The 70282-nt window shown below is 50.5% G+C and overlaps 2 protein-coding genes across 4 annotated transcripts in view; one reads left to right on the top strand and one right to left on the bottom strand.

Annotated features, from left to right (window-relative positions):
- Positions 1-18917: 18917 nt before the first annotated feature.
- On the top strand, positions 18918-49763 carry COL2A1 (collagen type II alpha 1 chain; the record flags this gene model as incomplete). Of its 2 annotated transcripts, XM_082636265.1 has the most annotated exons (54): positions 18918-19002; positions 22901-23110; positions 24606-24622; positions 24829-24861; positions 24963-24995; positions 25094-25147; positions 25312-25413; positions 26402-26479; positions 27112-27156; positions 27263-27316; positions 28223-28276; positions 29049-29102; positions 29480-29533; positions 29661-29714; positions 29999-30043; positions 30593-30646; positions 33320-33364; positions 33837-33890; positions 35334-35432; positions 35755-35799; positions 35892-35990; positions 36156-36209; positions 36561-36668; positions 37067-37120; positions 37202-37300; positions 37452-37505; positions 37951-38049; positions 38441-38494; positions 38881-38934; positions 39207-39260; positions 39461-39514; positions 39755-39799; positions 39959-40057; positions 40259-40366; positions 40708-40761; positions 41065-41118; positions 41533-41586; positions 41922-41975; positions 42259-42366; positions 42983-43036; positions 43470-43523; positions 44188-44349; positions 44591-44698; positions 44905-45012; positions 45301-45354; positions 45499-45606; positions 45809-45862; positions 46002-46109; positions 46387-46440; positions 46896-47003; positions 47385-47673; positions 48145-48332; positions 48644-48886; positions 49331-49763. In XM_082636265.1, 54 exons carry the CDS (start codon positions 18918-18920, stop codon positions 49475-49477), a joined length of 4467 nt encoding a protein of 1488 aa, XP_082492391.1. In that variant the 3' UTR covers positions 49478-49763. The 2 variants fall into 2 exon arrangements, with proteins under 2 accessions (XP_082492391.1, XP_082492392.1); XM_082636266.1 differs by lacking the exons at positions 22901-23110; positions 24606-24622 and having other exon boundaries at positions 18918-19037.
- Positions 49764-68620: 18857 nt separating this feature from the next.
- The window catches only part of TMEM106C (transmembrane protein 106C), a 5360-nt gene continuing 3698 nt past the window's right edge, over positions 68621-70282 (bottom strand). For both annotated transcript variants that reach the window (XM_082635394.1, XM_082635393.1), the window contains exons 7-8: positions 70250-70282; positions 68621-69368 (exon numbers count right to left, since the gene is read on the bottom strand). The exon at positions 70250-70282 is cut by the window's right edge and continues 21 nt beyond it. In XM_082635394.1, the coding sequence (XP_082491520.1) occupies positions 69272-69368; positions 70250-70282 (130 nt within the window). In that variant the 3' untranslated portion in view covers positions 68621-69271. The remainder of the gene's footprint in view (positions 69369-70249) is intronic.

The following is a 70282-nucleotide window of genomic DNA, read 5'->3' as shown; positions in this document are numbered from 1 at the left end:
TCTCAAAACCCAGAGCGAACGGACTCTCCCCTCCCTGCTATGGGAAGGTCTTCTGTTCAGATGTAGCCCTGTGCCATCCTGAGCTCTTTCCAACATGAGAAAGAGAACCTGGAAGGAGGTCAGTGGACCAGGGGTTAACCTGACCCGGAGTCAAGACGCCGTTGGAGATAGAGATACAGACTGTGGCGAGAGAGAGTATCTGGTGCTATGCCAGGAGCATCTCATTCGGTTCTCCCAACAAAACCGGGAGGAGGTAGATGTTGCTCTCATCACCCACTCGTTACAGATGAGGCAATTGGGTAACAGAGAGGGTAAGTAACTGACTCAAGGACACACAGCTGGTAAGCAGTAGAGTCAGGGTCAGAACTCACAGCCTGCCTGTGAGCATTACGCTGTAGTAGCTGTCCCTCCTCAGGGAGGGGGAGGTTTGGGGGCCTCGGAGGAGGTTGAGGAGGAGCAGGACCGGTTGGAGGTGGGTGGGCAGTTCACCTCGGTGGAGCAGTATGAGCAGAGGGGAGATCAAAGGAAGGAGACCAGATGCCTGGGCAGTGAGTGCACTGCGCCAGGGGCAGAGACCGGAAAGACGGATTCAGAAGGGCTTCGAGTGCCAGGCTGAGGAGTCGGCCTCCATCTGTAGGCCATGGGGACTCACAGAGGGCTTCTGAGCAGTTCGACTGAAACTCCATGAGAGTAGCATTTGAGGACAGCAAGTCGGGCCAGGTGTGCAGACCACAGCGGGCAGACAGAACCACCATCCAGGGAGCTGTGACATGTCACCAGAGCTCTTTGGACATGGAGCAGCCCCTCTCTCTGCCCAGCCCAGGGTAGGACCCTCCTGTTTAGATCAAAACCCTGTGCATGTCTAGGAAGCTTTAGGTGAGGGTTGAGATCAAGTATGCAGTGTTGCCAGATGGACCTGTCAGATCTGAGGACCACCTGCACTACCGTTGACTTAATAGTTTCCTTAAGTCAACTCTCTCATTCTCTTTTCCTTTACTCAAGTTTACGTGAACTGAAAACTCTATATCATGGCATTTGATATTCTACCTTTTCCTCCAATGCACATTAAAATAAATACATTACAAAAATTTATAACTATTAAGATGAAAAATATTTATCCATGTTCCACCTAAGATCACCCCAGGGACCTCTGTACTTAGGAAAGAAATATTGGTGACCCTCCCCCGGCTCCCCCACTCGAAGTGACCTCATTCAAAGATTTCACATTTGGAAAAAGCAAGTCAGAGATCACTCAGAGCTAAGGGAGGGGAGGAGGCCAGGCATGGGGGGTGGGATGCTCTGTAGACCAGGCCCAGCCGGCTGGGTTCTGGTGGGTGTGAGACTGAGGGGCTGGGGGCAGCAGAGCGAGCTGCCCGGGGCAGTGAATGAGGTCTTGTTGGAGCCGTGGCAGCTAGGCAGTGTGCAGAGACCATGCCGCAAGTGTAAAGTTTCCAATAACTTGTATGGATGGTTTCTTAATTAAACATTTGAGCCATCTGTCTGGACCGGAACATCCATTATCCCAGGCTCCTGGAGATGGGGCTGGGGGAGGGGCTGTTGTCTCATGCACCTCTCCCACGATGTCCCCTCTCCCCATCCTCGACTTGTCCCCTTGTTCTTCGTTTTTGTCATAATCGGAATAACTTCCGTCTGCTGAGTGTCGACTGAGCCCAGTGCTGTCCGTTGTGGTCTACATTCTGCCTTATTTAATCCTCACAATTACTTTATAAGGCAGGTGCTTGAATGGAGCCACTTTTACATGTCCGGAAACGTGTAAGCACATCAGGTTGCAGAGCTGCTAAGTGGCAGAGCCTGGCTAGCCCTTTGGGCCCAGATCTGTGTGACCCCCAAGCCCATGCTCTGAGCCACCTGATAACTCTTTCTCGCCCATGTCAGCACACTGCCTGCCCTTTCCTCCTCTACTTCTCCTTTCAAAGCCAATCTCAGCTGGTGCCTCTCCTCTCAGACATCACTAGGGAAATACCTCCCCCCACCCCAGGTGTCAGAACGGGCATCACTCATGAATATAGCAGGCCGGTCCATAGGGCAGCTAACCTTTCTGTGATGGGACTGATTGATCTAACGCAGAGAAACCTTCTGAGCCATTGAAAGCCACTTGGATTATTGGCTCTGGCTTCAAATAAACAGGATAAATAAACTTCAGCCAAAAAAGAAATGGTTCCTGGTGTCTTTCTCTGAATCTGGTGACTTTCTCTGAATCTGGTGCATCAAAAACAACCGAGTTCTAGTTGGAAGCATGATCTTCTTACAAGCACCTTCCAGTGGTGTCCCTTGCTTTGTTTAGTTGATGTATATGAATTGATAATAATTTTTAAAAATATTATAGATGCTTAATGGCCTGGCTGGGCCTATCCAAAGATAGAATGTTATAGGAGAGGAAAACATCTCAAGGAGAAAGGTTCTCAGATGTCAAGAGGCAGAAATGGTGGCCTTGAAGCATTCCATCTACAGCCCTAGTAAACCCTCGACACACAGCTCATAACGAATCAATCAGCCTGTTGCGTCTAGTCCACTAAAACTAGCCAAACTGACTTCAACCCTGTATTTCTTGGGTCTGGAGTTTTGTAGGGCCCATTTGATCTGTAAAGGTATAATTTTCAAAAACCCCCAGTGAGGAAGCAGCCAGCTGGTAGTTATAACCCATGAATAGGAGGTGCTCTCATCCTCTGTGCAGAAAAAAAGTCAATTTAGATTATTCAAAACTCTGGATCGACTGATACATATATGTGTGCACTCAAACCCTGCCATGACCTCTCTTACTTTGTGTTTGCATGCAGATTATAAGCTTCCTCAGGGCAGAGACCATGGACCAGGGAAGTCCTTCTCCTTCTAAGATGGAGACCAAGTCAGAGAGACCCTCAGGGTCCATGGGGTGCCATGTCCATGTGTCACCCTCTGATTAGCATTTGGCTCGCAGGGCTGTGGGCCTCTGGGGTTGGAAGACCCACATTTGTTTTACTCTAACACAATCAAGAAGGATAAAAGATGGAGAGATAAAAACATTAGCTAAGGAACCTCAGCAGCTGATGAGCCCAAGTACCAGCCATCCAATGGATGGAGGTGAAGCCCCGGGCCAGGGGTCAGGCCTGAGAACTGATCCAGTTCCTCCCTTTGCCTGGTCTATGAAGGCTGCTCAGAGGGAAGAATCATGGACCCAGGCTCTGGACGGCTTCACTGAAGGACAGAGAGCACTTGTTACAAGCAGCTCTTCAGGGTTGAAATTCCACTTCAGGTCTCAGTACCTAAAGTCATTTTTCTTCCTTATTTATGTTTCCTGTGGAAAGTCTGAAGAAAAACCTGTGGAGCATCTTTTGAGCATGCATTTGGAAGGGAGGAAATATGTTCCCTCTCTGCTGGGCAAACACAGCAAACATTGGTGCTTTCACAACTCGGACACAGCTGGTTTTCAAAGCCACTGCTTGGCAGCCCCGAGGAGCTCGTCGGAGGGGTGAGGGGAGCAGCACCTGGGCCGAGGAGGTTTGCTTTGGAAGCAGAGCTTGGAATTTGTGAGTCTTGTACTCCAAGCACATCCAAACGGAGCAGCCACGGACCCCTTCGGCACAAGCTCGCTCAGGCAACTGGGGCTCCATCTGCCCGGGGAGGGGCTGGAGGGCCAAGGGCCTCAGATGACCGGCTCCCTGATCCCACGAAACCTGTGCTGGGGTGTTGGAGGCTTAGCAGAGAGGATGCAGATGAACAAAGATGGCCTCAGGGACTCTGGTCCCCGCCTCTGGGTGATGCTGAGGAGAGAGGGTGGAGGTGAGAGCGAAGGGGACATGCTCCTGCACCCACAAATATTTCCAGGCTTCCAAACACTAATCAGGGAAACCACTGGGCAGCAGTTGTTCCTGTAAGGCTAGAACTGTGAGATGGCAGCGACCCACTGTGGGTTGCCTGGTTTTTTCAATGTGGTCTGCAGCAAGGGTTTCCTTCCCCCACCCCACCCTGCCTCCCTCCCTCCCTTCCTTCTTTCCTTCCTTCCCTCCATCATTTCTTTCATGAGAGAATAATATAATAAACTCCCAAGCATCCATCAATAGCAATGATCACTCATGGCCAATCTTGTTTCACCTATAACTTCACCTACCCCACCCACTCCATGCCCTCCAACTGGAATCTATTGAAGCAAATTCTAGACCTCATCTTATCCATAGATATCTAGGTTTTTTTTTTTCTTTAAGTATTGGACTCTGACGAACACCAAGAACCCTCCCTCCCCTAGGCCTATGTATACATTTGCAAATCACTGCAGGGGTTCAGGGAACATCTGAAGTGCATCCAAAGGCCTTAAATTGAAAACCTCTGTTATATAGGATAATCTCTATCTCCAAAGGAAAACTTTCCTTTTGATATCTTGGAACTCTCAGCTGTTCCTTCTAAGGAGATATACTTACTTGTTTTATTTGCAGTGGCTGTTTATTGAGTGCAGGGGAGCATGCTGGGTGATTGTGGGGAGAGGTGAAAGAAGCCAGGGCAGGGCAGCTGCCTTCCAGGTGCTTTCAGTCCAGTGGTGGGGTGGAGAGGGGGCGCTGTAGGAAGGAGCCCTCAGGCTGAGGGAGCAAGAACTCCGCCTTGAGAGGAGGAGGAAACTCTTCTGCAGAATCTCTCCTGGGGGGTTGTTTATTGGCCAGCATTAGTTAGGTCTCTTAGTGGCTGTTAATGTGTTTGTTTAGGGTCTGTTGTAATGTCTCTAAGATAAGGACCAGCTCAGTTTACACTCCACCTTCAGGAACTGGGCTTGGGGCCTAGGGTACCTGTGAGGGAAGCAAGGCGGTGATCAAAGGCCTTCCTGGGCTCCCGAAATTGGCAAGGAAGACACTTCGAGGATCAGCCAGTGCACAGGGGAGAAGGGTTTCCCTCCGGGCTGGACAAATAGCCAGATTTTTTAATGAGGAAACAAACTTTGTTCTCTTTTTGATTTTCTCTTGAGAGGAGGTATGGGAGCAAAGACATTTTGACGTGGGGTTCTTTGGAGAGAGCTTAGAATCTTTCTGATCTTAATAGCCAACTTTTTGCTATTCCCCCACCCCCATTCCTTCCCACCCCAGTGTCTGCAAACCCAGAGGCCTGCAGTCAAGTCCAAGTGGCACCTAAAGAAAAGACAGGCTGTGGTGCTGGTGCACGGGGACCTAGGCCAGTGGGGCAGCAGGGGAAGCACTGAGACAGGCACAAACACGCTCCGGAAGTGACAACATAGTAAAGATGGCATTTCCACCAGTGAGGAAAGATAGACTTCTCAATAAATGTTCTGGAACAACTGGGTAGACACTCGGGGGAAAAAGTTAAAGTCAGATTTATACCTCACACCTTAAAATGAAACAAATTGCGTATGGATGAAAAGTTTACATGTAAAAATTAAACTCTGAAAAAAGCTCAAAGAAACCATGAGGAAAAATTTAAATCTATGAATTAAGCCAGAAATCAAAATAAAATAATTTTGACCATAAAAAATAAAAGGTTTTTGCATGGCAAAACAAAAAATAAAAAAAATCACCATAGGCAAACTCAAAAGACAAAATGTTAAACCGTGAGAAAATACTTGCAATTATTATTGAAGCATTATTTCATCAAAAGACTAGAAATGGCCCAAATGTCCATCAAAAGAGGATTGGTTAAATAAATTACGGTTTATCCACACAGTGAAACGCTAAGCAACCAATAAAATAATGAGGCCATTTTTAATGTGTTGATATGAAACCATCTCCAAGATACAAAAAAAAAAAAAAATGAAGTCCCATGTAGACCAGTGTGTAGAGTATGTTACTATTTGTGTTAAAACAGAGGATGGATGATATTTACCATTTGTAATGCGAGGTGGGGGAACAGTTGCTGAGCTATGCTTGGAATCTCTGGGGAAGGATACCTGAGAACTTGTCATGTTGGTCTCTTCTGGGAGGGGAAGTAGGTGACTGGGAGGGAGACTTCACTTTTTGTAACTTTGGAATCTTGAATCATGTGAATGAATTACCTATTAAAAATAATAGTAAAGTTATGATATTTTTTCTTTAAAAAAAAAAAGAAGAGAAAAAAAGGAGAAAAACCAAGAGTACTTTCCTTTCTTTGTAGATGATGCAAAGTTGACCCAACCTGGTTCATGGTGAGATGGCACCTCACTGCACTCTCCTCTCCTTCTTTATGGGCTCTCCCAGCAGCCATGCCCACAGAGATTTTTAGGGAACAGTTGTCTGCAAAAGCTTACCACCAAACCACGATTTCCATAAATTTGGGTTTCCAAGCCTTTCTTTTGAGTGGGGGACAGTTGATCCTATAGCTAGAGGATGTGAATCACAAGCAGCACTGATTCTGGGCAGGGACCATGTACTCTTTCTAAGAAAACTGTGTGCTTTACATGACTGTGCAATGGAGAACCCTGGAGAAACAAAAGAGGGTTATCCCCAGCCAAAAAGTTAGAGGGGAGAGAGAAAGAGAGATTGAGAGAGAGAGGAGGGGAGGGGAAGGAGAGAGAAAACAAAAAGAAGCAACTGAGTGTCCATCAACCTGTGACTGGTGCGCCATGGTGCATCCATGCAGAGGAACGCCGTGTCACATGACCGTACAACGTAAGAAGAGGTGCTTCATCGGTGCCCAGTTGTTGCATATTGTTCACACTTTACGTGCCTAAGGCTGTGCTTTACGCCATGGGCATGGGGTGAGGAAAAGAACCACAGGTATGGTGAAGCTGTATCAAAAAAACAAAACTATTCTGAAGAAGGCCAGCCTGGGTTTGGAAAGGATGGAAAGGGTTTCCTCACTTCCAAAGTAGTACAGGTGAGAGAGGGTTGGGCAGGGGAACTGGCCCACATTTTAGCCCATGTTTCTACATCTCTTGTTACCTCACTGCAGTATCACTATTCTGATACTATCATCAATAGCAATCTGTTATTTAGGGAATAATTTTGCAGTTTCTTAAATGTGCAAATATTGCTTCTCTGACTGGACAATAACAAAGCAAGAGTGTTATTATTCCACAAGTTCAGCTCCCTGCCTGTTGAAGCGCTCCACTTATTTGGAGAAACAAGATCTCACACTTGAAGTCGACAGAGAAGAAGGAGGTAGACGTCATTGGAAGGCCCAAGCTCTCCTTTTGCCTCTGGTCAAAACTAGCACTGCTTTGGTCAAGTCCCTACCCTTCCTGCCAGGGCCAGCCAGGCCTAGGGCGAGAGGCAAGTAAGGCACTTGCTTTGGGTGCAAACTTTTAAGGACACACAAGAAAGCCTTAGTAATCAAGATAAAGAGTATTTTAAGGTAATATTTTAAAAATAAAAATTAATACCAAACATCCATGAGGAACAGAAGGTCCACCTTTGAAATAAAGATGGGGGCAGCATTGCTGATTTCTGCTTTAGCTTTCGGCTCCATTGTGGCTCACAGCTCTGATCCCTAGGTCTCATTTCTCCATGTCTAAGTCAAGAGGGTTGGACCATTTGGCCTTCCAGTAGCCTGCTGGGCCCTGATGATTTATGGCTCAGTGATGACGTACCATTGAAGAATTAGGGAGCATTTAGCAAAGTGCTAATTGTGCAGCCTAGATAACAGTACAGGTGGGTGTCTTCATCAAGACAGTGGGACAGCAATAAAGTTAAGAGAGTTGGAGGAGATAACAGTGAGCCAGCTTTCTTTCTCTGTTCCCACTGGGCATAACCTACCTATGCAGCCATGGAGGGAAGAAAATCCTCTCACTGTCTCTTTTCCTGATTCTCCCCCTAGAATTAGGTCCACATCCAGTCAGAGCAAAGAGAGAGCTTCATTCAGATGTGGCTTGCGGCCAGGGGCCTGCTGGCCAACAGAACCTCCTAAGGATGTCTGGATGTCTGCAGGATGCTCGGTAACCTGCAGGTGGAGGTGGATTTGGAGAAGACAGCAGCAGATGTCCTTGCTCCGACACTCCCAGTGTTGGCCCTTACTCTTCTCTTGCCCCAAAGGGGCAAAGCATCATAGCTTGTTCCCTTGTTTCTGAGGTCACCCTTGTCTTGACAGAGTCTTCTAAGGTCGACGTGGAGAAGAGTTATGGATAGAAAGCTTAAGAAACTCTATGGACACATCAAGACAAACGGTCAAATAATCATATAGCCGTGGATCCCATTTCCACAGTGCATCACTTGCATCTCCAAATTACCCAAGTCAAGGATGAAATTCCCCAGTGAGACTCTGGAAATTGATGTTCCATACAGGGGCTGCAGCTCCAGCCCTTGGGACAGCCATGCTGTTCATGGGACCCAGTTTTCTCAGAGCCTAGTTTCAGATATGCTTTTCCTGAGTCTTTGCCAGCTGGAAGATGAAGACTCATCTCCTAAAAAGTCATTCATCACTAGAAAGTGACTGGGGCCTTTAAGGTCCTGTTCGAATCAACAGGATGAGAGAGTCTGGCTCTTCAGGAAAATCCACCTTTTCTCTTTGGCTCCAGTGACCCTTGGACATTTGCTGAGCTACAGGGAGGGACAGCTGAAGAGAGTGGCATTGGAAAAACCAGCCGCCTCCACCCTGGATGGGAAGAATATCTCCCTTCATAGGGCTGCTCTGGGATGCCAATGGTATCCAAGTCCCAGAGTAAGGAAGTGAATCAGCCCTTCCCAGCCTTCCAGTCATCAGGCCCGTTCAGTATCCTCTGGTGGTGTGGCATTTGGATGTGTTTTGTCAAAAACTTATGAACAACTCACTTAGGCATTGGAAACAAATATAAGCCCCAGCCAGTTCTTTTACTTGCTGAGGATGAATAACTCCCTTTGGCTTCCCAGCCAGCCGGGCCCAACAAGTGAATTTAGAGGCTGAGAGATGAGGCACTGGTCCTCACACACACTCATCCATCAGAGTGTGACCCAGGCTGGCTGCATGGCCCAGGAGCAGCCATTCTCAAACTTGGGAGCACACTGGAATCACATGAGGAGGGGGCTTAGAAAGCACTGGTGCCTGAAATTCTGATTTAACTTGTCTGGGGTGCAGTCACAGCTTTGGGAATATTAAAAGCTCCCCTTATTAGGAATTTGAATACACAGTCAAGTTTGGGAAGCACTGCCCCTGGACTAGTGCTTCTCTAACTTCATGTGCAAGCGAGCACAAGACCCTGGGATATTGTTAAAATACAGATTCTGACTCAGCAGGTCTGGGGTGGGGCCTGACATTCTGCATTTCTAACAGTCTCCCAGGCGATGTGATGTTGCTGGTTTGTTTGCAGGCCACACTTTGAGTAGCAAAGGTTGTGACATGTGGTCCAAGATGATAGTTACTAGCCTCATGTAGCTAATTAATTAAAATGAAAACCAATTAAAACTTAAAAAGTCAGTTTCTCAATTGCATTAGCCACTTTTCAAGTGCTCAATCATCACATGTGGTTAGTGACTACCATACTGGACAGCACAGATGTAGAATGTTTCCATCATCACAGAAAGTTCTGTTAGGCAGTTCTGTCTTAGAGCATCTCTTTGTCTCTGAAGCTGTATTGGAGCAGCTTGAAATGTGGGTCATCTCTTGAAATGTGGGTCAAAGCTTTCTTGGTGTGAGGACTACAAAACACTTCTTTTGCACTCCTCACATCACACCTGTGCACTGGGCTTGTGGAAGATGCTTGGCTAACACTTGCTCAGGTTAGCGCACTCAGGCTTTTGTCCACAGACAAGCATCACATAAACACTGGCTGAATGACTGATGTCTACTTGGGCATCAGTTAGCATTCTCATGGAGTTTTATCCAGGACAGCTCAATGGGCTTGTCAGAGGTTGATGACCAGGTTGCACTGGGAATGCCTCCCCTACCTCTGGCCAGCCGCTGATTCAGGCAAGAAAATGCAGGGCTCCAGGTGATGGCCTCCCAGAGCATCTGCTGTTGTCAGCCCTTATAGCCTGGAAGATGGACCAGGATACACTGGTGCAGCTGATGGGTACTTCATCTTGCAAGCCCAACTCAGAGGTGACAAATCTAGACATATTCTCTCTTCTCAAGGTATTTTTTTCTGGGTCTTGGGGAAAGGGAAGTATTGGAGGCGGCCTGCTTCCTGTGCCTGAGTAACCGCTCTGCTTCTCCTTGGTGACTAGCATGGACCCAGGTGGAGCTGGGAGAGGGGTGCTGAGCCCAAAGGCAGAGGAAGTGCCCTCTGACTTAGTCACACTGGATGGGAAAGTTAAACCCTCAGCCAGTTGATCCCTTAGCTTCACAGTGGTTGATTTTCAGATTCAACTGATGGGTCATTGATAGTGAAACTAGGATTAGGGTGAAGTGATAGAGGAGAAGAAACTGGAGCTGGTGCCTGTCATTGTAAAACCACACGCAGCTACCTCATTTTACAGATGAAGCATCTGAGGCTCACCGAGTAAAGCAATTGGATCAAGATCACGAGGCAGGGCTTCCCTGGCGGCGCAGTGGTTGAGAGTCCACCTGCCAATGCAGGGGACACGGGTTCATGCCCCGGTCCGGGAAGATCCCACATGCCGTGGAGTGGCTGGGCCCGTGAGCCATGGCCGCTGAGCCTGCGCGTCCAGAGCCTGTGCTCCGCAACGGGAGAGGCCACAACAGTGAGAGGCCCGCGTACCGCAAAAAAAAATAATAATAATAATCACGAGGCAAGTTAGATGCATGGGTAGGTGTAAAATTTAGGTTTCCTGACCCCAAGGCCAGTGTTCTTTCCACTGCTCCATGCCCAAGAGATTTGCAAGGATGCATAAGCCATTCAAGAGAAGAAATAAAATATTACATACATTTTTATCTCTAGTACAATACATAATGTAGGTAGGTGTTCGTTAAATGTTTGCTAGTAAGGATGATAATGAAATTGCTTTTTTCTCATCTCCTCACTCCCAGCCACCACATCCTACTGCTGGATTCACCTTGCACACACTGCTTCTGGGATAACTAAACCTCCCCCCGACCCATTACTTTTCCAATAGTAAATATGACGGTACTACACAATGCGCAGTTGTTGAATCCTCAGAGGCAGAACTGTATCTACGGAGGAACCGTACATACAGAGGGTCAGGGTAAATTGTATGCCGATTTTCGACTGCCAGAGAGTCGGCGCCCCTAATGCCTCTCCCCGTCAGCTGTAGAGCTGTGACCTGAGAAGAACCAGCTCTGCTCTCTCCCATCTTTGAGATAGATCCTCTGGAGCTTCTCATCAAACTGGATCAAAAAGACTTACAGGGTAATTCCCCCCCAATGTCTTTCCACAGTTATGTTTTTGTTTAAACTGATAGGTATTGAGAAGCTTAACCACTGTCCTAGTCTTCCTAGCTTTCATGGTAAACTTAGAAGCTCCTGTTTTCCTTTTCAGGGAGAAGTTGTGCCCAAGTATTGGGTCCATGTATCCCTAGTGCCAAGTTTCCTTTTCAGGTAATACTAAATGTTTGTGAATCCCGAGTTTGTGTTACTGACTTCAAAACAATGAAAACACTTTCAATTCTATACCTCAAATCCCAGGATCTTCATCAATCAAACTAGATACTATCAGTTGTCATCCAAACTCATGGAAACATAACTGGTAAGACAAAAATGTTAACAGGACTAGACTAAATTAAAAACAGAGAAGTGAGATTGTTTCTTTATGGTATGGTAGGCAGGTGGGGCAAGGGTAAATACATAGGGTGGGGACCACGGAAAGCCGGGATGAAGATAATGAATGTGACTCTGAACCTCCTCTGTGGAGTGCGCTGCCGAGGCTCCACATCTGTATTTCATTTATCCTCACAATGAGCCCAGGAGAAAATGGCTATTATCCCTGTTTTATGGATGAAGTTCAGAGAAACCGAGTAACTCTCCCGAGGGGACGGAGCTGGGAAGTGCAGTTGCCTTGTCTAGCCTGGGCAAGTCGAAGGGCAACAGTAAGGGCATGTGCGTCTCTAAGAACTTTTAGGATTAAACCAGACAGGCATCTTGACGGGCTGGCATAGGAGGGAACTAGGGTGTAAGTGGGATTCTTTACTCTTGTTTCCATGAGAACGGAGCTCTTGTACAACTGGCTGAGGATTCCCGGGCAAGGTCCCCAGGTGACAATGAAAAAAGCCACTGTCGGGGCCTTGCTGCTGGCGTCTTAGTTAAGCTGCCCGAGGAAGAAACTTACAGTTGGAGATGTGGAGGTGGGGTTGATGGCAGATCTCTGGAGATTCTAACGATTAGGAAGTAACACTTTGGCACAGATACGACGAAGCTGCCTTCGCTACCCAAAGCTGTGCAAAGAAGAGCTATTCTCAGTTAAATGCCAGGCCAGAGGGCTTCCACGTACGGCATTGCACTGAGCTGCCTCACACCGCGATACACTATGTTGCAACCTGTTGACCTCGTAGTTTGCCTCTTTATGTGACTATCTCCCCTGAGGTGGTGGTCTCCCTAAGGACAGGATCCACATCAAACAGATCTTTCTGCGTTGGTGCTCAGCACAGTGCAGTGGAAAGGATGCCGGCTGAGGCATGGGAGAGGGAAACGGGCAGGGAGGGGGCCTGAGTGAGGGGAGACAGTCAAAGGGAAGTCCCTGGCTTTGAGCCCAGGAGTCTGGGGGGCGGTGTCAGGGGTAGTGGGTGGGTGTCAGCAGAGGGCTTGGCCTGCAGGCTGGAGTGGGGTGCAAGCGTGCAGAGCAGGGGCGTGTCCTGTCGGGCCCTAGACAGGTGCCTCACTCAGCAGGACAGACGAGGCGCCTTCACTGGGTTTGCGGCTGGGGAAGGGCGCACATACGTCCTCTGCTCTCTCCTGAGGTTGTTTTTGGTAGAGGAACCCACCAGAAGCTTACCAAGCATTCCCTTGAGCTTTTCAAGGACTTCCTGGAGGGCAGGTCCACCCCACCCATGGGCGGTAGAATAAACTTGGTTTCCAGGTGCCTGGCTTTCTTGAGGAGTGAGAGGGGGAGAGGCAGGGGTATGTGCCCTGCTAGGCCCAGGGGCTCTAGTCTAGCTCCTAGCTTTCCATGATAAATTCCCACCCAAGAAGAGTTCATGGGTCACGACCCTGAGTGGCAGGGCTGGTGGGAAAGAGGTAAGACATCAGCCTCCACTCCAGCTCGGCCCCGACACTGTCTCCATGGAGTTCCGGACTCAAGTTCTAGAATGGGTCCATCTCTTCCTGGCACCGACCCCACTTCCTATCAGAGAAATGGAACGGAAGAAGAGTGACCTGCCACCTACCACAGAAGGAGATGGCCCTTGAGAGTTAACACGCTCACACCCCCAGCAGCAGGCTTTCCAAAGTCCTGCATCCGCCTCCTCCTCGGCAAACCCTCTGTCCGTCCCTCTCCCTCAACTCACTTCTCCTTTCTGCCACCCCTTAACTCAGGCCCCCTCCTTGCCACGCCGGCAGACAGTGCACGCACGATCGCGGCTGTCTGGAACTGAAGACAACACCTGCTCTATTAGCCAGGGCCGCAAATAACTATCCTCAAACCAACATTTAGACCAGCACTTCTCCAGCCTTATGGGCGCATGAGTTATCTGGAGATTCGGCAAGATGCCAAATCTGATTGAGTGGATTCTGTGGACCACTCTTCCAGTAGCAAGAACTTAGAACACTTACTGCGTGACAGCACTGTGTTAGATAGACTTCGTGGGGAAAACCGTAAATGCAAAAATTACGGCCCCTGCTCTCAAGATGTGTGAATAAACTCAAGTAGGATTTTTCTGCATGGTTGAGGGTTAGATGAATGGATGAATGAATGAATGAGGGCACAACGGTATGGTATGGGCTATATATTAGTGCAAAGAGTTCAAGGGAAGGAGAGAGATAGGAGATAGAAGCCACCCACTTTCACATGTCTGGCAGGTTGTCGGTCCCTCGAAGGGTGTCCCCTGGAGCCACCATGCTGTGCCATTGCCTGACGAGTGCCCGGAGCAAATGCTCCCTGGCTCTTGTAGACAGATGTGGCTGGACAACCATGACTGCTTCACATGTAACCTCTGCTGAGAGTGCTCCAGCGTCTCTGCATCGAGGCCCTGATATTTTTCCCTTCACCCCATAACCAGCAAGAGCTGATGAGAGACACACATGTTCCGTTAAGCCAGAAAGCCACGTACTTCAAGAAAATGCAAGATATTGCGTGAAAGGGATTTGTTTAAAAAAAAAAAAGTGAAAAGGGAAGGTATTTCCGTGTAAAAGTACAGCTATTTCTTCAAAAAGTAAGCCTTTAGAAAACCCAGACATCTTTTTCTTTTGCCCCAAAGGCCTACCTAGTAGGAGATAAGTAGAAAAGGAAAAAATGAGAAGTAAAAAAGGCAGGTCTGAGCCAGACCCAGTGACAACTAGTGGCACTCATGGAGTCCTCTGTGTCTGGCCTTTATCTCATCCCTAGTGCTACGTCTTATTCCCACTGGCCCCCATGGCTGACTCCACACTGTTCTGGGGCCCCTACCATGTCTTCTGGTTCATCTACCCTCCTTTGCTTTCTTATAGGTGCCTCCTGTCCTCTCACTATACCTCCACATTTCAAAACCCCACCCACCCTTGGAGACTCACTTTTCCTAGGAAACCTTCCCCAGCTTGCTGTATGGCTTCCAGAATGCTGTTCTTTCTGTTTTTGTTTGGTTTGTATTTTAGGAGGAAGGAGGGTACCTTGCTTGCAGCATTTTTCACAGTCTTTTTTTCTCATTTCCCCTGCAGATTCAAAGACAGTCTCTTAATCCTCACCGTATCTCCATTTCATACAGAAGTGGGTGTTCGGTATGAGCGCTAAACGGAACGCGTATGGCGCCGGGATAGGACCGAAGAGACAGAGTTGGATTCTTAATGCTGTTTGCGCTGAGACTACATAGTAACACATTTATGCTCCCATGAAATGGAATGTACGCCGTGAATCTAGAAACCCTACCCTGGACAGTCCTGATCCTGTTACTCTGCCCCAAAAATGCCAAAGAAAAACATAAACACATCTTGAAAAGGTGTCTCAACTGAGCCCAACCAACAGAAGCTGAATGTGGCTGAGCAAGTTGGCGCGGCTCTCCCTCCACCGTGGCTGGCTGTGTGAAGTGCGTGCATTCACCACCTGCCATATTTGGGGCTTACCTCTTTGGAATGTGAATCCTTTCTCACTTTATCACTATTTTTAAATGGGATTTGTGTAGAGGGAGAGAAAGCGATCTCTTCTTTACAGTTTACCTACAAATATCTTTCCCAATAAGGCTGTGTCCACTATAAGTCTAAATTTAATATCCCCGTAAAAGAGAGAAAAATAGTGAAATAGTTATTTCATTTATACAACACAAAATGGTTTAATCCACCTGTCTCGCTGAGTTGGTCTGATTTGGGGTAGATACACTGATGGTGTCTGTTTAATTCCTAACTGCTCTACCAAGACTGCCGTACTTAAAGATGTAAGTGAACAATGAAGGCCACCTGGGACCTTCATCCTTAGCCATCGATGCCTTCCTTCCACTAAGTGGGGGGAAATAGCAGCTCTTTGATCCCACTTCTACAGTTCTAGACGTTGCAGTACTTCGCATCTATTGAACGCTGCTAGGATATAAGGTTTTCCACATTAAGTGAACAAACATTTACTTTCATTATGTTTAATGGAAACCTTTCTAAAATGGAATACAAATATCCCTGTCTCCCCGAAGAGACCATATTAAACTTGAGTTAACATTTTATTGGACATTTAAGTTCATCATATGAACCACAGGGACAGCAGCACATGCTATAAACCAGGATACTCCCTGGAACTACTGAGGACTTTAGGACTATTGACCCCTAACCTATTGGCCCTAGGCAACCGTGTTCTTTATTGGTTCCTTTTCTATCTCCTGTCTTATTGTCCCTTCTTGCTGTTCTTCCTGTGTTTCATCAACTGCTCTCCTGTCTTACCTCGATTTTTCTGCATCTAATTGGTGAGGTCAGATGACTATCTATTAATGCAGTATCTAAACTATGAATTAATAGACGCGGGATAAGAGGGACACTGTTACACATAAAATGCATAAGGTTTAGCACATAACACAAATTCTGGCTGCCCAGAATTCTGAGTGCTGCTTCTCCCCCCAGCTCACAGGTTTATTTCTCTTTCTTTTCAGTTTGTTGGCTATGTTCTGGATAGTGAGATTGCTGGGTAAGTAATCTCCAAATCAGTGATTTTTTTGCCTCCCACATATAGGTTCAGTCCCGGTCTGAGTCACAAATTAGGGGTTTTTAATTGTAGTTGTTTGGATTCATGGATGGGTAAAATATTAATACTGGTATTTAGTTGACTTTAGAATTTAAATAATTTCCATAGTTTATTTTGGCTTTGTCAATTTAAATTTTATTTTGCTTTTGTCAATTCTCATCTCTGATGAAAAATCTTCCCCCACCCCATGGGGAGTAGAGAACTAAATTTTGTATTCACAAATGAGCCATTATTACTGGGAAGACTCCAGAGCTCTTACATGTAGACACAGTTCACTGCAAAGATGAATCGCAGTGTTAGAGGATGAAATCAAGAGCAACTTACCAACAGAAGTAGGTATGATTTTTGCCCACTGAACCAGATCACTTTGAAATAGGCTTCAATTTTTTCATCTATTTTAGTGTTTTCACCCAAACTCTTTTTTTTTGGTTGAACTTTTATGGCCACTTGTATTTGAGGTCAGTTGTATAAATGCCTAGATTTGCTTGTATTGTATTGCTTGTATCTGAAAATATGTATTGCTTGTATCAGAAAATAAATCATATTTTGCATCTAAATGCAGTAGTCCACATGGGTTTTCTTAAATCCTCCTATGTCCTAAAATTGTGCTAGGCAACTGTGCTTGTCCCCAAGGAGCTTCTAGGCTCATTAGTAAGATAAGACCAATGAATACGGGGGGAGGAGGGAATGAAAACCACACAAAAAAGTATGTAGCTTAGAATATAGTTGTGGATACAGGCTATAAGTGTCAGAGGGAGTCAGAAAGGCAGGGAAACATCGCATTCTAGAGATATCAGAGAAGGCTCTCAGGGGGCGTAAACGTAGGGGGTCTTGAATAATGTGTGAGATTTGGTCATTCTACCTTCCAGGTGGAGAAGATAGGACCCATGGCTCCAAGCAGGGCGTGGGACACCTCAGGGGGTGAGACTGGCCTTCTCCCAGCTGGGACTGGGGAAAGGCTCAGAGCTTAAGGTCTTGAACAGGAGGATGGGAAAATAGCCAAGGAAGGCCCATGGCAGGTAGAGGAGAAGTTGGAGCCAGTGCTTTAATCCTTCACCCACCTCCATCCAGACTAGACAAAGCGTGGTGGTATTTCTTTAAACAATGCAAGTTCCTTCACTCTCGAGCCAGCACACTTGCACTGAAGTTAAACTCTGCACACTTGGAATTCAGGGCTCTACTCTGAGAAACTTCAAAGCCCAAGGCGGGTGAAGACTGAGGCCTGTGTGGAGAAGCAGCTTCTAAGCTCCTTCAGCTTCAAGGAGGAAAGCGCTGCAGAAACCCCACCACTGGGGAGGGGATTTCTGGTTAAGTCAAACTCCAAATTCTGAGTTGCATTAAAGTTTGCCTTTTTGCCTAAAGTTCTTTGGGGGGGCCTTACAATCCTCAGGGATAGAAAACCATCCAGAGGAAGAAGGTCTGTTTGGGGGCTTTTCCTCCCTGGTATTAATGGAGACACCTGGAGCCAAGAGAGAGCACAGCTGAGCCCTTCTCCAAGGCAGCATTTGGGCCAAGGTGCCAGAAGGGCGCTCACCGGGGAAGGTGAGATGAGGTGGGAAGTGAGGGCCAGGGGGCCACCTAGGGAATTTTGGCTTCTCCTCTGGCTCACAGAACCCGGTCCAGCTGGAGCAGCCTCCTCCCTCCCTGGCCAGGGCTACAGTAGTGGCCCACCGTCCCTGGCCAGAGCTGCTCAATCCCAGCCGGCAGCGCCCACTCCCCCACCCCCTGCCCCCCGGGACTCCCGGACCCCGGCCAGGAAGAGCAGACACCGAGTTTGAGCCTGGAACTAGACAGTCCCCCACCTCGGCCGCGCGCACGGTTTAGTCTCGCCTCCCTCGGTCCTCTATGTCTCCTCGAGCCCCCTCCCCAGGGTCGGACGCCGCCCTCCACACCTTCACACAGGTCTCCCTCTGTGCTGTAACACGCCGGCCCCTTTCCTGGCGCTCGGCTCGGGTCAGCGCCTGCTGAGGTTCCAGACGAGGCTCATTCATCGCATAGTTGGATGGGGGAGGGGTTGGGGGGCTGTCGTTCTGAACCTCCAGGTGGGAGCCCAGGGGCCAGGTGCCCCTCGAGAAGCTGCTAGAAGATAGGTCGGGACGACGCCCCCAAACTTGGCCCTGCTTGCCAGTCTCCAAGATTTAGGGCTCCAGTTACTTCGTGGGCTCCCCCTGCGCCCTTCCCCTCGCCTCCCGCCCAAGGTCCCAACGCGATGCCCCCTCTCTCCCTCCCCCGCTGCTCCTTTCTACCGCTTCCCCTCCTCCTTCCCAAGTCTTTTCCGTCCACGGTCTAGGGCTCGCAGCCTGCGCCTCTGCAAACACCCCCCGCCCCTCCAATCCGGGCAGAACTCCGAGGGGAGGGGCCGGAGGCCCCCCTTCCCGCCTGTGGTCGGAGAGGGCAGCGCCGCAGCCCCGGGTGGAGGGGAGTACAGGGGCCGTCTCTGCGCCCCGCCCGATCAGGCCACTCGGCATACTAGGGGTGGGGGGCGGGAAGCAGGGCTAGCGGAGAGGGGGGTCCGGCCCGGGCAGGTGCGGGCTCTGGCTGGGCCCGGGCGGGCTCCGGGGGCGGGGTCTCAGGTTACAACCCCGCGGGGGGCCGGGGGCGGCCCGCGGTTTGGGCGAGTTCTCCAGCCTCGAGTAGGGCCGGGCGCATATAACGGGCGCCGCGGCGGAGAGAAGACGCAGAGCGCTGCTGGGCTGCCGGGTCTCCTGCCTCCTCCTCCTGCTCCGAGGGGCCTCCTGCATGAGGGCGCGGTAGAGACCCGGACCTACGCCGTGCTCCTGCCGCCTCGCTGCGCTCCGCCCGGGCCCGGCTCCGCCAGGCCCCGCGGTGAGCCATGATCCGCCTCGGGGCTCCCCAGACGCTGGTGCTGCTGACGCTGCTCGTCGCCGCTGTCCTTCGGTGTCACGGCCAGGATGTCCGTAAGTTGCCCACAGCCCCTGCCTGCCACCCTTCTGTGCCGTCCCTCCGCATCCTCTTCCCTGGCCCTCTCGCGCTCTGGAGCCTGCGGATGCGCAGAAGCTCATCGAGCGGAGTTCTGCAAGTCAGGGGCTCTGTCCGAGAGTCCTCCGTGCCGGTCGTGGTTGGGGGCATTTGCAGGTCCCTGCGTTGCAAAGGAATACTAAACAAGCAAAGCGTCGGGTCCGAGGTTTGCGCACAGATTTTAAGCGCGCTCTTTCCCACCAGCTTTGTTAATTAGGCGCACACACACACAACTTGGCTTTCTGAAGCACTCAGAGTTCAGCAAAACAGGTTGCGGCCCATCGAGCTTAGGAAAAGTAGGAGAGAAAGAGCGCGAGCAAAGGAGCGAGCAAGCGCCAAGGGGTTGACGGCCCAGGAGTGTCCAGGGGTTGGTGCCTGGGGGTTCAAAGGGAAGTTAGACAAAGGAGATGCTCTGAAACTGGTGGGCTGAAATCCGAGGCCACAAAGAAGGGCTTCGGAGAGACACTCTGAGACCTCATAGCCTCTCGAGGGTTTCCTCCCCCTCACGGCTGGCCCAGGAGCAAAGTGCAGCCCTCTTCGCATCTCGGCTTTCCCCTTGCCTCGAAAGGATACAGAAACTTCCCGGTAGGAGAGGCTATCTGAAAGGCGATAACATTCCAACCAGACCGTGCTTTTCAAACGCCCAGGAAAATAGCGCCCCCTCCCCGCCGTCTTCCCCACTAACACCCCCACCCCCGCCCAGGTACTACAATGAGGTACTTTTCTAAAAGTTTCTGGAACTAACCGAGGCTCTGCCAGGTGTGTGTGTGTGTGTGTGTGTGTGTGTGTGTGTGTGTGTGTGTGTGTGTGTGTGTGTGTGTGTGTGTGTGTGTAGCAGAGGAAGGAGACACGGTTGGTCGATTGCTATAACAATTTCAACCGAATATAGCTAGAGATGGCAGTTTTACACCCTGGTCCAAAGGCGGTTCGAACCGCACCTTTCCATCGCCTCCTTTGGTGAAGTCCCACTGTCTGGGATTATATTTAGGACAAATGAAGCCTGGAAAGTGTATTAGGTAGAGAAGTTATTTTTTTTTCCCACGTGTTTGGGCACGTTTCCGACGGCTGGGATTCCAGCCCTGTCTTTGTATGTTACAAATTGTAAATCAATCGCAGGGGAAATTTTTTGGCTGGGGGAGTAATGGAAATCAAAGTCCGTCTGCCGACGAGGCTGTCTGCAGTCTCGTCTGCCACTAGGCTATCTCCACAGTTTAGAAGGCTGCGGACCCAGAAGGACTTTCCATTCATTAGGGTGGTTGACCGGGACAGGGTCAGGACTGGGGCCTGCGGTGCAGCTGCAAGGAGCCCCGGGCAGGAGATTTTGGCCAGGCGGTCGGATGGTGCACTAAACTGGAGGCCCACTCCCGGGTACTTGTTGGAATACGGTGCGTCTCTAAGTGGCCCCAGCTCGGACTGACTATATATTTGTCCTAAATTTGCATGCACACACTCACAAAACTGTCTTCTTGACTGACCTCTGCCTCAGTGCGCAGTGGAATTAGCTAGGTGACTCTAAAATAATTCCCCAGTTCTCCATCTGGTATTAGAGGCTCTCACTTAAGTGGCAGAGCGTCTCAGCGCCGCAGCCTTCCCAGGAGGTAGTGAATTCCACAGTTTCTTGGGCCTAAATCTTCCAGTCGTTCCTCCTCCTCCCCAGAGGGAGTGCTTTGGAGCCGCTGACTTTGCACCCTGGCGCATCCCGGCTCCGTACCCTCCTCCCCTGGGTCAGCGGACCCAAAGACGTGACGTGGGGAAAGACGCAGTCTGCGTGGACATCAGGAATGTCAGAAACCTAGAACTCTGGCACGCCCCTCCTCCCCATCTTTCCACAAGTTTGAGAAACTTATTGGCTGCGGCGTCTTTGACCCACATCTGCATTTCACAGCCCTCGTCTCTGAATGTGCCCCTCGGCTCAGGGGAGAGACCTCAATCCTCCATTGTGAGGCTTGTTTGCGTTGGGAGATTGGCAGCGATGGCTTCCAGATGGGGCTGAAACGCTGCCCGTATTTATTTAAACTGGTTCCTTGCGGAGACCTGTGAATCGGGCTCTGTGTGCACTCGAGAAAAGCCGCATTCATGACAGACGAGGTCCGGTGGGTTCCCCAGGACTCCCCGACCCCCTCTCCCACAATGCTCCCCTGTGCCCGCCCGCCGACACCTCCCGGGCTCCAGCCCTGCGCAAAGCGGCTGCGAAGCAAAACAGTTCCCCGAAAGAGGTAACTTTTTAATTGGCCTGCTACAAAGAATCACTTATGTGGCGCTGCGGTAATGAGGGGAACCCGATCAGGCGCGCCGGGATGCTATCGGCAGCCGTTTCGAGCAGCAATTATGGTGGCGCTGGGCTCCTCCGTCCACACCTAGGGGATCCGGTTACGGCGCTGGCTCCTTTCTGGGGCAGTCATTTAATCCCACTTTTCACCCTCCCAGTGTCTGTGGGCGAGCCGTGTCCAGAGCCGCAGCCACAAAGAGTCACCCGACGGCTCTCACGCCCAGCGCTGCGGCCCCGCCCCTGCGCCCGCTCATCCCCGGCCACCCTTCCAACGGAAATCTGATACGCCTTCAGGGTGCACCCCGCTCTCCCAGCACTTTACTCTCTTCCCCCACGGCCCCTCTTGGGTGTGTGTGTGTGTGGGGGGGGGTTCTTCCAGTCGCTACCCCGCCGCTCGCTTTCTACAGCTCCACCTATTTATAGCGGTGCGTGCGTCCCAGCAACAACTGTATATACCCTAGGCTCCCTCTCCCCGCCTCTTCCCCCGTGATTATCTCGCCTAAAGGCTGGGTGGAGTTTTTCTAGTGGAAAAAAAAAAGACAGAAAAAGATTTATCTTTCAGTCTCCTTAAAGAGCACGGGGCGGGCCGTTTCTCTCTCCGCCCACCTGGTTTGTGGCCCTTTCCTATTATTCAACTCCCGCAGTCGCCAGGGCTTTGGGGATTTTGATGAGAAAAACAGCACTGGGCGCTCCCCGGCACGTGGCGCGGGCTTGGCCGCGCTTGGCGCTCTCCGGAGCGCTCTTGTCAGCACAGGCTTCGCTTGCAGGGCGAATTCCGGAAGGCAGGCCGCTTGTGGAGAGGGACTAGTGCATGCTGTTCTTGGTCTGCGTTCCTGGAGGAGGCCAGGCCTGGACTGGCTAATCTTAGCCCGGACCAGGCATTCAAAGCCCCCCTCCACACCCCCCTTCCTCCAAGCTGGGCTGTTGTCTTCAGATGGAAGCAGGGTCTCTCCAGAGAGGGCTACAGCTGGAGGTCAGCACCGGCAGCGGGGCGGGGTTCTTTGGCCCTGCTTGCCTCCCAGGGCATTTTGTTATACCCTTGGGTCCCAGGTGTATTGTTTAACTGGGCCTATGCCCCTCCCCAAATTGGTCCTAATCCTAATATGATTTAAAGAATGGAAGAAGATCCTAATTGTAACAGCTCCTCCTTTCACACACACCTCACCCTCATATATCACTTTTGGAGCCTGGCTCTTTGCAGAGTCTAATTTTTTGTGGGTAGAATTTTCTGCACGCCTTCTAAATTTTAGCTGTCAGTTGTATTTAGCTAGATGCCTGAAGACAGTACGGCATAGTCAGGCCCCCTCGCCTTCCCTGCTGGGTCAGGATTTCCACTGGTGAATAGACAGCAGAGTGCAAGGCACACAATAAATGTTTGTTGACTCCGTGGAAGAATGAATGATGTCTTAGAAAAACCATTTTCAAGTTCTCTGTGTTCGAGTGGCCCACCTTCTTCAGCATTTGAATTATGTCAAGTTGACTTGCAACCTCTTTCTCTTTTTCCCTTCTGACTCCTCACCCCCTCCTTCCCTCGGCTGTCTGCTTCCCCTGCCCCACCCCCGGTGCAGAGAAGGCTGGCAGCTGTGTGCAGGACGGGCAGAGGTATAACGATAAGGATGTGTGGAAGCCCGAGCCCTGCCGGATCTGTGTCTGTGACACTGGGACTGTCCTCTGCGACGACATAATCTGTGAAGACATGAAAGACTGCCTCAGCCCCGAGACCCCCTTCGGAGAGTGCTGCCCCATCTGCTCAACTGACCTCACCACTGCCAGTGGTTGTAATTTATTTATTTCCTGTTCCATATAAATAAATTACTTGCAGGGGCAGCAAATGCCCTGCCATGGATGCCGGCCATCTCTGCGAAGCGGAGGGGCTGGTTATCCATGGGATCCCAGCAGCTGAGGCTGAAAGGAAAGGCCATTTCTCGCTTGCAGGTTGACACTGAGTGAGCCTGACACACTAGAGGGGTCCTTCCTCACCCAACACCTCCAAAAACTATGCTTCCAAGACATGGAGGACAGAGGTGATTCCACACAAGTGTCCACACTGGAATCACCCCTGCAGGTCCCTAGAGCCACCGTGGAGATCCAGTGCTCCTTCCGGCCAAACCGCAGACTAACTCCTCCTCCAGTACCCACACCTTGGCTTCTCTGTAGAAGGCCTCAAATGTATGGTCTTCAGTGTGGAGCGAGCTCTGCTGGCCAGCGGGCATACAGAGAGGGCAGGCCCCCTTCTTGAAATATGGACCACTGGTGGCAGTTTCCTTTTGGTTTTGCCTCTGTTGGCGTTGACTGCCAGTTAAGAAGCAAGTTCCTAGGAGAAGGGCAGAGATGGGGCTGTGACAGAGCCCCGTGTGCCTTCACTCTGGTGGGTTGTTAGCTCCCAGCTGGAGCCAGGGCTGGTGGGTGTGCAGGTGACCCCTCCTCAGCTCTGGAACACATGCCCTATCTCCCTGTAGGGTGGCTGGGGACACACATCTAGGCCTCTTGGGTGGCCCTCACTTTTCCCTTTCTGCTCAAGTAGAGAAGACAGTTGAAAGGGAAGCGAGCAGTTGCCTTTTCTTAACACTTCACCCACCCTGAAAAGCTGCTTGGGGAAGCTGCTTTGATGGTCCAGATTCCCAGATCATTTCTGAGGGGACCTGTGTGAGTGAAGCGTTGATCACCTTTACTACTTCGCTGCTACAAAGGGGGAAGGGGTTATTGACTCGGGGTGACACTGGCGGGGGTGACACTGGCTCCAATGCCCTCTGTAACTCCTGTGCTCTGCTGTTTTTTTTTGTGCTTGCTTCACGGAGATCCAGCTTGAATGTAAGAGCTTTCCAACTACCTAACTCTTCTTCTGGGGTGGAGGAGGTTGGTGGGGGGGGTGGCGCTTGGGCTATGGAGGGGCTTCTTACCCTGTGAGGAAGAGAAGGGACTGAACCTCTCAGTTTCTCAGTTTCGGGTGCTTTCTTTCTTGGCGGCTGATTAGATCTTGAATTCTTCATTTTCTCTTTGTACCACCCCTACTCCATTCTTGTGCATGCTGACTGCCTTTTGAATAACAAAGTCTGGATCATCTCCATTCCTCATGGGACCTCAGCAACTCCAGGACCCCAGTGACCCTAACACCCCAACAGAGGGGTTCAGTGGAGTAACAGGAAGCTGCCTCGTTCCCTGGTTGTGTCCCTTTCTTTGTTTGATCCGTTAAAGAGTGTTTAAGTGACAAGAAGTTATACGTATCCATCTCATGAATCTTACATTTTCCTTCTCTATTTTTTCCATTTGCAGGGCAACCAGGACCAAAGGTGAGGATTTTTGTTGTTTTTTGCTCTTTCATTTGCCTTTATATTTCCTTCTTTAGAAGCAGTGCTGTGCTCATTCAGCCTGTCTTTAGACATCAACAGGGATCTGTTTCAGAGGGCATCTCGATGCAAGGGCTCCTGGGCAAGGTTTTGTGCTTGGGGCTTGGTGGGCTTGCTCGGCTCAATCCTGACAGTGTTTCATGTTTCAGGGACAGAAAGGAGAACCTGGAGACATCAAGGATGTAAGTACACATTATACTCCCATGTTGCATCTACTGCTCTAACTGGGTCATTTCCTTGAGGTTCCCTCTAACTTGCCATCCTGTGGGTCTCTCTATCACAGATTGTAGGACCCAAAGGACCTCCTGGGCCTCAGGTAAGAAAGGGAGAAAACCCTTCCTCCATGTCTTCCTTGAGTTACTGAACTGCAGGCCCCTGGTCTTGCTGTCATCTCAATATTTTCTTCATTTTCAGGGACCTGCAGGTGAACAAGGACCCAGAGGTGATCGTGGTGACAAAGGTGAAAAAGTGAGTAGAGAAACAATGCTGTCTGACCCTTGTGGACTGCCAAGGTTCTCTAAGCTCCCCCTCCCCAAATGACTGACCACCTACCTCCTCAAGGGCAGCCTGTAGACAGATGGTTCTCGCATAAACACTGCTTCTCATTGGGGCCTTTTTCTCTTTCTGCCAAGGGTGCTCCTGGACCTCGTGGCAGAGATGGAGAGCCTGGGACCCCTGGAAACCCTGGCCCCCCTGGCCCTCCTGGCCCCCCTGGCCCCCCTGGTCTTGGTGGAGTAAGTATCCTTATGTCCCCTTCCTTCAGGCTGTCCCTCCAGAAGCGTGGCTTCTAAATTGCTAGTCACACTCACCTGGCTGGCTCCCAGGGCTGCCAACAGTGTGTACACAGCCTGTCCATGGGCTTCTCCCCCAGGCCTATAATTTAGTGGAACCACATAGTAGGCATGAGACTGTGGCGCTAAGGGATGACTTTTTTCACTCACTGGGTTTCTGCAAAGCAAGTCTTCGGTTACCTGGCTTCCTGGCATCTGTACTGTGTGGCTGATTCTTGGGAGTGGGTGTGGGGCTTGGGGGAGAGGATGACTGGGCATTTGTAGTTCCCTGGAAGAAGAGTGACCGCTGTCCTTGGAAGACATTGAATCTTCATCTTTGCCAAGTACATTCCAAGCAATTATTTAGTCTCATGAAAGAGCCCCACTGAGTGAAGGTGTGTGGCTAAAGTCATTTTTGGAATCAAACCAATCAACAAATTATACTATTGCCCAGTTTTTGCAGGTTTGCCATTTTGATGTTTGCTATGATTTAAATTTTTAAACTTGAATGGTTCATAGATGCCTACTACATCCCCTGCTAAAATATTTCAAGACTGTTCATTTTAGTCTTTTGCTGGGCATTAAAGTCTTGGAAAAGAAAAAAAGAAACTTTAAAAGTGATATTTTTAGCTATATTTCTCAATTTATGTTAAATAATGTATTTAATATCTTAGAATTTTTAAAAAAAACTTATAAAATGAAATGCAAGTAATGGATACTCTTCCAAATAACACTTCATCTCCCAGGGGAATGACTATGCCACTGTCATCTAATAACCCATTTCCAAAACTATTTTTCAGGAATCATTAGTGATTCAGATCAATGCTAGGTTAGTCTCCAACAATTAGAATTTATCTAAATAGAGTATCTGCTATCCAGATATAGCTCACCTGGCCAAGTAGGAAAAGCACAGGGCCTCTCAAGCTTTTACCTTTGTTGGGTTTATTTGCAGAACTTTGCTGCTCAGATGGCTGGAGGATTTGATGAGAAGGCTGGTGGCGCCCAGTTGGGAGTAATGCAGGGACCAATGGTAAGAAAAAAACACCAGTTCTTTGCAGCCAGAATGGCAGGAGGTGGCCCTTAGCAGAGCCAGGGACTCTGACAACCTCACTTTACAGGTAATTGCTTAGAGCAGCTCTTCCCCAGCAGTTACGTAACCTCCCATTTAGCTAGCCCAAAGCATTTGGGTTTTAACGGCGATGGATGCCAGTTTTAATGATGCACTGGAGTGACTAAGAAGAATGAGGATGGAGAGAGGCATATAGGCTGATCTGTCAGAAGGCCAGTTGCTATTGCTCTTGGAATGAGAACTGAAGAATGCAGACAGCAGCCACTGTTCTCCAGCATCCACAAGACTTCCAGCAGGAAATCTCAGCCCTGCAGCTCCCACTTGGCACATGCTAAATGAAACTCAGACTTTAGTAAACATGGCTGCTGTCCAGGGGAAAGCAAGGCCAGCTTCTCTGTCCAAATGATACCTATAAATAAAAATAGATTGTTGCGAGGGGAGTGGGAAATGAGAGGGGGCAGCCACTGCTGGCCCCCTGCTCACAGAGTAACTCCTTGTCCTTTGTCTGGGCTGTTGGCTGGGAGGAGGTGGCACCCTGGAGGCTGTGGGTGAAGCATTTCCAGTAAAGCTCCTCATTTTCTGTTCCAATGCAGGGCCCCATGGGACCTCGGGGACCTCCAGGCCCTGCTGGTGCTCCCGTAAGTACTGGGTCTTTCCTTTTGGAAGGTGGAGACACAGATGCTTTCAAGCCCTCTAATGTCAGTTTGCAGGGGGCCAACCTGGTGTCCTCACTTTACATTTTAGGGACCTCAAGGATTTCAAGGCAATCCTGGTGAACCTGGGGAACCCGGCGTTGCTGTGAGTACCTCCGTGGGCCCTGCCCTCCTGGGGGGGAGCTTTCAATGATGTACCACTCCGACCCCGATCCTGTCGCCTCCCGGGCTCTGCCCAGCACTTTCCACGGTGGAGGGATCAAAGGAAACCCAGGTGTCCCCTCTTAGCTCTGGGGGAACAGAGAGCCAGACGTGGCAAGAACCACCCAGGACTCTGTCATCTCAGTCCTTTTTCTGGGTCACCCCTGGCCCGTGCTGTCCACTACCTCCCACTATGATCTGCTCTGTGCCTCTGCTCTCTCTCAGCACAAAGTGGGTTCTTCCATCTTTTTTTTTTTTTAAAGAAGATGTTGGGGGTAGGAGTTTATTAATTAATTTATTTATTTTTGCTGTGTTGGGTCTTCGTTTCTGTGCGAGGGCTTCCCCTAGCTGTGGCAAGCGGGGACCACTCTTCATTGCAGTGCGCGGGCCTCTCACTATCGCGGCCTCTCTTGTTGAGGAGCACAAGCTCCAGACGCGCAGGCTCAGTAGTTGTGGCGCACGGGCCTAGTTGCCCCGCGGCACGTGGGATCTTCCCAGACCAGGGCTCGAACCCATGCCCCCTGCATTGGCAGGCAGATTCTCAACCACTGTGCCACCAGGGAAGCCCCATCTTTTTTTTTAAGTGGAGTGTAGTTGAATATTTTGGCCAAGCCACGCAGCCTGCCCGCATGGGGGATCTTAGTTCCCTGACCAGGGAGCAAAGCCACAACCCCTGCATTGGAAGCATGGAGTCTGAACCACTGGACTGCCAGGGAGGTCCCAGGGCTCTTCCATCATTTTTTCCTTATAGAGGAACTAGCTTCCAAAAGCTGCAATCCCCAAATTTTGTCCACTGATTAGGTATCTTCCCCCTCCAACCATCTCTTAAACTCTCCTATTTCGTTCGTAGGGTCCCATGGGTCCCCGTGGTCCTTCTGGCCCCCCTGGAAAACCTGGTGACGATGTGAGTACACCTGAGGAGTCAAACAAGTGGCCGCCTCACTTGAAAGGGCCCAGAGAGGGGTTGCTGGGCAGTGATACAGAGGCACCCTCGGCCTGACCCAATGGGGAGGCAACCTGAGGGGCAGAGCTGGTCTGTTGGAGACTCGGACTCCGCCCACTGTCCACATTTCCACTGGCAACTTAGCTTGCAATTGCCTTGGGGACTGCTTTGGACCCACTGGGAAGGGAAATAATTAAAACATCATTAACTCCTGGAAGGGAAATTGAGAAGTGAGAGAAGGGAGAGGGAAAACACAAGGGGAAAGATGTAGAGAAGGAAAAACAAAGAAAGAAACACTCAACGTTATCTTAATTGTAAATGAGTTAGGAAAAGCTCAGCCTGAGTCAGGATGTCTGCAAGGGATGCAAACAAAGGGAAGAGACAAGAGTTGGCACTCGTGAATCCCATTAGGCAGTGAAAGTCTCTGAGGTTAAGGGGCCCTAGGCCAGTCAGCAGCGCCTATGAGAGGGGACAGGGAGCCCACCAGGGGAGGCTGGAGGCCGTGGGGTTGGGGACGGAGGAGCTTGCCCAGGGCACAGGCAGCTGTGTGAGAGAAGACACGGTGACCCAGGGAAGGCATTTGGGGAAGTCTGGGACCTGAAGGAGGGGGGTGGAGATGAGGAAGCAGGTGGGCAAAGGCATGGCGGGCTGGGAGGAGAGACGGTGCTCTGGAGTGTACCAGCTGTGCTAACGTGTCTTCTGAGGAAGCTGAGGTTCATCTCTCCCCCTTCAGGGTGAAGCTGGAAAGGCTGGAAAACCTGGCGAGAGAGGCCTCCCTGGTCCTCAGGTAAAGCCCCACCTTCCCCAGCCTCCAACATCATTCCCAGAGTCTCCCTCCTTGCAGCCAAGGCAGTGGCCTCCCGCCCAGCTCATCCAGTTCCGTTAGCTCACTCCTAAAATTCCAGCAGTCTCCACGTACATCACACCTTCATGCTGATGACCATGTCTCTGATCCTAGCATGGGCCCTGGGAGGCTGGCAGTTGTTCATACGCACTTTGCATAAGATGGGGTGAGGCCCAGTGAGGGGGATTCTGGGATTGACTGAAAGATGGTCCCAGTGCTGGGCTTCCACTGCTCCCTGGCTCTGAGGGCTCTGTAGCAGCCCAGGGCAGTCTTGATCCGGTTCTGCTCGGTGCCCTGAGAATCTCTTCTTTGGATTGCAGGGTGCTCGCGGCTTCCCAGGAACCCCAGGCCTTCCTGGTGTCAAAGGTCACAGAGTAAGTATCATGGGTGAGGGTGTTGGAAGGAAGGGATTGGCCAAGGGAGGAAAAAGCTTTTGAGGACATGAATCTTCCTATTTGGCTTCCCCAGAAGTGCGATTGAATGTCTTCTCTTGTCCCGTAGGGTTACCCAGGTCTAGATGGTGCTAAGGGAGAAGCTGGTGCTCCAGGCGTGAAGGTAAGGACCAAGAAGCACACAAGGATGGGGGACGGACAATGAGGAGATGCTACTGAGCTCAGTGGAGTTAGGACATCTGGACAGCTTGGGTTAGGACAACCAGTCCTACGTCCTAATGTACAAACGGCAGTTCTGGAGAGCTCTGGGAATTGTCCCTCACAGAACTAAAGTTTGGGGGTGTCAGTGCTAGCTGAGATGACCAGGGCTTTCGGCTTCTTCCGTGGGAGTTGTCTGGGGGCTAGCACTGGGGTCCCAGTCACTGACCCTCTGCCTCTGTTTTCCAGGGTGAGAGTGGTTCCCCAGGAGAGAACGGTTCTCCAGGCCCAATGGTGAGTATGAGCATTGCCCCCGGAAGGGCCTCTCCAGACACTCTTCAGATACCTTCTAAAGCCTGGCAGGTGGCTTCACCATAAATGCCATGGCTCCCTTTATGCAAAGTAGGTACTCAATTTTGTAGATTGATCTGATTATGAGCAAAAGGCAAAATGTACCAAGTAGATGATTTGGTCAAGGTTTCACCAACATTTCCTTGAAATATCCCTGTTAGCACACTTGAGGTGTGCTTCAATTTTTACAAATTTCATTTATTTTCAACATTTTTGGGAGCCCATCTATTGCAAGAAGCAAGATGTACCTCGAACAGGGCTCCCAGTAGGTAACCACAGGCACACCTGTGTGCTCTGCCATGGCAGAAGAACCTTTGGTGTGATAGGAGCATCCTGAATCAGGAAGGTGAGGTCAGGGGCATCCACACCTTTGCCTCCTGGGCACTGCACGCTCCCTCCCCTCAGGTGTCCAGGAAGGGCCTGCAGGTTAAATGATGGTGCAGAGTGTCCTTGAGTGAACTCATGCTTGTGCTGTCCTGGTGTGTGTTCCAGGGTCCCCGTGGCCTGCCTGGTGAGAGAGGACGGACTGGCCCTGCTGGCGCTGCGGTGAGTAATTGACAAGATCAGGAGCCACCATTTGTCCAGCGCTTTCAAGTTTACGAGGCACTTGCATTTAGGGTTCTTCTGCCTGACCCTCAGAGCAACCCTGCGAGGTGTAGAGAGCATCATCCTCCCGTGAGGATTCACTCTAGTGTGCCCGTCACAAATTCCCAGGCTGGGTCTGCAGTCAGAGGACTGGGAGTGGGCCATGGGAGGGCTGGGTGGTAAGGGCAGGAGTATCCTTAACCAGCCTCGATTATTCAGGTAATCCCCTCAACAGCCCCACCTGCTCCCCGTCAATCCCGTTCGAATTTATGGACAGACTTTAATTGGCTAGAGTACTGTGCTCCTTTTTGTTCTTTCTGGTTGCTCAGATGATGCCCTAGAAAAGTATTAACAGTCCAGGGTCAGCTCACATACTTGACATTGGTGCCCTGCTGGTGACACTATGATATACCAGTGGCCACCACTTCACGGGCACTCCCTCTGTTTAATACCTGAGATGCTTAGTCTCATCCAATCTTCCCTCATATCCTGTGAGGTAGATTCTATTGTCCTCCCCATTTTAGAGGAGAAGAAACCGAGGCACCGAACGGTTAAATAGCTTAAGACAAACTATACTTTGCAGCCTCAGACTCTGGTGGCCTCTTGTTAATGGGGGAAGTTAAGAGCACGGGGATTTGCCATGGTGGAGGGTGCAGGTGTTTAGCTCTGATCCCTTAGCAATCGAGAGCCCTTGTGGGCGCCTGGTCAGGCGAGTGATGCGATGAAAGCTGTGTTTAAGAAAGATTATGCTCTCTTGTTGATTTCACACCCAGCCACCCAAGCTCTGAGGCCCCTCCTCACGGGTCCTTGCAGGACCGGCCAAAGTAAATCAGCTTCCCTCAGTTTTACTGCTTTCCAGATAATATATCTGTTTTGGCAGAAATTTCCCTCAAAAGCAGGTCAGTGAAATACCAAGCAGCCTCGACCCCCATTTGTCAGCCAGAGCTGTTGAAGTGGCTTGTCCCCCGGTCGCTTTGTGTGAGGGGATTAGAGAGCGCTGGACCTGCCGAGAAACACTGCGATTTCGGCAGGTTGTCAAGACCTGGCTTGTGGGGGCCATGGTGGCCACACTCCGTGAGGGGCACAGATGAGCTGCATCCCTGTTTTCCCTCCTTCCCGGGCACAGTAGACCCTGCTTCTTGCTCCTCCTCGCTGATTCCTGTCCCCGTGGTAGTCAGGCTGGCCGGGTGTGCACAAGATTAGGCATAGAAGATTGACAATGTCACGTAGTTCCAAGCACAGGCCGGGGTTCAAGGCCTGGCCAGGGACTGGGCTGGGTTGGCCTCTGCCTGCTGTGGTCACGTGCCCCCCACCTTGTGCCAGACGGTGCCCACTCCCCAGCCTTGCTGCAGGAGGAACCCTGGATGCCCGCCCAGCTCTGGCCTCTCGGGCAGCACTGCAGCTCCCCCTCACTCGCGGCCAGGGTGGGTGCTTCTCGAAGTGGCCAGCCTAGTCCAGAAGGGGCTCTGGCCAGTGCTGAGGCTTTATGTTCCCTGTGACATTTTCTTCTGTTAAGTCTTCTCTTGTTTCCCTGTTTAATGCCAACGGGGAGAGTCTCAGGAGAAATGGACCATAGCCAGGAGGAAGAGTTGAGTCTTCTTTAAAACAGGAGCTTCTTCATCCTTCTTCAGCTTCCGAGGAGAGGCAGAGGCAGGCAGACGGGGCTCAGCCGAGGTCCTCCAAGGACCAGGTGCCAGGCCCAGCTCCACCTAGCCTAACGGTCCCCTGGGCCTTGAGGGGCCTTGAGAGAGGCACTGGGGGTGCTCACCACAAAGCCAGGAGAAAACCCTCAAAGGGCAAGGCCTGTAGAGGAAATGCCGGCAGCCTTGCCTTTCTGTGAAGGAAGCCTTGGGGCAGATGTGGTCCTCGGGCTGTGCCCAGTGCCCTGTCCCCATCACGGAGCTTCTTCCTGGGCTGCTGGCAGATGTCCTGCAGCTTCTCTGTTTTCCATAGAAGCAGGTGGTTTTATGGGTTGGAGGATGGCGGGGCGCAGGTCCTGGAGTTAACCAAGCCTTAACCAGGGAGGTTACCCAAGTCCGGAGACTGCTTCCTGATGTAACAGGCAGGAAGCACTCAGTCAGGGTCGATGCTTGGCTGTTTCGTTCTCCTTTGGCCCAGTTCACCGAATCTTTAAATGATAACTCAGCCTTGAAGTTAGGGATACTTGGATTCTAAACGGAAGTTTAAGAAATGATGAAACAGGGCTTCCCTGGTGGCGCAGTGGTTGAGAGTCTGCCTGCCGATGCAGGGGACACGGGTTCGTGCCCCGGTCCGGGAAGATCCCACATGCCGCGGAGCGGCTGGGCCCGTGAGCCATGGCCACTGAGCCTGCGCGTCCGGAGCCTGTGCTCCGCAACGAGAAAGGCCACAGCAGTGAGAGACCCGCGTACCGCAAAAAAAAAAAAAAAAAAAAAAAAAAGAAAGAAAGAAAAAAAGAAATGATGAAATAGCTGGAAAATTACCCAGGCTTTGTTAAGCTGAGAACAAGCCCACTGCCCTCCCGGTTCTCCCAGCCGCCTTGGAGGACCTGCCAGCCTCCTGCTCAGCCCTGGGGTACCATGGGGGTGGGCTGAGGCAGGGAGGGACTGGACGTGTGCGCGCCTCTGACGGTGGCTGCTTCCTTCTCGCTCGCAGGGTGCTCGGGGCAACGATGGGCAACCCGGCCCTGCAGGGCCTCCGGTAAGTTCGCTTCAGCCCCGGCAGGTCTACCTGCGTCCCAGTCAGCAGCCCAATGAAGTTGCAGTGTTTACTCAGTACACAGGCCATGCTCTGGCTTCTACCGGAAAGGAGGAGAAATAATTTTTCATTACTGCAAGAGCATGTTGAACAAGCTTTGACGCAGCGGGTCATTTTTCTCAGCCACCCTTTCGGTAGTTTTCTTGAGGAGGGATAGAGAGGGAGGTGAAAGAATCACCTGCTTCTCACCATGTATTTAGTCAGAAGCCTGCTTTGCCTTGTGAAGCCAGGCTTGGGGACACTGGCAATGGGGGCAGTTTTCACCCAGGGACTTTCGGCCACAGTGGGTGTAGGGCAATATCGGTACAAAGGTGGGACGGCATGTGAGGCGTGGGGTGGGGGGGTCTCACTCTGGAGGCTGGAGAGAGTCTGCCCCGAATCAGCATTCACCTCTCCATCCACTTGCTTCCTCCAGGGTCCCGTGGGTCCTGCTGGCGGTCCTGGCTTCCCCGGTGCTCCTGGTGCCAAGGTGCGTGTCCTGCCCGTTGTGTCAGGAACCCCGCTTTCCCCGTAGCCCTTGCTGACTGCCCCCTGGATGACCCCCTTCCCCGTCCCCTTCCCTTTGGAGGCATGTCCCCCACCCCCTCCCCCACCTCCGCCCTCCACGGAAAACGAGGAAAACGCCAGGCACTTGGCAGAGTCACCAGCTGGAAGGGAAAGTAAGATGGAATGATAAAAAGCTGGAGATACAGTTACAGCTTCAGAGTGGGGCAAGGCAGAAAGAGGTGGGGAGACACCTGAGACCTGGGAGGGAGCAGAAGACCGGGAACCAAAGGGAAGACAGCAGAGCTCAGCCGACTTGGACCCGGAAGAGAGCTGGAGGGAAAATGGGCTCAGAGATGGTTCCACGCTTCCCCTCTCACCGCTGCCTCATGTGGGGGCCTTGGCTCTCCCAAGCCGTGTTAATAGAGTTCTTCCAAGGATTAACAGAGGCCAGTGGGAGGCCAGCCAGTTCAGGGAAAGGCCCCTGTGGCCCAGGAGGGATTCCAATGCGCGTGTGTCCCTGGGAATTCTCTCCTGGTGCCCGCCAGGAGATGAATAAGGAGCCTCCATGCGGTCACTGGCATCAGGTTGCTTTTTCCCTCCTGGGGGTTTCCATGGCAACCAGACAGTGTCTGAGGCCCCAGGAGCCGGGTGAAGGAGACCCATTGTGAAGAGGGACAGCGGAAGGTGAGGGGGCCTGACCTTTAGAAAATAATAATTACAGAAGTAAAGCAAGAATGTTCTGAGAAGAAACCTGAGGAGGCTCTGCCCTCCCTCCAGGTCATCCGCCCTCCCCAGGGACTCCGCTGTCCAGAGAGCCTAGATCGCAGCCAGTTGTAACTTTCAGGAAAAAAATGAAAGTAAAAGCAGAGGCCATTTTGGGAAAAGTAGTGTTGGGGTGCTGGACCCAGCTTGCTTCTGCCCTGGCTTTCTGGCTCCCTTCAAACAGGCTTGGCCCAGAGCCTGGGTCACACATCAGCCAGATAGATACAAGCCAAGTGGTGCCCCGAGCTGAGCTGTTTGAGAGCCTCAATAAAAGAGAAACTAGGTAGGGAAGGGGAGGTAGAGGTGCCTGTCCATCTCAGCCATCTGTCCATTATCCCCAGGACACTGGGCCGGCAGGGGCCCCCAGCTTGGGCTCTTCTGAACGGCGCTGACGGGACGAGCACGATGCCCAGGCTGTGGCATGAAACTGTGTGCTTGCTACTGGTGGTCACCTTATAGGGGGCAGATGGAGAGTGGAGTGGGTGGGGTAGGAAGTCATTAGGGCAGCGAGCTCAGCCAGGCAGCCCATGTGGGAACCCAGGTGCTCTGGAGCAGGACTCAGCTCTTTGGTGCGTGTGTACAGCTTGCCCTGAACTGTTGCTGGCCCACGAGGTCTCTGTCCCCCTGACTTGCCCTCACTCCATCCCTCCCTGTCTCTTCCCAGGGTGAAGCTGGCCCCACCGGTGCTCGAGGTCCTGAAGGTGCCCAAGGTCCTCGCGGTGAATCTGGTACTCCTGGGTCCCCCGGGCCGGCTGGTGCCTCTGTAAGTCTAGCTTCTCTTTTGCCTGAAGGGTCTGGGGTCTGAGGCCTTGGCACACTTGACTCTGTGCTTAGCTATGAGGGAAGTGGCGTCTCAATCATGAAACCTTCATTCTGGCTGAATGCCTGCCCCCCCCACCCCCCGCCCATCTCTAGAGACATGTCTCCCTCCATCGCCCATCCTCCCCCTGAAATGTCCAGCAGGGCCATGCCTGGAATGGACAGCAGCTGCTGCTGCAGCCCCTGGACCTGGGGCCTGGAGGGCTAGGAGATGGCTGGGGTTTATTCCTCGCTGCTTATTTTATAATGACAGTCTCCTTTTTCAGGGTAACCCTGGATCGGATGGAATTCCTGGAGCTAAAGGATCTGCCGTGAGTGCTGCCCTGGGACTTGGCACCTCCCGGTGGGGTCAGTCCCTCCTTGCCCCCTCTCCTGATGCCTCTCTCTCTGCTCATGCTGATAGGGTGCCCCTGGCATTGCTGGTGCTCCGGGCTTCCCTGGGCCCCGTGGTCCACCCGGCCCTCAAGGTGCAACTGGTCCTCTGGGCCCGAAAGGTCAAACGGTAAGATCCAGGATGAGCCCCAAGCGCCCCAGAGTCAAACCCGCCACCCCTCCTTCCTGCGCTCACACCATGTCCTTTGGTGGGGCGCCTTTAAGGGTTTCGGGAGGTAGGGACAGGGCCGTGGAGAGAACCGAGTGTGAGAACGTGCCTTTCTCCTTTGTTAAGGGTGAGCCTGGTATTGCCGGCTTCAAAGGCGAACAAGGCCCCAAGGGAGAACCGGTGAGTATCTGGCCACCACGCCTGGCCCACTGCCCACCTCTGCAGGAGCTCTGTCCCCTAATCCGGGTCGTCTCAGGCCATGTCGGAGACGAGATATGACAAGGTTGAGAAGCTGTTGCAGCTTCAGCTCCCGTCGTTGGCCTGACCAGCTTGACCAGTTTGAACTTTATACTCTCTCTCTTCCCCCTGGGGCGCTCTGCTCTCCCCCATGCTGATCCTTTGTGGCCTCACTTCCCCAGGTCCCCCAGCCCTGAAACGATAGTCACAGCCACTTCCTCCACACACCAGGCCAGTGCTCGCCCCAGGGCCTGGCGAAGACTCACCCTGTTTCTCTTTTGTGCTGGTTCTCAGGGCCCTGCTGGTCCCCAAGGAGCCCCTGGTCCTGCTGGTGAAGAAGGCAAAAGAGGGGCCCGTGGAGAGCCTGGTGGTGTTGGGCCCGCTGGTCCCCCTGGAGAAAGAGTAAGTGGGCCAGGAGTCCCCACGCTCATTGGGGTGTGACCTAGAGATGCAAGTCCGGTCCCTGTGGCTCTGGGTCTTTGCTGAGTCTGTGGCCTCCTAGACGTCCTACTTCTTTTTTCTCCACCCACCACCATGGGGATAGGGAACCTTCTCCTTCTTTGTGTCTCTCCCCCACCCCCGGGATGGCATGAAATAGTTGCAGCTCCTTCCCAGAAAGGTGGGGACAGGCCCAAGAAGTTAATCTCTCAGAATCTTGCAGGTTGTAGCTACTGCGCCACAGAAATTATGGTTGGCGGGTTCGTGGGATGGACCCCCTGGGGTCTGGCGAGGCTCTCTGCAGCCGCGGTTGGGTCAGGGGCCACCCTAACTCACAGCCTCTCCTCTCCACTTCTCCCTAGGGTGCTCCTGGCAACCGTGGGTTCCCAGGTCAGGATGGTCTGGCAGGTCCCAAGGTGAGTCGGGGCACAGGGGCTGGGGTCCCCACATCACTGGTCAAATGGCTTTCTGCTGACCCCCTGCCTCCTCTTGTGTAGGGAGCCCCTGGAGAGCGAGGGCCCAGTGGCCTTGCTGGTCCTAAGGGAGCCAATGGTGACCCTGGCCGTCCTGGAGAACCTGGCCTCCCTGGAGCCCGGGTAAGTAGCAGAGCTGCTTTTGTCCTCAGCTTCTGACTTTGAGCAGACCCCCCATGCCCTGCCCCACCTGGTCCCTCCGCCCCTGTGCTGCCAGGTTTGGGCGGTCCTGGGGCTGCCCTGACACCCATCCTCTTCTCTCTCCTACACAAAGGGTCTCACTGGTCGCCCTGGTGATGCTGGTCCTCAAGGCAAAGTTGGTCCTTCTGTAAGTCCATCATCTGGGGTCGTTGGGAGGGGTTGGGGAAATCCTTGCGGAGGCAGATGAGAAAAGAGACAGGAGTTGGGTAGGGGCAGCCCGTGAATTTTGAGAATTGGGGTGGGGGACAGATGGTAGGTACTAGGGCCAGGTGTGGCCTGTGCAGTGGCTGTGAGTTCTGAAAATGCCACCCCCTTGTGCATTTGGGCCTTCTGTTGGAGGAAGACAAAGCACGGTGTGCATTTTCAGGGACAAAAATTATGAGCGAAGGAGTGCCTTGTCGCCAATGGGGCCTGTGTGTGACGTGGGCTGCTGTTTGCGAACTTGGTCCATCCCACGTGCTGTCTGGCCAGTGCCCAGCCCTGAGCCTGCTACATAGTAGGCACTTAGTAGATACTGGATGGACGAATGTGGTCGAGTGTCCGTGTTCTGAGAATGGTGTCCTCTCTTTCAGGGAGCCCCTGGTGAAGATGGTCGCCCTGGACCTCCAGGTCCTCAGGGGACTCGTGGGCAGCCTGGTGTCATGGGTTTCCCTGGCCCCAAAGGTGCCAATGTAAGTAATCACCTGCCCTTCCATTTCCTTCCATATGGTGCTACTACCTTCCCGCCCCTGGGGAAAGGGCTGGCCCTGAATAGAGTTATCCCAAGGGCCATGATGAGCAGGATCCATGGTACCCTGGGCAGTTGGACCTCCACGCCCCGTAGGAGTGGATGTGATGGGGAAACCCAGGGCTCTTTAGAGCCCTTGGGACATCTCAGCCATGACGTTGATCCATGGGGCAGCGCTATCAGTTCACACCTCTGAGCATAAGAGAGGTGCTGACACTTGCCTTTGGCCTTTGCTGTCCACGAGGCAGTGACCCCAAGCCCCAATCTCCCAAGCTGGCCATACCCCCGCTCCCACCAGAGCCCTCCACCTTATAGCCCTGTACTCTTTCTTCCAGGGTGAGCCTGGCAAAGCTGGTGAGAAAGGACTGCCTGGTGCTCCTGGTCTGAGAGTAAGTACCCTCCCCACTGCCCATGCCTTAGTGTTTGCTGGACCCCTGTAAGGAGAGAGCATTCCTATGGCATGCTTCTGGGACCCCTAGTTGGCAGTGTGGATTCCTGTGGCTGAGCCCATGCTGCTCTGGGCCCTGCTCTGGGAGTCCGCACGGGGAGACTTCTGGTCGCTGACAGCAGCCCAGAGAGATGGAGGAGGCTCCCACGCTGAGAAGGACTGAGGGAAAGAAGGGGGCCGGGGAAGGACAGGAAGGGAAGGTGTGGAAATGGAGTTCAGGCGGGGGATCATCTAGAAACTCTGGGCCACATAGTACACCTGCCTGGTCCCGGGGTCTGTAGAACTGAAGAAGTGCATCATTACATCACCCCTTTCTCTCCCCTCTAGGGTCTCCCTGGCAAAGATGGTGAGACAGGAGCTGCAGGCCCCCCTGGACCTGCTGTAAGTACCTGCCCAGCCTCTCCAGGTGGCCCGTGGGCAGGAGCTTTGTGGGTAGAGGTGGGGAGTAATGGAGCTGACAGGTGTGGATCTGGGCTGATCCAGGACACCTGACCCAGCCTGAGCTGAGGCAGGGCGTCCCAGGAGGCAGCCTGGACCCCATCGGGGTTGTCAGGGGTGCGGGTCACTGGTGGGAGGACAGCGAGGCATGCGCACCTTGCTTGGTCCCAGATTCTCTGGAGGCTGGCTCAGCTCGCCTTTGTCTTCCTCTGCAGGGACCTGCCGGTGAACGAGGCGAGCAGGGTGCTCCGGGGCCATCTGGGTTCCAGGTAAGTGGCTAGATCAGTCCTGTTCAGTCTCCGTCCACACGCAGGACTCTGGGGCAGCAGCAGTGCCCCCTTGAGGGGGACCCAGGGATGAGTCTTCCCTGAACCCCCTCCCCTACACCTGCTCTCGCACTGTGCTGGCCTCCCTGCAGGGCGCGCCAGCAAACGCACTCCTTTCCTAACTAAGTCACCTTGGCTTCTAGGGACTTCCTGGCCCGCCCGGTCCCCCAGGTGAAGGTGGAAAACCAGGTGACCAGGTGAGTTTGGGGCTCTTTGAACCTGTAGCCTGTGTAGGTGGGAAGACCTATTCTCATGCCCAGGAGGCAAGGGCAGGAGGGGGCACAAGGAGCCCCATGAGGCCAGGGAATGTCCAGGACCTGCTGTCCAGCTCTCCACAGAGGACAGTCTGAGCTCAACCCCCAGCGGGAGGGCAGCTCAGCCAAGGATCTGGGGCAGAAAAGCCTCTGCTCTCTCACACATCCTTCTTTGTTCTTCAGGGCGTTCCTGGTGAAGCTGGAGCTCCCGGCCTCGTGGGTCCCAGGGTGAGTGTCCCGTCCGCTGTTCCCGCGCGGCCTCCTTGGGCCTGCTCCTTCCCGTGCGGTTCTGCCGCGCGTCCCAGCACAGCCATCCTGGCTCTCCTCTCTCTCTGGGCCTCCGCCCCATCTCTCTTGCCTGATTGCTCCTTGGTGTCTCTGCCGCAGGGTGAACGAGGTTTCCCAGGGGAACGTGGCTCTCCCGGGTCCCAGGGCCTCCAGGGGCCCCGCGGCCTCCCTGGCACTCCTGGCACTGATGGTCCCAAAGTGAGTGAGGCGGGTCCTGCTGGCGGGGGTCCTCTGGGCTGGAAGGGGAGGGGGCTCGGGGGGGATGAAGATGGAAGGAGGCAGGGATGGAGGATGAGACAGAAAGGGATCTGGGCAGAGGAGGAAGGGAAGGAAAGGGGGCTTGGGGCCTGGGGGGCCCAGGGGAAGTGCTGCCCTCCACTGATTCCTCTCCCACCGCAGGGCGCAGCTGGCCCAGGTGGCCCCCCTGGGGCTCAGGGCCCTCCAGGTCTGCAGGGAATGCCCGGTGAGAGAGGAGCAGCTGGCATCGCTGGGCCCAAGGGAGACAGGGTGAGTACCAGGCTGAGCGCGCCTCCGCCACAGCTGGGCTTCCCCACGCTCCCTCCCGCTCCCCACGGCACCTGGCGGTGAGGGTCCCCGTTACCCTCTTGAGGAACTTGGAGACCCCTCCCAGGCTCTCCGTTTGACCTTGAGTGACACGACATCCTGCCCTGACACTTCCCTCCGTCTCACTTCTGTTACTCCTCGTCACCCACCCTGAGACTGCAGCAAAGCCCTCTTGGCCAGGCTCTGAGCTCTGCCTGGAGCCCCATTGGGGGGGGGGGCACTGAGCCGGCAAAGGGGATCTTGGAGTGACTTCCTGAGGTGGCCCGTTTTTCTCTATCCCACAGGGTGATGTTGGTGAGAAAGGCCCCGAGGGAGCCCCCGGGAAGGACGGTGGACGAGTGAGTGGTTGCTGGTTGCAGGCTCCCTAGGGTTGGGATGGGGACGGATGCAGGAGACCTCATGCACTCAGGGGACAGAGGGGCAGCGTGTGAGCGTGGTCTCTGCTCCTATCTCAGTTTTGTGGGCTGGGCAACTACAGGGACTTCCCTGTCAAAAGTGGGGGCCCCAGGGTGAGAGGGAGCTCTGGGGGCCACACGAGGGTACACCAAGGTCCGCTGGGTGCGGCGTCTCCAGGCTCCCTGTTGGACTCCGCGTCCCTGGCTGCCTCTCCCTGCCCCTCACTCCACCTTCTCCCCCGCCAGGGTCTGACTGGCCCCATTGGCCCCCCTGGCCCGGCTGGTGCCAACGGTGAGAAGGTGAGTCGTGGATCCCTTTCCTCGCTTTGCCTCGCCTCCCCATCAAATCTCCTTCTCATCTCCTGCCAAAGACTTGCTCTCTCTTCCCCTCGCTCGATACCTGTCGGCCTCCTGCCCTGCAGCGGCTGCAAGGAGTGGAGGGTGGGGGCTCTTCTTAGAGGCAAAGTCATGGCTGTGTGTACCACCGAGGGAAGCAGTTGGATGGGGGTATGGGTGTCTTCAGCAAAGGCCCCGAGTAGGTGCAGGTATGGCCAAAGCAACAAGGGGAGAACGTGCCGCGGGTCGGAGGGCAGACCAGAGACCCCGTCCTCCCATCAGGGCTCTCTGGATGCACTGTGCTCTGGAAGGGACCCCCTCTCACCCCACATTCCTCATCCTTGGCTTTTGTCCGCCCCCCCCGCCGGCCCACTTTAGGGAGAAGTTGGACCTCCTGGTCCTGCAGGAACTGCTGGTGCTCGCGGCGCCCCGGTGAGTATCTGCCCCTGAGCCTGGCCCTGCAGGCCCCCCGGGCATGGCTCCCACCCTGCCCTCTGGGCCTGGGGGTGGGAGGAGAGATGAGACAGGGAGAAGACACGTCCCCCCATGATGTGATCAGGGTGGAGGGCCTTTGGGTCCCCAGATCCTCTGACCGCGAGAGGCTTTCTGACCTGGGTCCCTTTATTTAGGACGGAGCTTCCCGACCCCCTCTCTGAGGGTTACTGTGCAGTAGGCTGGGCTGGGCCAGAACGGGCTCTGGGCTCACAGGAGGGAACAGAGCAGGCCGGCAGCTGAGCCTCACCCCTCCCGGCCCTCTTCTCTCACAGGGTGAACGTGGAGAGACTGGACCCCCCGGGCCCGCTGGATTTGCCGGTCCCCCTGTGAGTATCTCTGTCCACCCTCCCTCCCTCCCATGCCCTCCACTCTGGCCAGCTCAAGTCATTCCCCAAGGACACCATCCCGCCTGCGGGGGAGGGAGGGACAGGATTTAAAGAAGAGGGAAATGGCTCCTCTCCGTCCCCATCTCCACACCGATGTGACAGTCCTACCTGAGGCTCGGTGTCCAGGCCCAGGGTGGACGCACACACTCACACAGTCTCTGGCCCCTTTGGAGGAACCTCGAGTGTTTGCCCGCACTCACTGGCCTCCTCCTTCCCGGGACAGGGTGCTGACGGCCAGCCCGGTGCCAAAGGCGAGCAAGGAGAGGCTGGCCAGAAAGGTGACGCTGGTGCCCCGGGTCCTCAGGGCCCCTCTGGAGCTCCCGGGCCTCAGGTGGGTAACACTGAGCTCCCCCCGGCAACCGATCCCACAGGGTAGGCGGTGCTGGGTGCTGGGAGAGGGGCCTGGGCAGGCAGAGGTGGCTAGGAGGCCTGGGGATGCCCGCCTGTGTTTAGGGCCCTCCACCCAGCAGACCCCGGAGCCTGCTGCTGCAGCCACAGGAGGGGGAGGCTGCAGGGAGGAGGAATTGGTGCTCAGGTCAGGGGTAAAGGTTCAAGGAGCTAAGCTGGCTTTCAGAGCCGTGGGTATGGGTGTGGGTGTGTGGCTGGGGGCCGACACAGGGTACCAGCCGCTGGGTCTCCCTGAGCACAGACGGCCTGGGGCAGAGTGGCCGGTCTCCTGGGAGACCTCGGACTGGCTCTGAGGACACCTGATGGGCCTGCCCTCCCCGAGGTCTCCTAGAACACGAGTCTCCTATGGGTCGGGGTGGCAGGCCCACCTGTGACAGCCTCTCCAGGCTGGGATTTTGGTGCTGACAAAGCTGTGTCTTTGAGGACCTAGCTCTCAGGAGTCCACGGTCGGTCGGGGGCTCAGAAGGAACCTGCGCCCAGAAGCCCACAGCCCTCCCCCAGGGCGACTGGGCCTCACCATCTCCCTCCTTCCTCCCCAGGGTCCTACTGGTGTGACTGGTCCTAAAGGAGCCCGAGGTGCTCAAGGCCCCCCGGTGAGCAAAGCCCCCATTCCCACTGTCACTGGGCCGGGTGGAGGGCACTGTAGGGGCAGTGGCTTCTCTCACACCCACCCCCCAGGCCTCAGGAAGGAGGCCTGGCCCCAGAGACACCACCCTGTCTCCTTCCCTCTCAGCCCGAGCCCCTCCCACACAGAGCCCATCCCACAGCCGGGTGGGAGAGAGGGCGCCCCTAGAGCGCTGACTGCCCCAGCCGCATGCTCCCCCTGCAGGGGCTGGAGGCTGAGAAGCTGCAGCTGCCCGAGGCAGTGGCCAGACCTGGGGGCCCTTTCTCCCTCTCTAGCTCTCCCCTTGCTGCCGTGCGCCCCTCGCCCCTTTCCACACCAGCCTATGAGACCCCCGCCCCCAAATTTGATTCTTGGGCCTCCTGAGGGTCTGAGATACTCAGGGTCCTCCTCTCGTCACATAGGGGGCCACCGGATTCCCCGGAGCTGCAGGCCGCGTCGGACCCCCAGGTTCCAATGTAAGTGCTGCCCCCGGCTGTTTCCTCCCTAACTCCAGGCATGGGAGGCACAGGCAAGGGTCGAAGAGTCTGGCCCAGTCCCCCACATGTCTTTTTGCCCATCCCCACTCCTGGGAACAGTAGTTAACTGACCATAGGGACCTGCTCTCCTTGTAGACAGCTGGGAGCAGGGTGGTGTGCCCTCTTGCTGGCCACACGCTTCTGGCTCCATGGGCAGGACAGGGCTGGTACAGTTGCTTTCATCGTGGACGCACACTTCTTGAGCACACTGTGCTTTGTAAGAATGTCTGCACCTTGCTCCTGGGGAAAGTCCCCTAGCTCACCAACACCACCAAGGGCAGAGGGAGCAGGCACAGAGGCTTAGCGGCCAGGGGCGAGGCTGGAGCTGTTCCTTGAGGACGGGTGGTGGGACTGAGGCCACAGGGAAGGAAGCAGAAGGGAGTCCAGGTAGATCAGAAAAAGGAAAGCGTGCAGAGGCTGGAGAAGCCAGGCTGGCTTGAAGCCAGAGCTCATGGGGGAAAGAAGATGGAAGAGGTAGTCCGGGGTGGGGATCAAGCTGCCCTTAGGGTGGAGGAAGCCCCCAGAGGGTCACTGTGGCTTTGGCAGCCTGGAAGGATGGCAAAGGGTGAGATGAGTTCTCACGTCCCGCATTTGTTCCTTCTAGGGCAACCCTGGACCCCCCGGCCCCCCTGGTCCTTCTGGAAAAGATGGTCCCAAAGGTGCTCGAGGAGACAGTGGCCCACCTGGCCGAGCTGGTGACCCTGGCCTCCAAGGTCCTTCCGGACCCCCTGGCGAGAAGGGAGAGCCTGGAGATGACGGTCCTTCTGTAAGTCCCACCCCAGGCTGGGGAGCCCAGGGCCAAGGTCCTTGGAGCAGGAGTGTGAAGGGCACGTGGGCTCACAGAGCCCAGAGTGGGGGGAGCAGGACTGTGGGGCTGCCGGGGAGGGGTGGGCGCTGCAGAGCGAAGTGCCCTGACCCCTGCAGTGGGCAGCTGGCCACCTCGCAGATGGGCAGGGGGCGGCTCCGTGTCATTCTCAAGTTCTCACCTCCCTCCTCTCCTCCCTCAGGGTCCCGACGGTCCTCCAGGTCCCCAAGGTCTGGCTGGTCAGAGGGGCATCGTTGGTCTGCCTGGGCAGCGTGGTGAGCGAGGATTCCCCGGCCTGCCCGGCCCATCGGTGAGTGGGGACGCCCCTTCCTCCGGGCGAGCTGGGCCCAGCCTGGCTCAGGTGGAGGCTCTTCACCTGGTGCTCTCGGTGTCCTGGCCACCCCGAGGCTGCCACCACTCTGTACCATCTGAACTGACCCCCGGTCAGTGCTCTCCCCAGAAGGGCTCAGAGGGGCCTTGGAGCGCGCACTCATCCTCCTCGTCGCTGTCCCCCAGGGTGAGCCTGGCAAGCAGGGAGCTCCTGGAGCATCTGGAGACCGAGGTCCCCCTGGCCCCGTGGGTCCTCCTGGCCTGACTGGTCCTGCGGGTGAACCTGGACGCGAGGTGTGCAGTGGGATCCACTGTGGGGTAGCCCGTTCTAGGGAGAGGGGAGCCCTGGAGAAGGGGGTGACAGATGGGCCGAGCCCAAGCGCCCAGATGTGATGGGAGGGTGGTGATGGGAGAGAGAGGGCACGGAGACTAAGAGCTGGGCCCATGGTGGGGAGGCAGGAGGAAGCTGGCTGAGAAAACTTTGGCTGGATGGAGGGCACAAACCTGGGCTCCTGAGAGAGGACAGGAAGCAGAGGCGAGGATGGTGGACAGCTCTGATGGCGTCTGTTTCCCTTTGCGCAGGGAAGCCCTGGTGCTGACGGCCCCCCTGGCAGAGACGGTGCAGCTGGAGTCAAGGTGAGTAGTGGGGTCTCACTCAAGGTGAGTATGGTGGGGTGGGGAGGACATTCCATTGGCCTGGCAGGGCTGGGGTCAGAATCACGTCTCTCCTTGCCTCTTCTGGAACGTTCCTCTCTGAGCCGGAGACCTCTCTCCTGACAGGGTGATCGTGGTGAGACCGGTCCCTTGGGTGCCCCCGGAGCCCCAGGGCCCCCTGGCTCTCCTGGCCCCGCCGGCCCAGTCGGCAAGCAGGGAGACCGAGGAGAAGCTGTGAGTATCTTCGAGTCAGTAAAAGCCACGGTGGAGGAGGGTGGCTGCGTGGGTAGGGAGCTTTCCACCACTCCAGGCCCTGGGCGCGTCCCTGGGGCTGGGCTGTGGAGCAGCAGCCTCAGTGCCCAGACCGAGGGCAGACGCAGAAGAGGGCCGTCCCTGTCCTGACCGTGCTCTGACGCTGCCCCCACTCTCCCCACAGGGTGCACAAGGCCCCATGGGACCCTCAGGACCAGCTGGAGCCCGGGGAATGCCAGTGAGTATCTGAGCATCCTGTGCTGGGTCCCCGACAGGCAGGTTCAGGGGGCAGCAGGGACCTGGGGCTCCTTGGTTCGGGTGAGGCTGGCAGACTGGCCTGAGCTGACCAAACCTGTGTCTTTGTGTCTTGTTCCCAGGGCCCTCAAGGCCCCCGAGGTGACAAAGGAGAGACGGGAGAGGCTGGCGAGAGGGGACTGAAGGGACACCGTGGCTTCACTGGTCTGCAGGGTCTGCCCGGCCCCCCTGTGAGTGCCACAGGCTGCGCTTTGTTCCCCAGGGCGTCCCACTTCACAGAGCCCACTTGAGTTTCCCATGCGGCTAAGGCGACTTGGGATCATCCTGAGAAACGTGCAGGGCCTCCTCAGGGTTGGAGGGAGGAGCACATGGAAGGGGCGCAGGGGCAGGACGTGTATGCGCTCCCCCAGCTCCCAGTATATATACATATTCAAGAAGGCCTCCTGACGTGGAAGATGGGGCCCTGTCTGTGCTGACCTCTGACCTTTGCCTATTCCTGCTGCACAGGGTCCTTCTGGAGACCAAGGGACTTCTGGTCCTGCCGGTCCTTCTGGCCCCAGAGTAAGTGAGACGGAGCGAACCCTTCCTCCGGGGTGGGACCAGGGTGCTGGTCAGCTGTTCGGTGAGGAGGGAGATGTGGCTGCTTCTGGGGAAGCCTCGGGCTCAGGTACCTCACTCAGCAGCAGAAGTGGGACTGGCTTGGTGACACTGTGGCCAGAGAAGTACCTGAGGTCACAGGACGAACACGAGAGCAGCTCTCGGCTGTCAGACAGACTCCCTGGGAATAGGATTTTACAAAGAGGATTGCAGGGAGTGAGAGAGCCGTGAAGCCGTCCTGCCGGTTCTTGGCCACACGGAGACCAGCGCGGGGTTCCATGACTGAGAAATGGGAAAACCTGGGAAGAGAGCAGCTATGAGTGCTGCCAGGACGGCCGCCTCACCAGCCCCAGCTTCTCCCGGACCGTCCCTTTGTCGATGGCTCTCTTCTCACTGCCTTTCTCCCTCCCGGCCTGCAGGGTCCTCCTGGCCCCGTCGGTCCCTCTGGCAAAGATGGCGCTAATGGAATCCCCGGCCCCATTGGACCTCCTGGGCCCCGTGGACGTTCAGGCGAAACTGGCCCTGCTGTGAGTGTCCTTCCTGCTGTCTGGGGTGTTCCCAGCACCGGGAGGCTTGAGCTCTCTGATGCTAAGGGCTTCTTTTGGGGCATCAGCCTGCAGCTAATATGACAGCATCCTTTATCCTGGGAGCTCCCTGGAAGTTCAGAGTCCCTGAGACGGAGAAGAGAGGGGCTAATGAACAAACAGGGAGCATCCTATGGCTTTCTTGGTCTTGGCCTGCTGTGCGCGCACACACACACACACACATACACACACACACACACATGCACACACCCAACGTCATGGGACTGGGAAGAAGACATCCTCGTACATTCTAGCAGGTGGGGATGGACATAGGAGGGGCGTCTCCCTGTAATCCCTGGCTGATTTCTCTGTTTCCTGCTGCAGGGTCCTCCTGGAAATCCTGGACCCCCTGGCCCTCCAGGTCCCCCTGGCCCTGGCATTGACATGTCCGCCTTTGCTGGCCTAGGCCCGAGAGAGAAGGGCCCCGACCCCCTGCAGTACATGCGGGCCGATGAGGCAGCCGGCAACCTGAGAGAGCACGACGCCGAGGTGGATGCCACACTCAAGTCCCTCAATAACCAGATCGAGAGCATCCGCAGCCCCGAGGGATCCCGCAAGAACCCCGCTCGCACCTGCCGGGACCTGAAACTCTGCCACCCTGAGTGGAAGAGCGGTGAGCCTGGAGGGCAGGATCCCCGCCCCGGAGAATAGGAAGTCAGCCCACTGGGCATGGCCCCCTTCAGAAGGAGGGAGCAGGCATCTCTCAGTGCCGGGCAGAGTCGGGCCTGGAAGGTTCTGGCACTGGTGGCTCCCCCATTTCACAGCAGAGAAACTGCAGCCCTGGTCCCATCCTGCCATGGCCACATGGTGGAAGTGACTTCAGGGTAGAGTTCCATGCACCGGGCAGGCCCTGCTCCTGTCCCTTTGCCTGCACCCCCGTTTAGCCCTGGACCTTCCCATCCGGGTCTCCTCGCCCGGATCCCTCCCTCTCCCCTCCCTTTGGCCGCATGTGGCCCTCACACCCTGCTCCTCTCCCCCTGGTGTCCCCGTAGGCCTTTCTGTCACCCCAGGCAGGCCTGGCCCTCTCGGGAGCGTGTGTCTGCGCCTGTCTGAGCCCCGATGGGGTGTTGCCTCTCCGCTGCAGGAGATTACTGGATCGACCCGAACCAGGGCTGCACCCTGGACGCCATGAAGGTTTTCTGCAACATGGACACTGGCGAGACCTGCGTCTACCCCAGCCCAGCCAGCGTTCCCAAGAAGAACTGGTGGAACAGCAAGAGCAAGGACAAGAAACACATCTGGTTTGGAGAAGCCATCAACGGTGGCTTCCATGTGAGTCCCTGCTTGCTCTAGGCCAGGGACGGTGCCTCAGAATCCTCCTCTGCTTTCTCCCTGGCAGTTTTTAGCGCCTTGCTCCCATTCTCACTGGATGGGGTTGGGGGAGAGTTAAGGGGAAGAAGGAAAGAGGAGGAGGAGGATTTTTTCCCACTTCGAGGTGGAGGAAGAGTCCTTGGAGGCTTGCTCCACTCCCCGGAAGCAAACATGTCTTCCTAGTGACCCCTCCCCCAGCCCCCTTCAGCTCCTGCGAACCCCGGAGGCCCCTGTCCCCCCGGGCCTCACGCCACTGCTCTCTGCCCTCCCAGTTCAGCTATGGAGATGACAACCTGGCTCCCAACACTGCCAACGTCCAGATGACCTTCCTGCGCCTGCTGTCCACCGAGGGCTCCCAGAACATCACCTACCACTGCAAGAACAGCATTGCCTACCTGGACGAAGCCGCTGGCAACCTCAAGAAGGCCCTGCTCATCCAGGGCTCCAACGACGTGGAGATCCGGGCTGAGGGCAACAGCAGGTTCACGTATACTGTTCTGAAGGATGGCTGCACGGTGAGTCAGGCCGGCTGGGCCACCAGAGAGATGAGCCGCCCGGGGACCCGGGCTGCAGCAGGCAGAGGGCTGGTCCACAGCAGGCATCCTAGTCCTAAAGGGGCACGAGCGTGACGGGCTACTTGGGGACGACACGCAGAGCGACAGGTGAGGGAGAGGGGCGTGCTGTTCTGTCTCCTCCCCTCTCTTGGCTCAGCGTGTCCGGTGACTTGGAGGAACACTCATGCGATGTGTGGGCCTCTGCCCTCGCAGGCTGGGTCACTGTGGAGTGGGGAGGAGAAGGGCAGGGGGAGGAGGCTGAGGACCGGAGTCGAGGTGGAGGCCAATCTAAAAGAGGTCTAGGCCCCCAGGGTGTGTTCTGTGCTTTGTGTTCAGTTTTGGGGTCCAGGGCAGCTGGCACCAGACTGTAAGGCATCCACCAACTCTCCTCTCTTTCTCCCCTAGAAACACACCGGTAAGTGGGGCAAGACTATGATTGAGTACCGGTCGCAGAAGACCTCACGCCTCCCCATCATTGACATTGCACCCATGGACATAGGAGGGCCCGAGCAGGAATTCGGTGTGGACATAGGGCCTGTCTGCTTCTTGTAAAAACCCGAACCCAGAAACACCATCCATTGCAAACCCAAAGGACCCAAGTACTTTCCAATCCCAGTCACTCTAGGACTCTGCACTGAATGGCTGACCTGACCTGATGTCCATTCATCCCACCCTCTCACAGTTTGGACTTTTCTCCCTTCTCTAAGAGACCTGAACTGGGCAGACTGCAAAATAAAATCTCGGTGTTCTATTTATTTATTGTCTTCCTGTAAGACCTTTGGGTCAAGGCAGAGGCAGGAAACTAACTGGTGTGAGTCAAACGCCCCCTGAGTGACTGCCCCCCAGCCCAGGCAAGAGAACCCCCCCTTCAGGTGCCGGGCGCAGGAACTGTGTGTGTCCTACACAATGGTGCTATTCTGTGTCAAACACCTCTGTATTTTTTAAAATGTCAATTGATATTAAAAACAAAAAAATTATTGGAAAGTACATATTGGCTTGGGCTTTGTTCTTTATCTTTCATTAGTCCTGGAGTCTGTGGGCAGGACAGAATCCTCTTTCGCAAACTTTGGCACCAACTGGAACCCAGGGGTGAACTAGGAACAGAGACCAAGGTTTGGGAAGGGAGGCACACGAGAGGGGGTGGCCTTGTTCCTGAGCATAAGCCCAGACACACCTCCAGGCGGATTAGTGCAAGAGAAAAGATGCGCTCTGAACTCCGACGGGGAGGTGGGGCCTGCGTCGTGCCACTCGGGAGAGACCAGAGACGCCCCGAGGGAAGGGGGGTGCACGGTGCAGGGGGGAGGGCAGGGGAGGGAATCCAGAGGCCCGCGATAAGTGCACACAGTCAGACAATCTATTTATCTCTTTCCCTCAGACCTCAGTTCAAGGAGAAGTGTTAGTCCTCAACCCCACCCCTTATTCCTTTCTCCTGGCCCCTGTTCCTCACTTGCTGGGCTGGCACCTAAAGCTTCCATGGATGTCTTCTCAACACACAGACGGACAGCCAGCCCCTTCTTGCCTTCCAAAGACTTGTGTTATGTGGGGCAAAAATGAGGAAGTGGTCACCTTTTCCACTAGAGGGGGCTAGTTCCTGACAAACTAAAGGAGTGGAACGCAAACATAAGAACATACAATTAGAAGAGCTATCTCGTAATTTAAAATAAACAACCCTTCCATATGCCAAGAGAGCTAGTGGGGGCAAGGGGGAGAGGTATGTGGACGCTTATGGAAGCCTCTCAGACCACATACGGAGCTGAATAGTGGAGTTTGGTTCCAACCTGTCAGCCACACTCAGCACCTATCCCGTTCCTTAGCTCACTTCACTGCCCACAGTGGTGTCAGAGCTAAAGCAGCTCAACAGATCGTAAGCAGCAGCTCAGTCCCTGGTAAGAGGAGTCCCATTTGCATCAGGATATAAAGCTGATTCCTCATAGCCCACCCATTTCCAGGGTACCCAGTAAAACCTAGAAATAATAGCAACTGCTGCGTAGGTAACTGATGAATGAACCAGAAGGGAAGAGAAGCAGCGGGACAGAAAGCCCTGCATCTGTGGTCAGAGCAAAACGCACCACCCTGGGTGACAGTGCTGCACTACAGTATTACTGCCCCCTTGTCCCGACCTGGGCCAGAGGCTCACCACTAATTCCCATGATCCCTGATGCCCCAGGAAAGGCAGAAGGCCTCTCCAGGCACAGTAACCTCTCAGATGACATTCTGACCCCAGCAGGACGGAGTGGACAGACCTGGCTTACTAGCTGTAGGCCTCAGTCAGGCTACTGTTCCTTTCTTGAGCTTCCTCGTCTCCAAGGGCTTTTGCTTTTTGCACTGAGTGGAACCCAGGAGTCTGACTCCAGTGAAGACTTGCTCAAGACCCTGGATCCTGGGTAAATCACAGACCAACTTCTGAAATAGTTTCCCCTTCTAAACAAGAGAAGAAACACAGAATGCACAGAATGAATCTCGAGGTGAAGAATCTTACTTATAAAGGCAAAGAATAAGGATTATTTTGCCCAGAGAAATACTTAGGACCCCTTAAATTCATGTAGAGCTTTTACAAACAGGCTGATTCTTTTTTTTTTTAATGTGGGCCATTTTTAAAGTCTTATTGAATTTGTTACATTGCTTCTGTTTTGGTTTTTTGGCCCTGAGGCATGTGGGATCTTAGCTCCCTGACCAGGGATCGAACCCGTACCCCTTGCATTGGAAGGCGAAGTCTCAACCACTGGACCACCAGGGAAGCCCCGAGGCTGATTCTTTTAATAACTGTTTCACATTTGGGGCTAGAATCCCTAGAAGGACAGTTGACCCAGCGGTCTCAGGGATCCTGCTTTGGGGTAACTAGTGTTGCAGAACAGACGGTGGAAGTATATTGTGGCCTATATGGGACCCAGTGAGTATCAAAGGCTTATGTTGGCATATGAAACATCTACCTATGACTCTGGACAAAAACGCATAGAAAATGCAATCCTTAGCATATAGCAGGTGCTCAATAAATACTTTTTTGGAACGAGTAAATGAATAAATGGAGATTTCAACCAGGTGACATGGTGTAAGTACTTTGAGAGTAAGAAAGAGGTCACAGCAGAGGCCAACCCAGAAGCTACAGAGAAAGATCTCTGGTGAAGCTTCATCTCCAAGAAACATATTCCTGCACTCCAGTCAAGATGGTGGAGTAGAAGGATGTGGAACTCACCTCCTCCCACAAATACATCAAAAAATACAAATGGAAAACTTCTCACAGAATACCTACCGATCACTGGCAGGAGACCTCAAACACCTGAAAGGACAAGAAGGATCTCCACGTAACCGGGCAGGATGAAAGAAAAAAAAAAAAAGAGGAAGTGGGATGGGACCTGCTCCCCTGGGAGGGAACTGAAGGAGTGGCGAGGTTCCTGCACCCTGGGAAGCCCCCTCACTGGGGGGAAGATCAGCCAGGACAGAAAGGGAGCTCCAGAGGCTCAGAGGAGAGCACAACTGGTTTGTGGCAGGCAGAACAGAGAGAGACGTACACAGGTGGTCTATGCCACTGCTTTGTGCACCCCAGCCTGAGATGCGCAGCTGCTGGTACGGGTGCTGGAACGCGGGGTTTAGAGAACAGACCTGGGGAAAGGACTGCTGTTGGCTGCACGGAGACAGCCTGAAGGGGCTGGAGTGCGGTACAGCTGCAACCGGGGGTGTCTGCAGAAGCTTGAGCCTGCCATAAAAGTGAAGCGCCATTAAGCAGTGTACAAAGGGAGGGGTGGAGACGCCATAGTAGCCTCTACAGGCTCTGGGAGCACGCACCCAAGTCACCACCTCAGTGGGCCGCCGCCTGGGTGGGCTCCTGCCTGGGCTGGAGGAAAGCCACCAGCGGGTTGCCCACGTGCAGAGGAGGGGCTGAAATCACAGCTGAGCCCAGGGGCCACGCAACTTAGGAAGCAGGGCTGAAATCTCTCCCTGCGCGGCTGCCTCACTCAACATCTAGTGCAGGCTCTGATCACCACAACGCCAGTCACACCTCCTATCAAGGGGATAATGGCCAGCATACACTAAGGAAAGATGTGACAGGCATCCATACTAAAAACAGCCCTCGCACCAAAAATATTAAACCCAAGCAGGCTACACAGGGATGTTCCCCCATATAAATAGCCCTCCAAGACCATAGTAGATAATTGTTTCTCCTAAACTCATAAAGCAACAGAAATATAAGTAAAATGAAGAAGCAGAGGAACTGCTCCCAGTTAAAAAATCAGGAGAATTCCCCTGAAAGAACAAGTGAAACAGATCTCTTCAGTCTAACAGACACAGAGTTCAAAAAGGAGGTAATAGGGCTTCCCTGGTGGCGCAGTGGTTGAGAGTCCGCCTGCCAATGCAGGGGACACGGGTTCGTGCCCCGGTCTGGGAAGATCCCATATGCCGCGGAGCGGCTGGGCCCGTGAGCCATGGCCGCTGAGCCTGTGCGTCCGGAGCCTATGCTCCGCAACGGGAGAGGCCACAACAGTGAGAGGCCCGCGTAACGCAAAAAAAAAAAAAAAAAAAAAAAAAGGAGGTAATGGAAACACTGAAGGAATTAAGAAGGGCTATTGACAGAAATGCAGATTACTGTAAAAAGGAACTAGAAACTATAAAAAAGCAACCAAGAAAAATTAGAGAACTCATTCGCCAAGAGGAAAGCTGAGCTAAAGGCAATGAATAGCAGAATGAATAACGCAGAGGAACAAATAAGTGATCTGGAAGACAGAATAATGGAAAGCACCCAATCAGAGCAGGAGACAGAAAGCCAAATTTTAAAAAATGAAAGCAATGTAAGAGACTTACGAGATAATATAAAGCATGCCAACCTATGCATAATAGGGATCCCAGAAGGAGAAGAAAGAGAAAAGGGAATTGAAAACGTATTTGAAGAAACCATGGCTGAAAACTTCCCAAACCTAGAGAATGAAACAGATATCCAGTTACAGGAAGCACAGAGGGTCCCAAACAAGATGAACCCAAACAGACCTACACCAAGACATATTATAAGTAAAATGGCAAAAGTTAAAGATAGGATTCTAAAGGCAGCAAGAGAAAAACAAAGAGTTAACTACAAGGTAACCCCCATAAGGCTATCAGCTGATTTCTCTACTGAAACGTTGCAGGCCAGAAAGGAGTGGCAAGACATATTCAAAGTCCTGAAAGGGAAAAATCTGCAACCTAGGATACTCTACCCAGCAAGATTATCATTTAGAATAGAAGAAGAGATAAAGAACTTCTCACACAGGCAAAAACTAAAAGAATACAGCAATACTAAACCTATCCTAAAGGAAATATTGAAAGGTCTTCTCTAAATAGAAAAGAAGTAAGAATCTACAGGGAAGAGAAAATCACAATTGGAAAGGAAATCACTTAAATAAGCTAGTACACAGATTTAAAGCAAGACAAAACAAAAAATTTCTGTGAAAGTGATGATAACGACAATGAACGGCAAAAGGATGAACGTGAAGATGTAAAAGAGGACATCAAATCATAAAATGTGGGGGAGGACAGTAAGAAAGTGTAGATTTTTTTTTTCCTAGAGTGTGTTTAAGCCTGTATGACTACCAGTCTAAAGCAAGTAGATACAGGAAGGGGTTAATATACTTCAAAAACAGGGTATCCAAAAATCAAAAACATAACATAGGTTCACAAAAACCAAAAAGAAGAGAACACAAGCATACTACAAAAAAAGTCATCAAACCACAAAAGGAAAAACAAAAAAAGAAAGGGACAAAGAAGAAATATAAAATCAACGGGAAAACAAGGTTTAAAATGGCAATAAATATCTACCAGTAATTACCTTAAATGTCAATGGACTAAATGCTCCAATCAAAAGACACAGAGTGGCAGACTGGATAAAAAGGACAAGAGCCTACAAAACGCTGCCTACAAGAGACCCACTTTAGGGCAAAGGACACACATAGATTGAAAGTGAGGGGATGGGGCTTCCCTGGTGGCACAGTGGTTAACAATCCACCTGCCAATGCAGGGGACACAGGTTCGAGCCCTGGTCTGGGAAGATCCCATATGCTGTGGAGCAACTAAGCCCATGCACCACAACTACTGAGCCTGTGCTCTAGAGCCCACGAGCCACAGCTACTGAGCCTGTGTGCCACAACTACTGAAGCCTGTGTGCCTAGAGCCCGTGCTCCACAACAAGAGAAGCCACTGCAATGAGAAGCCCATGCACCGCAAAGAAGAGTAGCCCCTGCTCGCCACAACCAGAGAAAAGCCTGCGTGCAGCAACAAAGACCCAATACAGCCAAAAATAAAAATAATTTAAAAAAATTAAAAAAAAGAAAGTGAGGGGATGGAAAAAGACATTTCATGCAAACGGAAATGACAAGAAAGCAGGGGTGGCAATACTCATATTAGACAAAATAGACTTTAAAACAAAGGCTATAAAGAAAGATAAAGGATACTATATAGTGATAAAAGGATCAACACAAGAAGAGGATATTATACTTGTCCACATATATGCAACCAATATAGGAGCACCCAAATACATAAAACAAATACTAACAGACATAAAGGGAGAAATTAATGGAATACAATAATAGTAGGAGATTTTAACACCCCACTCACATCAATGGACAGATCTTTGAGACAAAAGATCAATAAGGCAACAGAGATCCTAAATGATACAATAGAACTGTTATACTTGATATTTTCAAGATATTACAGCCAGAAAAGCAGAATACACCTTCTTTTCAAGTGCACATGGAACACTCTCTAGGATTGGCCACATACTAGGGCACAAGTCTCAACAAGCCTCAACAAATTTAAGAGGGTAGAAATTATTTCAAGCATCTTTTCTGACAATGATGGCATGAAACTAGAAATCAACCAAAGAAAAAGAAATGAGAATAAAAACAATACATGGACTAAATAACATGCTACTAAAAAACTAATAGGTCAACGATGAAATCAAAGAAGAAATTTAAAAATATCTTGAGGTCAATGACAATGAAAGCACAACCATATGAAATCTATGGAATGCAGCAAAATCAATTCTTAGAAAGAAGTTCATAGTGATATAGGCCTTCTTTAAGAAACAAGAAAAATCTCAAATAAACAACCAAACCCACCACCTAAAAGAATTAGAAAAAGAAGAACAAAAAACCCTAAAATTAGCAGGACGAAGGAGATAATAAAGATCAGAGAGGAAATAAATAAAATAGAGATTTAAAAAAATTTAAAAATCAATAAAACCAAGAGCCAGTTCTTTGAAAGGGTAAACAAAATTGACAAACCTCTGGACAGGCTCACCAAGAAGAAAAGAGAGAAGACCCAAATAAAAAAATAAGAAATGAAAGAGGAGAAATCACAGCTGATATACCAGAGAAATACCACGAACCACGAGAATACTATGCACAATTATATGCCAACAAATTTGATAACCTGGAAGAAATGGACAAGTTTCTACAAACATACAGCTAACCAAAACTGGAGCAAGAAGAAATAGAGGGACTTCCCTGGCAGCTCAGTGGTTAAGAATCCTCCTGCCAAAGCTGGGGACACGGGTTCGATTCCTGGTCTGGGACGATCCCACATGCCGTGGAGCAACTAAGCCCATGAGCCACAACTACTGAGCCCCTGTGCCACAACTACTGAAGCTCGCATGCCTAGAGCCTGTGCTTTGCAGCAAGAGAATCCACCACAATGAGAAGCCCGTGCACCACAATGAAGAGTAGCCCCTGCTCACTGCAACTAGAGAAAGCTTGCACGCAGCAATGAAGACCCAACGTGGCCAAAAATAAATACATTAATAAATTAAAAAAAAGAAGAAATAGATAACTTGAACAGAATGATCATTAGAAGTGAAATAGAATGTGTAATTTAAAAAACTCCCTACAAACGAAAGTCCAGGACCATATGGCTTCACAGGTGAATTCTACCAAATATACAAATAAGAGTTTATACTGATCCTTCTCAAACTCTTCCAAAAGATTGAAGAAAAAGGAACACTCCCAAAGACATTCTATGAAGCCACCATCACCCTGATACCAAAGCCAGACAAAGACACTGCCAAAAGAGAAAATTACAGGCCAATATCTTTTTTTTTTTTTTTTTTTTTTTTTGCGGTACGCAGGCCTCTCACTGTTGTGGCCTCTCCTGTTGCGGAACACAGGTTCTGGACACGCAGGCTCAGCGGTCAGGGCTCACAGGCCCAGCCACTCCGCGGCATGTGGGATCTTCCCGGACCAGGGCACGAACCCATGTCCCCTGCATTGGCAGGCGGACTCTCAACCACTGCACCACCAGGGAGGCCCCAGGCCAATATCTTTGATGAATATAGATGCAAAAATTCTCAGCAAAATATTAGCAAACCAAATCCAACAACACATAAAAAAGGTCATACACCATGACCAAGTTAGATTCATCCCAGGGTCACAAGGATCATCACAGGGTCAAAATACACAAATGAATATGATACATCACATCAACAAAAGAAAATACAAAAACCATATGATGATCTCAAAAGATGCAGAAAAAGCATCCAATAAAATTCAACATCCATTCATGATAAAAACCCTTACAAAAGTGGGTATAGATGGAACATATCTCTACATAATAAAAGTTATTTATGACAAACCCACAGCCAATATAATACTCAATGGTGAAAAGCTGAAAGCCTTCCTGCTAAAATCTGGCACAAGACAAGAATGCCTACTCTCACCACTTTTATTCAACATAGTATTGGAAGTCCTAGCCACAGCAATCAGACAAGAAATAAAAGGTACTCAGATTGGCAGGGAAGAGGTAAAACTGCCATTATATGCATATGGCATGATACTATATATAGAAAACCCTAAAAACCCTGGAAAACCCTCCACACCAAAACTACTAGAACTGATAAATGAATTCAGCAAGGTAGCAGCATACAAGATTAAGATACAGAAATTGGTTGCACTTCTTTACACTAACAGTGAAATACCAGAAAGGGAATGTAAAGAATCTCTTCTAAAATCACATCAAAAAAATTAAAATACTTAGGAATAAACCTCACCAAGGAGGTGAAAGACTTATATACTGAAAACTATAAAACATTAATAAAGGAAACTGAAGATGATTCAAAGAAATGGAAAGATGTCCCATGCTCTTGGACTGGAAAAAACTAATACGGTTAAAATGGCCACACTACCCAAAGCAATCTACAGATTTAATGTGATCCCTTATCAAATGACCCATGACATTTTTCACAAAACAAGAACAAATAATCCTAAATTTTATAGGGAACCATAAAAGATCCAGAATCGCCAAAGCAATCCTGAGGAAAAAGAACAAAGCAGGAGGCTTAACCCTCCCAGATTTAAGACAATACTGCAAAGCTGCAGTAATCAAAACAGTGTGGTATTGGCACAAAAACAGACATATGGATCAATGGAACAGAATAGAGAGCCCAGAGATAAACCACATACCTATGGTCAGTAAATCTTCAACAAAGAATATACGAGGCAAGAATATACAATGGTGAAAAGATAGTCTCTTCAGCCAAGTGGTGTTGGGAAAGTTGGACAGCCATATGCAAATCAATGAAGTTAGAACACACCCTCACACCACATACAAAAATAAACCCAAAAATGACTTAAAGACTTAAACATAACACATGACACCATAAAACTCCCAGAAGAGAACATAGGCAAAACATTCTCTGACATAAATTGTTCCAATGTTTTTAGATCAGTCTCCCAAGGCACTAGAAATAAAAGCAATAAACAAATGGGACCTAATTAAACCTATAAGCTTTTGCACAGCAAAGGAAACCAGAAACAAAATGAAAAGACAGCCTATGGACTGTGAGAAAATATTTGCAAATGATGCACCTGACAAGGGCTTAATTTCCAAAATATACAAACAGCTCATACAATTAAATAACAGAAAAATAAACAACCCAATCGAAAATTAGGCAGAAGACCTAAATATACATTTCTCCAAAAAAGACATACAGATGGCCAATAGACACATGAAAATATGCTCATCACCACTAATTATTAGAGAAATGCAAATCAGAACTACAATGAAGTACCGCCTCACACTGGTCAGGATGGCCATCTTTAAAAAGTCTACAAATAATAAATCCTGGAGAGGGTGTGGAGAAAAAGGAACCCTCTTACACTGTTGGTGGGAATGTAAATTGGTGCAGCCACTATGGAAAACAGTATAGAGGTTTCTCAAAAAACTAGAAATAGAGTTGCCATATGATCCAGCAATCCCCTTCCTGGGCATATACCCAGACAAAACTATAATTCAAAAAGATACATGCACGCTTATGTTCATAGCAGCACTATTTACAATAGCCAAGGTGTGGAAACAACCTAAATGTCCATCAACAGATGAATGGATAAAGAAGATGTGATGTGATGTGTGTGTGTGTGTGTGTGTGTGTATCTCACATGGAATATATGGGAATATTACTCAGCCATAAAAAAGAAAAAATAATGCTATTTGCAGCAACATGGATGGACCTAGAGTTTAAGTGAAATAAGTCAGACAAAGAAAATACCATATGATATCATTTATATGTGGAGTCTAAAATATGATGCAAATGAACATATCTACAAAACAGAAAAAAAGACTCATAGAAATAGAAAACGGACTTGTGGTTGCCAAGGGGGAACGGAGGTGGGGGAGGGAAGGATCAGGAGTTTGGGGTTAGCAGATGCAAACTATTATATACAGGATGGATAAACAACAAGGTCCTACTATATAGCACAGGGAACTATATTCAACATCCTGTAATAAACCATAATGGAAAAGAATATGAAAAAGAATATATATTGGGTGGGCTAAAAAGTGCCTTTGGTTTTTTAAGTAAAAATAAAAGACACATTTTTCATTTCCACCAAGAACTTTATTGAACAATGTATTCACCCTTTTGTTCCACTATCTTCTGCCATTTTTCAGGCAACTTCGTAATTCCATCTTCCTAAAACTTTTTATCTTTTTAAGCAAAGAACTGTTCCAGGTGCCTTTTACAGTCTTCCAGGGAATTGAAATTTTTTCCATTAAGAGAATTTTATAAAGACTGAAATAAATGGAAACTGAAGGTGCAATGTCTGGTGAATATGGCGGATGAATCAGAACTTCCCAGCCAAGCTGTAACAGTTTTTGCCTGGTCATCAAAGAAACATGCAGTCTTGAATTAACTTGATGGAAGATTATGCATTTTCTGTCGATTAATTCTGGATGCTTTTAGTCGAATGCCATTTTCAGTTGGTCTGGTTGGGAGCAGTACTTGTTGGAATTAATCGTTTGGTTTTCTGGAAGGAGCTCATAATAGAGGACTCCCTTCCAATCCCACCATATACACAACATCACCTTCTTTGGATGAAGACCAGCCTTTGGTGTGGTTGGTGGTGGTTCATTTCGCTTGCCCCATGATCTCTTCTGTTCCACATTGTTGTACAGTATCCACTCTTCATCGCCTGCCACAATTTGTTTTAAAAATGGAACATTTTCATTAGGTTTCAGTAGAGAATCACATGCAGAAGTATGGCCAACAAGGTTTTTTTTCTTTTGCTTAACTTATGTGGAACCCAAACATCAAGGCAATTGGCATAACCAAGCTGGTGCAAATGATTTTCAACGCTTGATTTGGATATTTTGAGTATGTCAGCTATCTCCCATATGGTATAAAGTTGATTGTTCTCAATTATTGTTTCAATTTGATCCGTATCAACTTCAACTGATCTACCCGACCATGGAGCATCATCCAGCGAGAAGAAACTTCGCAAACCACTTCAGACGTGTTCAATCAGTCACAGTACCTTCTCCATACACTGCACAAATCTTTTTTTGCGTCTTAGTTGCGTTTTTACCTTTCTTGAAATAATAAAGCATAATATGCCTAAAATGTTGGGGTTTTCCCCCCCATCTTCAGTGTTAAAATGGCTACACAAAAATTCACCAATTTTGATGTCTTTTTTTAAATGCAAGCTGACATGACAGCTGTCACATACAATCTAACAAAATTGTTTCAGGTGAAGTTAAAGACAACTAAGTGCTACTAGAGCCATCTTACAGAAAAAACCAAATGAACCTTTTGGCCCACGCAATATATGTATAACTGAATCACTCTGCTGCACAGCAGGAATTAATACAAATTGTAAATCAACTATACTTTAGTAAAATTTAAAAAAGAAGCACACTCCTTCCAAATCTCAATCCAGTACAAATACAATGGTGATAGCAATGACACTGGAGCCAACCACTTCCCCTTTCTATTTTGGTGTTGCCGAGAGCAAATTCTATGTATTTGTTCAAGAATTAACAGAGAGCATGATACAACTATGCAGAGCATCCTGAAGTGCAACATGGGATACTGAGAATAAAAACAGGTATGAGAGTTCGTAGCATTATTAGATCAGACTTACTGCTGTATGTTTAAAAAATTTAACTGCTTTCATTTGAATACCATAGCTGCATTTAAAGATAACATTGACTCCCTCTTGTGAGAGCACCGGAAGCACAACTAACTGCTGAACAATCATCAACAGGAAGACACTGGAAAAGTGTCCAAAGACAAAGGAGAAGTCTCAGTGAGACGGTAGGAGGGACGCAATCATGATAAAACCAAATCCCGTAACTGCTGGGTGGGCGACTCACAAACTGGAGAACAATTATACCACAGATCCACCCACTGGAGTGAAGGCTCTGAGCCCCATGTCAGGCTTCCCAACCTGGGGGTCCAGCAACAGGAGGAGGAATCCCCAGAGACTCAGACCTTGAAGGCCAGCAGGATTTGATTGCAGGACTTCGACAGGACTGGGGGAAAGAGACTCCACTCTTGGAGGGCATACACAAAGTAGTGTGTACACCAGGACCCAGTGGGGAAGGAGCAGTGACCCCAGAGGAGACTGAACCAGACCTACCTGCTAGTGTTGGAGGGTCTCCTGTCGAGGCGGGGGGTGGCTGTGGCTCACCACGGAGACAAGGACACTGGCAGCAGAAGTTCTGGGAAGTACTCACTGGTGTGAGCCCTCCTGGAGTCCACCATTAGCTCCACCAAAGAGCCTGTAGGCTCCAGTGCTGGGTCGCCTCAGGCCAAACAACCAACAGGGAGGGAACTCAGCCCCACACATCAGCAGACAAGCAGATTAAAGTTTTACTGAGCTCTGCCCACCAGAGCAACACCCAGCTCTACACACCACCAGTCACTCCCATCAGGAACCTTGCACAAACCTCTTAGATAGCATCATCCACCAGAGGGCAGACAGCAGAAGCAAGAAGAACTACAAACCTGCAGCCTGCAGAACAAAAACCACAATCACAGAAAGATAGCAAAATGAAAAGGCAGAGGACTATGTCCCAGATGAAGGGACAAGATAAAACCCCAGAAAAACGACTAAATGAAGTGGAGATAGGCAACCTTCCAGAAAAAGAATTCAGAATAATGATAGTGAAGATGATCCAGGACCTCGGGAAAAAGAATGGAGGCAAAGATCGAGAAGATGCAAGAAATGTTTAACAAAGACCTAGAAGAATTAAAGAACAAACAAACAGAGATGAACAATACAATAACTGACATGAAAACTACACTAGAAGGGATCAATAGCAGAATAACTGAGGCAGAAGAACAGATAAGTGACCTGGAAGACAGAATGGTGGAAATCACTGTCATGGAACAGAATAAAGAAAAAAGAATGAAAAGACATGAAGACATCCTAAGAGATCTCGGGGACAATATTAAACGCACTAACATTCGCATTACAGGGGTCCCAGAAGGAGAAGAAAGAGAGAGAAAGGAGCCAAGAAAATATCTGAAGAGATTATAGTTGAAAATTTCCCTAACATGGGAAAGGAAATAGCCACCCAAGTCCAGGAAGAACAGAGAGTCCCATACAGGATAAACCCAAGGAGAAACTCACTGAGACACATAGTAATCAAAATTAGAGATAAAGAAAAATTATTAAAAGCAACAAGGGAAAAATGACAAATAACATATAAGGGAACTCCCATAAGGTTAAAAGCTGATTTCTCAGCAGAAACTCTGCAAGGCAGAAGGGAGTGGCACAATATATTTAAAGTGATGAAAGGGAAGAGCCTACAACCAAGAATACTCTACCCAGCAAGGATCACATTCAGATTTGATGGAGAAATCAAAAGCTTTACAGACAAGCAAAAGCTAAGAGACAGCACCACCAAACCAGCTCTACGACAAATGCTAAAGGAACTTCGCTAAGTGGGAAACACAAGAGAAGCAAAGCACCTACAAAAACGAACACCCCAAAATTAAGAAAATAGCAATAGGAACATACATATCAATAAGTACCTTAAATGTGAATGGATTAAACACTCTAACCAAAAGACACGGGCTCACTGAATGGATACAAAAACAAGACCCGTATATATGCTGTCTACAAGAGACCCACTGCAGACCTAGGGACACATTCAGACTGAAAGTGAGGGGATTGAAAGAAATATTCCATGCAAATGGAAATCAAAAGAAAGCTGGAATAGCAATACTCATATCAGATAAAATGGACTTTAAAATAAAGCATGTCACAAGAGACAAGGAAGGACACTACATAATGATCAAGGGATCAATCCAAGAAGAAGATATAACAATTATAAATATATATGCACCCAACATAGGAGCACCTCAATATGTAAGGCAAATGCTAACAGCTATAAAAGAGGAAATCAACAGTAACACGATAATAGTGGGGGACTTTAGAAACACCTCACTTACACCAATGTACAGATCATCTGGACAGAAAATTAATAAGGAAACATAAGCTTTAAACAACACAATAGACCAGATAGATTTAATTGATATCTATAGGACATTCCATCCAAAAACAGCAGATTACACTTTCTTCTCAAGTGCGCACGGAACATTCTCCAGGATAGATCACATCTTGGGTCACAAATCAAGCCTTGGTAAATTTAAGAAAACTGAAATCATATCAAGCATGTTTTCCGACCACAATGCTTTGAGATTAGAAATCAATTACAATCAATTTGTAAAAAACACAAACACATGGAGGCTACACAATATGTTACTAAATAACCAAGAGATCACTAAAGAAATCAGAGAGGAAATCAAAAAATACCTAGAGACAAATGACAATGAAAACACAATGATCCAAAACCTATGGGATGCAGCAAAAGCAGTTCTAGGAGGGAAATTTATAGCTACACAATCCTACCTCAAGAAACAAGAAAAATCTCAAATAAACAATCTAACCTTACACCTAAAGGAACTAGAGGAAGAAGAAAAAACAAAACCCAAAGTTAGCAGAAAGAAAGAAATCATAAAGATCAGAGGAGAAATAAATGAAACAGAAACACAGAAAACATTAGCAAAGATCAATAAAACTAAAAGCTGGTTCTTTGAGTAGATTGGGATCGACATATCTACACTAATATGTATAAAATAGATAACTAATAAGAACCTGCTGTATAGGACTTGCCAGGTGGTGCAGTGGTTAAGAATCCGCCTGCCAATGCAGGGGACACGGGTTCGAGCCCTGGTCTGGGAAGATCCCACATGCCGCGGAGCAACTAAGCCCGTGCACCTCAACTACTGAGCCCGTGTGCAACTACTACTGAAGCCCACGCACCTAGAGCCCATGTTCTGCAACAAGAGAAGCCACCACAATGAGAAGCTCGCACACCGCAATGAAAAGCAGCCCCCATTCACCACAACTAGAGAAAGCCCGCGTGCAACCAACGCAGCCAAAAATAAATAAATAAATTTATTTAAAAAGAACCTGCTGTATAAAAAATAAAATTCAAAAAAATAAGTAAATAAAATTAAATTAAAAAATTGAGAAACCGTTAGCCAGACTTATCAAGAAAATGAGGGAGAGGACTCAAATCAATAAAATTAGAAATGAAAAAGGGGAAGTTACAACAGACACTGCAGAAACACAAAGCATCATAAGGGAACTACTACAAGCAACTCTGTGCCAATAAAATGGACAACCTAGAAGAAACGGACAAATCCTTAGAAAGGTATAACCCTCGAAGACTGAATCAGGAAGAAACAGAAAATATGAACATACCAATCACAAGTAATGATATTGAAAGTGTGATAAAAAATTTCCCAACAAACAAAAGTCCAGGACCAGATGGCTTCATAGGTGAATTCTATCAAACATTTAGAGAAGAGCTAACACCCATCCTTCTCAAACTCTTCCAAAAAACTGCAGAGGAAAGAACACTCCCAAACTCCTTCTATGGCGGCACCATCACCCTGACCAAAACCAGACAAAGATACTACAAAAAAAAGAAAATTACAGACCACTATCACTGATGAATATGGATGCAAAAATCCTCAACAAAATACTAGCAAACAGAATCCAACAACACTTTAAAAGTATCACACACCACAATCAAGTGGGATTTATCCCAGGGATGCAAGGATTCTTCAATATACTCAAATCAATCAATGTGATACACCACATTAACAAACTGAAGAATAAAAACCATATGATCATCTCAATAGATGCAGAAAAAGCTTCTGACAAAATTCAACACCATTTATGATAAAAACTCTCCAGAAAGTGGGCATAGAGGGAACCTACCTCAACATAATAAAGGCCATATACGACAAACCACAGCAAACATCATTCTCAATGGTGAAAAACTGAAAGCATTTCCTCTAAGATCAGGAACAAGACAAGGATGTCCACTCTCGCCACTATTATTCAACATAGTTTTGGAAGTCCTAGCCATGGCAATCAGAGAAGAAAAAGAAATAAAAGGAATACAAATTGGAAAAGAAGAAGTAAAACTGTCACTGTTTGCAGATGACATACTATACATAGAGAATTCTAAAGATGCTACCAGAAAACTACTAGAGCTAATCAATGAATTGGTTAAAGTTGCAGGATACAAAATGCACAGAAATCTCTTGCATTCCTATACACTAATGATGAAAAATCTGAAAGAGAAATTAAGGAAACACTCCCATTTACCACTGCAATAAAAAGAATAAAATACTTAGGAATAAACCTACCTAGGGAGACAAAAGACCTGTATACAGAAAGCTATAAGACACTGATGAAAGAAACTAAAGACGATACAAACAGATGGAGAGATATACCATGTTCTTGGATTGGAAGAATCAATATTGTGAAAATGACTATACTACCCAAAGCAATCTACAGATTCAATGCAATCCGTATCAAATTACCAATGGCATTTTTTTACAGAGCTAGAACAAAAAAATCTTAAAATATGTCTGGAGACACAAAAGACCCTGAATAGCCAAAGCAATCTTGAGAAAAAAAAAAAAAAACAGAGCTGGAGGAATCAGACTCCCTGACTTCAGACTATACGACAAAGCTACAGTAATCAAGACAGTATGGTATGGGCACAAAAACTGAAATATAGATCAATGGAACAGAATAGAAAGCCCAGAGAAAAACCCACGCACCTACGGTCAACTAATGTATGACAAAGGAGGCAAGGATATACAATGGAGAAAAGACAGCCTCTTCAATAAGTGGTACTGGAAAAACTGGACAGCTACATGTAAAAGAATGAAATTAGAACACCCCCTAACAGCATACACAAAAATAAACTCAAAATGGATTAAAGACCTAAATGTAAGACCAGACACTATAAAACTCTTAGAGGAAAACATAGGCAGAACACTCTATGACATAAATCACAGCAAGATCTTTTTTGACCCACCTCCTAGAGTAATGGAAATAAAAACAAAAATAAACAAATGGGACCTAATGAAACTTAAAAGCTTTTGCACAGCAAAGGAAACTATAAACAAAAAGACAACCTTCAGAATGGGAGAAAATATTTGCAAACAAATCAACAGACAAAGGATTAATCTCCAAAATATATAAACAGCTCATGCAGCTCAGTATCAAAAAAACAAACAACCCAATCAAAAAATGGGCAGAAGACCTAAATAGACGTTTCTCCGAAGAAAAGGCACATGAAAAGCTGCTCAACATCACTAATTATTAGAGGAACGCATATCAAAACTACAATGAGATGTCACCTCACACCGGTTAGAATGGGCATCATCAGAAAATCTACAAACAATAAATGCTAGAGAGGATGTGGAGAAAAGGGAACCCTCTTGCACTGTTGGTGGGAAGGTAAACTGATACAGCCACTATGGAGAACAGTATGGAGGTTCCTCAGAAAACTAAAAATAGAACTACCATATGACCCAGCAATCCCACTACTGGGCACATACCCAGAGTGAACCATAATTCAAAAAGACAAATGCCACATGCACCCTAAGTTCATTTGAGCACTATTTACAATAGCCAGGTCATGGAAGCAACCTAAATTACCATCGACAGATGAATGGATAAAGAAGATGTGGTATATATATACAATGGAATATTACTCAGCCATAAAAAGGAACGAAATTGGGTCATTTGAAGAGATGTGGATGGACCTAGAGACTGTCATAGAGAGTGAAGTTAAGTCAGAAAGAGAAAAACAAATACCGTATACTAACGCATATATGTGGAATCTAGAAAAATGGTACAGATGAACCAGTTTGCAAGGCAGAAACAGAAACACAGATGTAGAGAACAAATGTATGGATACCAGGGGGGAAAGGCAGGGGGGTGGGGTCGGGGGATGAACTGGGAGATTGGGATTCACATATATACACTAATATGTATAAAACAGATAATAAGAACCTGCTGTATAGCACAGAGAACTCCACTGTACAGTAGAAACTAACACAACACTGTAAAACAACTATACCCCAATTTTAAAAAAATGAGTAAACAACTTGAAAGTTCTAAAATAAAAAAATAAAGATAACATTGAGAAGCAAGAAATGCTACTGAGGCACATGGCCACAAAAAATTATTCAAAACTGAAGTACCAATAGGAGTAACTTTGTCAAAATCACATGAAAAATATGCTAGAGGCTGTTTGGAAAATGGGAAAATAAAAAAAATGTAGCAATGTGTACATCTTCACGTGTTTAGGGCATGTCCTCAAAAATGGTGCACATCTGCTTCCATACAAGTTGTATTCCATCATTTACACACAGAACAGTCATCACCATCGTGTACATACAGACCGTTAAAGGATCCAGGTTAACAGGGAAACTCGGCTTTCAACCCTCAGCTCTTGGGTTACTCAAGCATGGTTAGCATCAGCCAAAGCCAAACAGCCATGAAATTTAGCCTTAGCCTGAAGATTCAGAGTGCAAAGATCATTAATATTGAAAATCAGGCTATGTGAATGAGGACAAAAAAGAAAATAGACCCCGTGCCACCACCTGTTGCTGTTAGGGTTTCCCAAGGCACGAGCGCTGGAGGAGCTGGAGCCCACCTCAGCGGAGTTCTGAAACTGACTACTCAAGCTCCCCTCTAGATGCCCTGCCGTCGTGGGGCTGGAGCCTGCTCTTTGGGTGGTGGAGAGGGTGGAGACAGTTCAAGAAACTTTCAGCTTCAAACCAGGTCCTCTTAATTAGCAAGTTATTCCTCCTCAGGGAAGCAGCTTCCCAATCCTCAGGCATCACTGCTCTACCTCGTCCAACCTCCAGGGGGCACTAAGTGCTCTGCTCTAGAACAGCGATAGACCAACCTGTCACCATCAGAGGGAGACGGACTGTGATAGGAGCTCATGAGGACACTACAAGCAGGGTTTCTTCTCTTCCCTTCCCATCGTGTGCTGATACATTTCACAAGCAACTATTCTACGGTCCCCCAGAGGTGCCTACTGAGACATCCAGGCAATCAGAGGAGACACAGATGAATCAAAAGCAGGGTTTACTTTTCTACCAAATTCTCCAAGCCATGTTCCAGCCAATGGATGAAGGGTAAATCAGACCCCACAGACTCTTGGTAAAAACAGTTTTAACTTTCTACAGGAAAAAAAAGTTATTTTTTTTTCTTTAATCAAGTTCCTAGGCATTTGGAAGCAGATGAATAAATTTCACATATTGAACGGTCTGTGCTTCCTTCTTTAATGTATTCAAATGCTCCCTCCCTGCTGCCTCTCCTGTGATGAGGCCCCGAAAATGGTTCTGCAACTGCACCAACCGTCTTATTTCCGGATCACTCTATCGTCTGATACCCTAGAACCATGGTATGATTTTAACTGATAATGGCCCAAGAACAGCTGAAAGGATCTCAGTTAAACTCTTCAAACCTTCTTTGAGTGCCTACTATTTGCTGGGCATAGGCTAGGCACTAGGCAGTGATCCTGCTGGTTCTGAGAAAAGTAAATGGCGCTACAGAGAGGAGTTTTCCTCCCTAGTGGCAGGAGGATGTCTGCTGGGGACTGAGAGAACCAATTTCTCCTCTGATTCTACCGCCTGGGGTAGGTACAGGGCTCAGGCCCCGGGAACAGATGCTGTGTCTCTTCTGACAGGTGCTGCCATGGAAGAACCAAGAGCAGTTTCTAAACAGCTGTGGAATTTGCTCCACAATCCACATAGTGATGTGTCTCCAAGGAGCTCTGGGTCATGTGGCCAATGTAGGAAATCTTCACTGAAGTTCTAGGGAAAGGAAAACCAATGAGAATTAATTATTTCTGAGATGAAACAAGTAAGAAAGATTGCCCAAGTAACTTCTTGCAAGCTCAGGCAATAATATCCACAGGTCCTAGATAACGTATCTTCATGGTTACACAACCAGGAGGTCAAAGGATCTTTCCACATCCCCAGAGACACTGTGCCCTGAGCTGACCGTCTAAATATGTGGTTCTGAACCAGGGATGATTTTAACCCACAGGGGACTTCTGGCAACGTCTTAACATTTGGGGTTGTTACAACTGAGTGGGGGAGGAGGTGGTGTTACTGGCATCTAGTGGGTAGAGGCCAGGCTGTAAAACGTCCTACAATGCACAGAACAGCCCCTCGCAACAAACAACTGTCTGGCCCAAAACGTCAATAGTGCCAAGGCTAAGAAACCCTGCTCTAACCCTGCTATTTCAAATGCCTGCAGCAGAACCTTGTCACTTGCAAATTTAACAGTCATGGTTCTAGAAATTACCCTACCAGTCCATGACAATGTGGTAATGTGTGTGGCTACAGAGTAAGTCTGGCCAGATGTCCAGGGCTTATGCCTTGAGAAAGCTTTTCTTTTCTTTACTAGCTCCATCAGGATTCTAAAGGGATCACACAACTCGACCCCATTTCATGGAGAAAATTCTACAACTAACCGGTCACTGTGACCCTGGTGATTTGTGACAGGGATTTGGACACTGTATCTAAACGACAGCAAGGCTCTGCCTTGTCTGTGCCTGTAAGGTACTGGGCATCCCCCCTTTGGTTTGTGGGTCCCACAGGCTCTCCTGAGCAAAGGTGGTCAGCTCACGTGGCCTGATGGTCCAGGCTCAAACACAAAGGCCCTGGACACAGGGAAACGAGCAACGTACCGCATGAAGACCACTATGCTGTGCACCAGGATA

This window comes from Mesoplodon mirus (assembly GCF_964341445.2).
Source record: "Mesoplodon mirus genome assembly, chromosome: 11".
Classification (NCBI taxonomy): domain Eukaryota; kingdom Metazoa; phylum Chordata; class Mammalia; order Artiodactyla; family Ziphiidae; genus Mesoplodon; species Mesoplodon mirus.
Note: the sequence above shows the minus strand (reverse complement) of the source record. Positions and strands in the feature narration are given on the sequence as shown.